The following is a 72,089-nucleotide window of genomic DNA, read 5'->3' on the forward strand; positions in this document are numbered from 1 at the left end:
CCAATATGCACACAGAGATGTAAACAGTGATATTATCAGTTGAAGCAAAGCAAAATCTGCAACGAATGAAAGAGAAAGAGAGGTAAAGATGGAGGTGTTCATGTGCCTGGAAGACTGCAGTGTGCCACCAGGGTGCTGTGAGGCAGGGCCTGTTAAAGGAGAGCTCCAGACCAAGGTGTTCTATAGCTCGGGGGCTAACGGTGATAAATGAGTCCCTTAATGTCGGCAAACACTTTATCTCTGCTTCATCTGTTTTCATTAGGCAGGGCCAACCTTTGGCTGGGCGAGAACGTGCTGTAACTTTCATTACTACAACACAGAAAGGAGAGGGAGAGAGACCTCCCATCGGTCTAATAAAAACACCAGCTAGACACCATGACAGATCCTATTCCTTATTATTATGATGGCACGCCACTGTTATAAATTACAGAATGCTATGTCCCTCAAAGATGATCAGTGTCCTTAACTCTTGTCCCTGTCTACCCACTGAACGATATCTGCTCTTTTCTGCTGCTCTTATTGTTGTGAAACATGCTTTTGATCTCTTCTCCGCCTTTTACTTTTCTGTCTTTCTTTTCTGACCGAATGGGCATCAAGGCTTTTGCAGAAATTGGGTTTATTTTACAATTGCTCTCGTACGTTGAATTGAATGTGAGCCAAATGCAGACAGTTGTAAATATGAGGATCCTAGTTAGGGCAGGGCGATATTCACTTTTATCATTTAATGACTCTCTCTCGTATCGTGATATGATCGTGTGTTTGTAATAATTTTACACTGCTGTCCAAATTAATTTCATGAAAATTGTATGTAAACACTACTTTTCAGTTATTGAAGTTTTTGTTTTACATAATTAAGTTTGTCTCCAACAGTTATATCGCAACAGTCCATTTCACGGTTTTAGGACTTTTTTTGTTTATTTAAATTTTTAATTTCATATGGAGTGTGTTTATTGGCCTTTTAAGACTTGAATAAGGCTTTTCAAATATTCAGCAGAGAATAACTGTGTTAAATTAATGTTAAATGTATTAATTAGCCTACCGTTTACTTTTAGTTTACAAAGTATAATCAGTGGCACCAGTATTATATCCATGCTAGCAGCTGCGACACCAGCAACATACCACAGCTACCTGCTCAGTGTAGCCCACCTTTCAACTTTTCAACATGCAAATTAACTTTACAGTGTAGATAAATATTTATGGTATTTATGGGACGGGTATTAATTAAGGGATCTGAGACCCCCTGTATCTCACACTCTGTATTCAATCTGTTATGTGTAGCACAAACACTAGAAACTATACTTAAATCAAACGGTTGCTCTGTGTTTATATTTATGCGCAACAGCGAGCTAGGAAGATGAAGAAAACTGTTTTGTTATGTTAAGCAAAGTGTAAGAGTGATACTGTTTGAGGTGGAGGATAAATGTGATGTGCAGCATCAAGAGAATGAACAGAGAAAAGACAAACAACTGATGTAATATCTGATGTAAGCTTTACTTTCAAATCCTGTTACATTTAGATCTGGCAAGTTGGAACATAAAAGAATGCCAAATAAAGAAAAACAAATACAAAACCAAAAAAGTACAAATGATCTATTTACCAGTTATCGTCACAACCCTGTACAGCCTTAACAATGGAGTAATAAAAAAAAGCTTTGTACAGCACATACCAATCTTTACCGAGTGCCAAAATAGAAGATAGTTGAGCCTTTTCTAATCATAAAATACAGCCAAATGTAAAGCTAACTGATTGTAGACAGTGCAGTGTGATGCTAACTAAATGCAACCAAGGGAGTTAGTTTTAAACACAATTAAGTGCTGAAGAACTAGAGAGAGGGCAATGTCATGCATACTCTGAAGTGCTGAAAAGGTAGTGAAGCTTTGAAAAAAGGTCACTGTGCTGCCTACAATTGGGCAAAAATAAAATAAGTGCTTAAGAATACTGGTTTTCAAAAGGATAGAGCCCTGTTGCCTTTTTAAACATTACACTCAAACTAGGGGGGACATAAAGAAGTGCAGCCATTCATGATTACGCTGTAATAAAAAGGCAGACATTTTTAAAAGGTGTCAAGAGTGGACAAACTCTTTTTTTCTTTATCTCTTTTTTTCTTTTGGACCCTGACAATTAGTTTGACTCATTCTCAGAAGTCTCAGGTGGTTTCCTTCCACCAAGTGGCACTAGAGTATAAAAGATAACGTAGATAGTACAAGGAGAATGTGTGTGTGTGTGTGTTGGAGGGATGCTCCTTTCACTCCACAGACAGCATGCCAGACATGGACAGAGCAAAAAGGAACAAACAGCAGTGTAAAGGGGGACAATCGAGGCATCGCTCCAGAGCAGGACGTGACGGATTCAATCCTAACATCACATCCTGCGCGAGCTACATTTTGGTCTTGACAATTCATGTTCTCTGTCCAATCAAATATTTTATTCTGACATGACTTAAGTAGAAAAATAAAAAAAAAGCAACAATGATTCATTATAAGATAATGCATGAGCAAAATAGACAAAAGGAAAACATAAGCAAAATAAAAAAAACAATCCCTTTACAAATAAGGGATTTTGGCTTGAAGACCACTTACAAAAACAAGCGCTATCAATAATGGGTAAAGCTTTTTTTCAAAATAAAATGCTTGTACTATGCTGCCCTATCTCGCCAAAACATACTTCTTTTTGAGCATTTTACGGATAAATACATATTCTCTCAATCAAAAAGTGCAGCACTGTGCAAAATTGGCTCATCACAATTTAGCCTGGGACCTTTAGTTCCCAGGGAGAGCTTGACCTCTACTGTCTAATTCATGCAATTTGTATTCATTTACTTTCTCCGATTTCACGGAGGCAGACCCTTTTGCACTGCTAGAAATGGCTACATGTGAAACTAAGGGGTGTTGATTGAGTCATTTCCAGCAACTACTGTCCACTTCACATTATTATAACTTGGTGGATCTAAGTTTGCACTTAAAAAAAAGGAAAATTAAAGGTTTAAGTGCTTTTGGCTTGAAGTGTAACTACATTAAGTGCAATTAAAACTCAAACGGTTGACAGGAGGGGGGGGGCAAAAAGCAGTACCATGTCTGCCAGCCTAACAGAAGCCAGTGCCATTGACCACAATGCTGTACAAGTGAATGGCTTTGCTTCATCATTGCACCTACAGGAGCTTTTTCTCACAATGGGTTCTCTATGAATGTTAGTAGAAAATGTTTTATTATGATGTAAAAGGCTCAGTAAAAAAAGTAAAAAAAAAGAAAAAAAAAAAGAAAAGAAAGACAAACCAAAAAAGAAAAAGACACAGAAGGCCACCAAACACACTAACTTTCCCGTCTTTTCCAGCACAGAAGACGTCCCTGTTCACACTTCTGCATCGCTTCATTTTCATGTACATAAACAAAAATACATTCATTCAAGTCATTTTGGAACAGTTTTTTTCTTTTTTTTTGTACACAAAAATTACAAAAAGCTCCAAAAAGCACCATTGAATCGGCCTGTGGTGACCCTGGCTGCGGGTAGCTCGCTAACCCAGAGCCGGTCACCTCCACAAAACAGTTATCTCATATATCTCTTCTAAGTATAGGTGCGTGATACATAGTTCTGCATGTGAAGCTGCACTGATATCCACCTGGTCTCACAAATAATGAATGAATGTTTCCACTTTGTCATGAGTCTCATTATTTCACTGCTTATTCATCTGTGAGTGCAAATTCATTGGCAACATCTTACATTTATATTCAAATCAAATCATTAGTAATAATAAATGTACAATGTCTCTTGTCATGATAGGTCAGATTGAATATTTTCCTTATTTACATTATCACAGCTTATCTTCCGTTTTGTGAGTTTACACAAAAAAAGAGCGAGTAACCCATTTAAATGACAGTTATTCTGAGACAGAGGTGGTTATCAAGCAGCCGCTATGCATAATATGGTTTCACCATTATACAAAAAAACCAACAGAAATCAAAAGATGGGAAGGGGAAGGGCTACAAAACTATGTACAAGACTGATAAATAAGTAAGTGCGTGGTTTGAGGCGTTGCTTTGGAAACGTGCCTTTTTCAATGAAAAGCATTCCGTTTCATTGGTTCTGTCCACGTTGCACCGCTAACACTCGAATTTAGCTTCCTAATGACGTCAAAGCTAGTTGAAACACAGAAACAGGCATGCTATTTCGATGCATAATAGCAATAGACAAAAATGCACTAAAATATAGCACTTGCAAGTTTTGTTTCGTCTTTTTCAACTTTTTATCTCGTCAAACGACTAAAGAAAAAAAAATCTATAAAACTGAGATACGTTAGTTTCCTCAGATAATGCAACTGGGTCCAGGTCATTCAGACATTTAAAAACAGAAAATAAAGGTAATAGAGAGTAGTAGTTGAAGAAGTAATAATTCAATTGATAGAACTGATAAGAAAAGCAGCTTTTTGATATAAATGCATTTTTAGCATGTACAGCCTTTTTCTCTTATAAATGTTTTTTTTTCTTTTCTTCAATATGTTTGTCTGGTCCAGCTTATTCTGCTGGTCTGATTGGAAAAGACATTGCTCCCACTGCAGTGGTCAAGTGTCATTCACACCAATGTCCGAGGAGTGAGAGAAAAAGCGAGGATGAGGAGGAGGAGAGGAGGTGGGCGACGTCAAACAGTCTTGGCCCTCTCCATCAGTCCCAGGTAGGCCAGGAAGGAGTGTTTGTGAGAGGTGGGTGAGGGGGGAGAGCGGGAGGGGGACGCCGAGTTGGAGGAGAAGAGGAGAGGAGATGTGGCGGGCCGCCATCTGGAGTGGAGGTGCGAGTGGAATGTGAAGCGGCTGTTGTGGGTGAACAGGGTGGTGAGGGGGATCAGGTGCGCCCGGTCGCAGTTCCTGTACTGCTCGAACACGTGGCGGGAGGAGGGGAGGAAGAGGGAGGCGCCGCCGCTGCTCGGGCCGCCGGGGTTTCTGGTGGCGTTGTTGCCGTTAGTGCTGACCAAGCAGTGCAGAGGGCCGGCAGCGTCCAGCTGGTGGGACTTGCCCAGTGTGAGTGACAGGGCAACGGACTGAAGCGCCTGGGACGCTGTTAGACTCATGAGAGGGCTGTTACTCCCACTCCCTCCACTGCTCCCTCCTCCTCCGCTGAACAGGAAGTTCTCCTGGCTCTTCCGCAATGACGAGCCTCCCGGTGATGTTCCCTGGAGTGGCAGCTCCTCCTCTCCTGCCTCCTCATCTTCCTCCTCTTCTTCTCCTCCGAAGCCTCCGCCCAGTCCCCCCGCTCCTCCACTCTGGTGTTTCTTGAGGTGGCGGCTGAAGACAAAGGGGTGTGTGGTGGTGAAAGGGCACTCTTGGCAGCCGAAAGTCTGGCGCGGCGCGTGCTTCAGCTTCTTGTGCAGGTTGAGGTTGTCCTTGCGCTTGCAGCTATAAGAGCAGCGGTCGCAGTGGAAGGGCCGCTCGCCCGTGTGCACACGCACATGCTCGATCAGCTTATTGGCCGTCTTGGACAAGTAGCCACACTGCTCACACTTGTAGTGGTTGCCCAGGCGGTGCCCGCGCATGTGGGCCTCCAATGAGGCCTGGTCGGACCACAGTCCCTGGCAGATGCGGCAGCGGTACTCCATCTTACAGTGCGTCTTAAGGTGGCACTCCATGGCCGCTGGACGATTGGTGGAGTAGATGCAGAAAGGGCACCTGGGTAATGCAATAAAAGGGAAGCAGGGAGGGCGGACACAACACACAAAAGCAAAAGACAGTTGAAGGGGAAGTGTACATTCAAAACCACATAACACACCTTGAAATTTAATAACACATAATGATGAAGAGGAAAAGGACAGGTAAAGGAAAAGTGTGCATCATGTACAGTTCTGTGTGCTCATGGTGGTATGTGTGGCAGTTTAATGGTGGGAGCATTGAGGTGATCAGGTATATGTGTGTGTGGAGGAGGGGGTGGGGTGACAGGCTGGAGAAGAGATTGGAGCAGTAGGACATGAAGGGAAATGAAGGAATGGAGTGGCACTTACATTTAAATAGCACCTTTCATCTGCTCTGGGCCCCAAAGCGCTTCACAAACCCTGCAGAACAGAATCACCTCAGAAAAACCTCGAAATGGTCAAGGCCCTCGCTCCCTTTCTATACACTCCTACATATAGAAACACTTCACATTGCTCAAGTGTATACACGTGTACACACTGGTCTAGAAAATACAATTTTTATGTGGACCTTGAGGGATGAGAAAATGAAAGAAATAGAAGTTTATCCAAGAGTTTATCTTGAGGTCCATTAACTAATTTGACACCTGTTTGTCTAAATCCTACCTGCGTTTGAAAGTAAATATTAATGTGGTTTACATAAATTAAGAGACTGTGTAAACCCTATAAAAATATAACCAACATGTGCAGATATAAACAGTACAGCAAAGAAGTTGAGTTAAAGCGGATTTTCTGATCAATTTAACTATAATCTCTTGCATCTCTTTTTTTCTCTCCCTTGAATAAAAAGAATCTAAAACATCTTCAACCTGTTTCTTTCCCTTTTGAAAGCTAGCAAAGGAAATCAATCTGGCTTCAAAAACATTAACACCAGACAGAAGAAACAATTAAAACTGTTATAAAAACTCCTTTACATGTATTCACTCACACACTACAGCTAGCAGCAAATCCGGAAGTTATTGATTTAAGATGCTGTGTGAAGATCTTTGAGCTATGAAGGGGCTTCTTGTGTGTTTGTGTTCTGTTAGCCACAGGATTTGTATAAAACACAAGTCAACGTAACGGTGTTGGCAGCTTCCTAGTTCACATTTAGTGAAATGCTACCATTTCCAGACATATAGCAATGTTGAGAACATCCTAACTCCACTGATGGCTGCACAGAAAAAAAAAAGATGTAGAACACAGATCTTCGTTTATGACACGATGAGGCGATAATCATAATGATACTCAATGGTTCTGCACATGCACAGACTGGAGTTATGAGAACAACTCAAAAACAAAAAATGACTTGAAATGAATCTTTACAAATCTGAATTTCTTCCTAAATATTTAGGCAAATACGGTCATGTGTTGAAGCTTTTTTGTTTTTGCTGCCAACTGCCACCCTAGAACTGAATTTGGACATCATTGTGATTAGCCTAAACTCAAACACTAACATCATCAGTGTGTGGTGTGGATGTTGAGATCAACAGATGGGCTTTATGTTAGCTTGACAGGCCTGAAATGGGACATAAATGTGTCACAGTACAACAAAGGCTCCTGTGGGACTGGAGTATGGAGATGGAGAGGGAAGCATGTGAGGAGACTAGAGCTGCATAAACAGGCAATATTAGAAAAACAAGGCTGCTTTATTAAGATAGGTTAAAATAAGATTGCTATGACTAATATGCATGAGTACTTGTTTATGTATTTGTATATGTGTGGGGTTTGAAGTGTTTGGGATGCAAACTATAGTGTGAGTTAGGTTTGTATTTTAGAGCTTTTCATTAGAGTCGTTCTTTACACAAAATGCATGCTGTGTATCAGACGTGCGAGTGTGTGAACTTGAAAGCATGTATTTGCTTTGGTGTATATATACACACATTTGAATCGACTCGTGCCAATGTCCAGTCTATTATGTTACAGATGTAAGTGATGCACTTGCTTCTAAATGAATATCTTCTAGGGGTGTGCCAACAAATTTTATATAATACACAGTACAGTATTGGGGGAAAAGCTTTCTGGAATGCAGGTTTCAACAGATATTTTTCTTTGGCATGGCTGTTAGCTGTGGGCAGTGGAACAACAGACCCTGAGGCGAAGCCCATTTCCATCTCCTTTCCACTCTCCCTTCTGTTCATAGCAGCCACTGCAGACCCGGAGACCACTGTCTAATAAGTTATACTTGCCAAGAGAGGCTGTCGAGCAAAACTACAGCTTGTATCATTTCGTTTGCTGGCTGCAGATAATGAACATTAAACTGAGGTTAACTGATGAAGGACACATGGCTGGAATAATCTTCAAATAGACCACAAATCTGTGTTTCTGTCTTATTAATGCAAGTGTACAGGTGTCATCTGAATGGCCAGCTCTTTTTAAAAAGAACCAGGATAACGTCAGCCAGGTTCATGTATATGAAATGATCTGATCTGATCTTTCTGTATCCTTTTACGTTATTTTACTTGCACCATTTCATGTACGTAAAATAAGATCAACGGTGCATGTAAGAGACGCCGGAAAAGTCTTTGATTTTACCGAAATGAAGCAACATTTAAATATGCCCTAACTTGCACACCCCTGTCATTAGTCTATGAATGTGTTTATACTGTGTGTGTGTTTTTGTGTGTCGTGAATTGAAAGGGTGAGGGGTGAGGGAGGGGAAGGACGGGCGGAGTTAGGAACCTCTGTCTGTACTTGCTTTCCTTACTTGAGCCCTCCGGAGGGGACGGTGTGGCACTTCTTGTGCTCCAGCAGCTGCTCGGGCGTCTTGAGGAACTTGTGGCACACGTCGCACTCAAACATTCGCGTGATGAGGTGGATCTGGAGGTGCCGTTCATACATGCTACGCGTCTTGCACACAAAATTGCAGAAGACACACTCGAAGCCTGTAGAAAGGGAAAGAGGAGAGCGATGACTTAAGACTGAGTCTGTTTTAATGATTTTAAATTTGATCATTTTGTTGCAGAGTCTGGTTGTGCTCTTAAGACCCAGCATGACTAAAATCTCAGAGTGACCCTAGAAACAGAAACAAAGGGAATTCAGATACAGGTTTAACAATGCCCACTCACATAAAGAGAGTATATAAGCAAGATCCCCAGCTGTTAAAGGGCTACTCCAGCGATTTAGCATTGCGGATTTTAAAAAAGGTATTCAAAATTGATGCAGGCTGAGATATCCTGACTGATTTGAAACTTTGTTATAATCTAGATAACCTTGATGACACCTGTTTTCACAGGGTGAGTTGTACACCTCATGACAAATAGACTGATCTTTATGTGAGAAAATGGTCCGTTAAGTTACTTAATGGAAGAAGAAAGTAATTCAAAACAGACACACACAATGGCGTGAATGAAGTCAATGTTCTGCAACTGTTCTGGATTGATGGGGGTATTTTTGAATGACAAAAGTACTTGTTTTCTTGACGCCCATATTTGGTCTGTTACCCAGTGTGAGCAGCTGTTTGACCAAAGAGCAAGTATTTAGTCTTAGTACAGCTCTAAAAAATGAGGGTAATTAAAGTTTAGACAGGCCTGAAGGCTTTAAAGACCCTGAAAACGCATTTTCTCAATCAGTTTCTTACCGTGAGGGATGGAGCCCTACATGAACACACAATTTTCTGCCAACGTTAGAACAGTTTTGTTATTTCACATTAAAGATTTCTGTACTTCTTCTGTTTTTTCATGTAAGCCTCTAACTGGTTTGAGGGGGGCGGAGCCAGTAGGAAAAAGGTGATGTGGCACACTTGTGTGGACCGATCAGGATTTAGCAACATTTGAATCAGAATTTGATGCCAGTCGGTGGGTTGTTTGGTCACTGTCAATCAAGTCCAATCAAACACACAGTCCTGATGAAGCTAATTAGAGTTTTTGAATGTTAAATAAAAAGAATTATTCTATTGTTGCCTATTGAGTCATGAATATATATATATATTGTTGAAGAGGGGCTTTATGATGAAGTGTATCTGGTTGCAATAGTTTCCACAATCCCTTGCCTTTGTCAGACTTGTCCTCAGTTCCTGATCCCGAGTGGCTTCCGGAGCTGGACTGGCTGCCTGCGGAGGAGGGTGGGGCGAGCAGGCCCCTGAGTTCTTCGTTACCGTGGCTGAGGTCTCCGCCCTCCGAGCTGTTGAGTGAATCGCTGAGGGCCGAGAGGGACGAGGACGTACTCTTGGTCTCGCTGAGGGGACTCCTTGAGTTCAGACCTGGACGCAAGAAGACAGATGGCAGAAAATAAGAAATCTTTATCATAAAGTTGGGGAACATTGTACAAGCTCCAACTAAAGCAAACCCCCGGGGCAAAGATATTAACTGAAAACCTGCAGAAAATGTGGGGTATGCTTCGTGCTTGAAATCTGTTTAAAGAACCCCATCGTTAGGTACATGCACACACACACACACACACACACACACACAACACACACACACACACACACACACACACACACACAAACAGAACACAAGCAGACAGCCTCAATAGTCCTGTGCTCTGACTGAGGCCCCGCTGCCAGTCAAATCAAGATGCAGTGTGCTTTTATTGATCCCCTTCTCTAAGTCTGCAATTCACTGGGAAGAGAGAGGGAATTAGAAGGGGAGGGGGCGAGAAGGAGGGAGGGGTGAGGAGCGTGGGTCATGGCCGAAGGAGCTAAGATGGCGGGAGCATCTCAGGGCACAGCTCAACAAAAGGGCATTCACTCAGGAGGGAGTGAAAGGAGGGAGAAAGGGCTGCACGGATCCTGAAATGGTTGACTTATCTTTTTAATACAGTCTAAAACATACAGGGATGCAGTGCGCACACACACACACACACACAAGGAATCATACAGCAATAGAAGATGTGATTAATTCCCTTCAATCAAATCTAAATATACCAGGGTCGTTCACAGCGCAGTCTTAGCAGCATTTTGAATACAGTATTGAATCAGCTTGAGGAAGCTTTTATCTCCTCTGCTGCAGTATTTAACATACACTTGCCTTCTCTTACAATATCCAAAAGGCTAATGCCACAGAATGTAAACAACACACACACACACAAAAAAAAGACTCTGCTCTGAGCCAGTGGACCTCGACCTTGAAACGCACCTTAACTGAAAAAATATTCCATTTTCTCTTTTACCAAATAGCTTCATCTGTGATTGCCCGGCAACATTCACAATATTAGAACGGAAATGAAGAAGCAAAGTCTGCCTATCTGCCGAAGTATCCAGGGTGGATATCAAAGAATACTGTCACATAATTCACCCCCCCCCCCCACAGAGAAGGGCACCCAACCAACCCTTTCCTCGTGTAGAGTCCAGTCTTCACAGGGGGTCAGCTTGAACTACGACACCTGCTGAGCTCAGCCATCTCCTGCCTGGGCGTGTCCACGTAGTTGACCAGATAACTAGCCTTTTACAGTCTGTCAGGATTCACACTAAGTGGAGCTCTGTCCACCGTATCCTCTGAAGTATAGACACTTAAACAAACAGGGCTGGACCACGACAAATTCTTGAAATCTTCACATATAGAAGGTAGAATGTGTGAGGTCACTATAAGCCACACTCCTGTACATACATGTGTTTGCTGGTGGTGTCCATCTTGTGTGAGTCTGAGATAAATGCCAAGCCAGGCTGAGAGACTTAAAAGATGGCCACAGTGGCATCGTAAACCCAGCTCGTCTCCAAAGGACCCAAGGCCTATTGATTTTTCCCCCTCAGGCACGATAAGGGCCAACCTTCTCAGATAAACAAGGCTGCTGTGGCCTCTGAAAGACCCCTCAGCTGTCTGGGCCGGACAATCCCACCCACCCACACATACACACACAAGAAACACACACACACACACAAACACATTGGAGGAACAGTGGAAGAGCAAAACGTCAGCAATAAACTGGACAAAGCTGTTTTAGACAAAAACACTCATATCGACCACCAGGGGTTCACACCAGAAGCTTTAAAAGTCCAAAGAAGGTCGACTGGAGGAGGTTTGTTTGTGAAACCCAATTCTACTGCTTGTCTTTGCCTTTGCCCTCTGAACTGATGCAGAACTGTGTGTTTATGAAGTGTAAATTATTGCTACATTAGGATGTTTGGACTTGAAACAGTCTTTGCAGATTTCCTTTCATATTCAGTAAAAAGCCGGGAACACGCAGTACTGTTCGTAAGTATTTAGACTGTTGCATGCTTGTTGTGTTGGCTCTGTACTCAAGCGCATTGGATCTTATATTTATTGGTATTTTGTTAAGCAAAATGTCAAAACAAATTACAGGTACCAGCCTCTCAAATGTGTGTTTTTTTTGATGGTTTTCTTAGTCTTGTATAAGAGTAAACTGAATATCCTTTGTTTTTGAACTATTGGTTGGACAAGGAAGCAATTTACATGTGTCACTTCGGTAATTCTTCATTTTTATAGACCAAACGGTTAATTGTACAAATCGATAATGACAATAATAATTAGCTGCAGTCCTACATTGCTTTCATTGAGGGTGTTTACATACGGATACAGATTAAGTGAAATGTGTGGAAATTGTAACGTTATCGTTGGACTGTGTATAAAAAGGCTGCAGTTCTTCAAACCCTTAAAGCTGAAAGTCAGCTCTTTAACCTCAGCCATTGTTTAAATTTAAACCCCATGTGTTGCAAGTACAGAGCCAAAACAATAGAAAATGTGTCACTGTCCAAGTACTGCACTGTATTTCTATTCTGAGCTGTGAACAAGAGCCACAATGTGTAAGCTACCACCCACTCTTAACATGTGAGAGTAATTTTGAAAATAACTCCATAAATCAATTTTCTAGGGGTTGAATCGTGTACTTTGCTACTATCTAGTACATGTTAGAGAACGATTTGAAAGTCAGTTATTTAAAAGTCGAAAACAGCAACTATTTTGGTAGTCAAAAAGGCCAAACAAGTTCCAGTGTCAGCTTCTCAGTTGTGAGGATTTGCTGTGTTTCTTTGTTATGTAATACTAATAAATTGCCTGTGTTTGTATAAAATAAGCAATTTTTTCACTATTTTCTGACATTTTAGAGACAAAATTCATTAACTGCAAAAATAATATACAGAATAACTGATAATGTCCAACCCTACATGACACCAACACATACTCTTATTAATGCTGTCACTCAGACCCAGTGGACCGCCATGCATCATCAGGGATTCTGTACCTGCATGTCCAGTACTAATGTGGTTCTTCATGTCGTTCTCCTCCATGCAGACGTAGTCACAGACGCTGCAGCACAGCGAGAACATCCACTGCTCCTTGTCCACATGGAGCGACATGTGGCTGACAAACTGGGCGTTCAGCTCCGTCTGGAAATCACACACATGGCAGCTGGACAGAGAACAGAGACGAAAAGGAAGGAAGATGGCGAGAATAACAGTCAGCTTTAGTGTTACATTATGTCCGCATAAATTGGTAAGAGATACAGCGTGGATAAACAAGATGGCGTGATAAAGATGATTGAAAATGTAGTATTTCCACACTGCAGACATGTTATGCTATTTAATTCTTTTCACATCAGTAGCCACATAAAAGTGTTAACGCAGTACGACATTTCTGGAAATACACTCATTCACTTTCTAGCTGAGAGTTAGATGAGACGATCGAGATCACTCTCCTGTGTGTATGGTAAATATGAAACTACAGCCGGTTAGCTTAGTTTCAAATAAAGACTGTAAGTAGGGGGGAGGCAGCTAGCCTGGCGCTGTCCCATGTTCAAATATTCATATATCAACACGTCAAAAACCCACTCAGGAGTTATACCATCATTGAGAGGTTTCCACGCCAACCTGCACAGACAGGAAGTCACTACACCCCAACAAGAAACAGCACATAACCCCCCCATAAAATCATAAACATTTTTACACTTCGGTTTTAGTAAAAAAGCAACAACAAAAAAACAAGATTTAACATGTTAATTAATGAGCTTCAGACGTGCTGGTAGGCAGCCAGGCTAGCTTTTTCCTCCTGCTTCCAGTCTTTGAGCTAAGCAAAGCTATGCGTCCCCTGGCTGCAGCTTCATGCTGTATTTAACAAACAGATGTGAGTGTGGTATTGATCTTATTATCTAACTCTCGTCAGGAAAGCAAATAAGCATAATTTCCAGATAAATTGCTATCAAAAATAGAGAAAATTGAAAAACAGATTAACAAAACAGAGCAGTTGGGGAGAAATTCAAATCAAGAAATATATCAGGATATAATTGGGCATCAAGCAGCAGATACAGATCAATGAAAAAATGCCTTAATTCCAACCTCTGATAGTGGCTGGAGACATCCTAAAAAGAGTTGGGGGTTGTGTTTTGGTCTGTTATCACTACCTGTAGTAGTAGGGGCAGTTCTTGCGCTCGGCAGAGTCAGCTGTAACAGCGCTGACGATCTGCTCAGCGTCTGTGTTGACCAGCTTGACAGAGTGGATGGTCAGGTGCTGATTGAGGTTAGCCCTGCACTTGGCTGCGTAAGGACACAGGTGACACTTGTACTTCCTCTCTTCTGCAACAAAACACACACAGACACAAGACCTCGGGTTACTGTAAACATTACCTAACAGATGATATTTCATTAAGTTCCCCTCAGCTTCTGAGCCTTTAAAGCAAGCTTAAACCTAATTACTTAATGCCTAACCCTGCCTCCCCTTCGCCTGACCTCAACTGTAACTCTGATCCTGGGAAGAGGAAGAAAAAAAACACCTTGTGATGTCTGACAACATCAACTTTTCAGGGAAGCACCTGGATATTCCTGTAGATGCCACAAGATGGTGAAAATATGAGGCACGCACAGACATAATTTTACCTCATTTGTGAGCACTACAAAATCAAATGCACACACAATCATTTCCTTTGTCCCAAAACAAATCAACATAATAACACGTCTTCTCCCTCTAGCTCCCCCTCAAACACACACACACACACACACACACACACACACACACACACACACACACACACACACACACACACACACACACACACACACACACACACACACACACACACACACACTCAGACACACACACCATTTGCCCCAAGGACATGAAGCCAGGCAACCTTTATGTCGCCGGGGAAACCAAAAAGACCATCACACTGACATATGCCCCTGCTTCTGCTCTCTGTGGTGTGGCCAAGCTGTTCACAGCCAACACTCTCAGATGGTGTGTGTGTGTGTGTGTGTGTGTCTGTCGTGTTGTGTGTGTACGCAAAATGTGAGAGCATGTCCAATTGTGTGGGGGCATTTTGTACACGAGTCTCCATTTGTGCGCCCAGTAATTTAGTCTGCAATCCCAAGTAGGTTGCATTAATTTCTAATCCAGCGTTAATTTGTTTTAAATAAAATCGCATAAGCAGGTTATTCATTAATTTTTTTTTTTCCTAATAAGGACAGAGGGAGAGATTGCAGAAGACAGCGATGGGGTAGAATGGATCAACTGGGAGCAAAGAAGGGCCAAGTTTGAAAACACAGTGTAATCAGGACACATGGGAGTGTACAACTTCATCCTGAGGGAGTCTCCTGTGTCTGTGAGTGTGAGAGAGAAAGGGAAAGAGGGAACCAACCGTGGCTGCATCAGAAGTACGTGTGTGTGTGTGTGTGTGTGTTTGTGTGTGTGTGTGTGTGGATACTCTGTGAGGCATCCCTCTAGCTGGGTAATTAGACGGGCAGTTTTCCCAGTGAGACTAATCATGGTAGTAATCTCTTTAAAGGAAGGGTAATCTAGTCTAGTAAGCCTTATTTACTAACTGGTTTCAGCACAAACACAAGCACACATGCACAAACACACAGCAGCTAACATCTATACATTAACAAGAGATGCGAGCCAGTGTGCGCCAATGGTGTGCACATAATGATCGTGTGTGTGTTTATTTACCTGTGTGTAGAGACAGATGTCTAGAAAGAGTCTGCTGTCTACCGAACACCTTGCCACAGACGGGACAGGGGAAGAGCTGCTCATTTAGTCTCCACTGGGCAATCCCGTTTCCCGGCTCCCCATCATCCTTTTCTGTGTCTGGAACACACACACACACACAAACATCATCACTGCTGACACAATCAGCCACAAAAGCATCTGCAGGTGGACCAAAGGCTCTGAAGTCATACCACTTTAAATCAAACAAAGTAACTTAAGTTCAATATGTATTGATGTTGAAACCGTAGCTACCAAACCATAACACGCTGCTGTGGTATATGCTCATGTACTGATTGTGATTCCATCAAGCATTTTGGGGCTGTTATTCAAATTGTAGACAGTTGAGAGATGATAGGAAACAAGGGGACAGAGGGGGGATAAAGGCAACAAAGGTCAGAAATGAACCGGGGAAAGCTGCAATCCCAGTATTGTATATAGTATGTGTCTTAACCACTTGACTAGACCTCTAGAACGCCCCAATTACATCCATCTTTAATGAGATTTAACACCAGTAAAATGGCTGTGACGCATTGTATACAGAACATTGTCTTCTCGTTTCTTCACCAGGTTTCTCCCTCCTATGGAGGCTGCGTGGTTGTCCGTGCTAATCGGCCTGCATACTACATACAGGCCTCCACAAGAGGCTGGAGCGGGACTGGCGATGGGACAAACGACACAGAAGAGGATTAAAGATGACACAAAATATAGATGGAATCAGAGTGAAAGACCAAAAGTGGAATAAAATTCTATCTGTGGGTAATGAATGCTTCGTCCTTTAAGATGCTTTAAATCATGGCAATGTACTATCACATAGACAAAAACTAGAAGGCAATAGAGGTACGCTAATCTGTGAAAATTATATTCCTTATTTTTCCAGCAACATTGTATTCAGGAAAGGTCTCATTCCCTTCAGTGTCAGCGAAACAACAGAACGACTGATACACTGTGAGCTAAATTGCAAACCCACAAGACTGAAACCTGTCTGCTACCATTTGACAGATGCTCCTCCTCTAGCCTGCGGGAGGGATGCAGTGCAAATGCATTCTTAATGTCAACAGCAAGCAGCAGTCCTTTGCTCTAAAGCCCGCAGCAAACACATATCGCTGTAGCTCTCCGTACTGCACGTCACCCCCACCTTCCCTCATCCTCCATCCTCAATCACGGAAAACCAGAGTGACTACTTTCAGATGCTGAAGTTTCTGTTTTGAATTAAACCTCATCTTGTGAATAGATTAATAAGGGTGAAAACCAAGTCGTACTTTTGAGATTGTGCTATACAACTTCCACAGATGGAGACAGGATGTTTTACTTTTTGTCTATATTGTTCAGAGAACATGCTACACAGACTGACCTTCGCTAAAACTTTTGTATTTGCAAGGTATTAAAAAAAGGAAAAGGATCCTTTAAGTTACCCTTAGTTTTATATCCAGTGTTCATAAAAGGATGCTGCTCAGTTTTTTTTTTTTTAAGTTGTCCTACAAAACACAGTGTAGCTGCCGACTGATGAGGTGTTTGTGGGGGTAAGGATACCACAATAAAGAGAAGCAAATGTTAAATGTTTATGTTAACCAAATGTTAAAGAACACATGCATTTGCTTTGGAAAGTGGTGTGAAAGGACGTTTTACTGTTGTAGCACTGACTCACAAACCCTGGAGCTTTTTTTTTTTCTGTATCTGTGTCACATATTAAATCCACTGTTCGCCCTCTACACACAAACTAGTGAATTCATGTTGTGTGCCTTTGTTTATTTGCTTTTATTTGTCACACCATCTCTCACACATCTTTTTGGAACTGTCAAAGCAAAATATAGCACATTCGGTTTTGATTCAAGCACACAAAAATGTGTTTAAATTCTTATTTTCGGTTGGTGTACTTATATATGCAAAGCATCTGATATATACGCAGACAGTTGGAGGGTAAAAAAGGGACACAAAATAAGGGCAGGGTACACGTGCACTATCTATAGGCATCTTATTTTGTAATTTAGGTAATTTATGTGCCACAAAAAGAGTGTTCAATAACTGCACTACATTTCTTATGTTATCTTGATATGAAATAAAATAATCATGCCTATATCACATAGTATCGTACTAAGGAATGCTAAATATGATCTGAGGGGAATACCGCAGCTTTTATAACTTTGAGTACTGAAAGAATATTTTTATGAACTCAACTTCATAAAGATAGATGCATCAAGTTCAAACTGCATTTGAATGAAGTAATGATTACACATCATGTTCTTTCTAGGAAATGTAGTTTCCAAGACATAAGCAGCGGACCGCAGACTGTGAGCGGAGCCTGCTGCGACATGTAGATCACTTTTAACTAGAGCTGAAATGATTAGTTGACTAGTCAGTCGACAGAAAACGAATTGTCAACTATTTTGACCATCAATTAATCATTTCAGTTGATTCTAAAGTCTGTACGCAGCTTTTCTCAGTTTTATATAATTGTAAACTGAATATCTTTATCTGCTCTCTACTGTAGGTCTGTGACTCACCACTGCAATAAAGGTGAGTGAGGGCACGAGTATGCTGTTAAATGCATGTAAGTAGACAAGCGGAAAGCAACATTTGGCTGAAAACTGAGTAAACAATCAGCAAACACAGTGTGCATGTTTGTGGTTCCTCACACAGAGAAAAGCCACACAGGTGGCGAAGGTTGTCACAACACCAGACATGTCCAGACACTTGTAACCTCGGCCTCAACCTGCGGGTCATGGACTTCCTGACCTCCTGCATTAGCTGGAATCTGTCTCTTACCGCGACAGCGGCCCTGATATCAGACTGCGGCCGGCTATTCACACTTCTTTTCTCCAAACTCATTGTCTGTGTACGGCTTATTCTGAGAATCCAAGACCTTCTTATGGGGCTTGTAGCTAAAGCTTAGCACATAAAAGCATTAACTTGTCCTGACTCACAAGTGAGACTAGGGGACGGCCTGGTCAGGGTAGAGGCTCGAGGCCACGACCCGGCAAACACACTGATGATTAAGCCAATTAGGGTTGGGCGTGGGCCTTGAAGTGGTTAATGGTTTAATTAGTGCTATTAGAGCTGGAGAGGGACACAAACCCGAGGCTGAAGGGAGAAGACTGCAAACTCCTGAGGTCACACGAGTATCACACAAACTCCTATTCACTTATTCTTTCTTTCTTGCTTAAAGGAACATTTTTTATCTCTATATAAATAGTTAGTTAGTAGTTAATAATTGTTGGGCTCAGGAAACATTAGCAGCCATTACAATAAACAGTTTTCTGTATCTCAAAAATACTGCTGAAGATGATCGGCACTCACAGAGAAATAGTTGTAGACAGAACATCACTGTCCATAAGAGTATAAAACTGCAGCCCTTACATCCTGGTTTTTAATCAACACTTGCCTATAATAATAAAAATATTCATATTTTCCCTCTATAAATACAGGTACATTGTCAAATACGTTATTAAAATATCTGCAGTAATGAGCTCCGCTTTTTCTTTTAAATACACAGCAAGTTTAAAAAAACCAATTGTAACTCATCACTCACTAATCATTTTACAAACAGTAAATTATACATACTAATAACATCACAATAAACCTTTCTGAGCCTATGATGGTTTGTGCAGGAAAGAACTAACAGGAAAGTTCACTGAACAGAAAATCTGTTTGATTAAAGGTGCGTTTTCCTACAACTGCAACTAGAAATGCTTACCAATAATTAGAGTGGAGGGAAATAAAACAGGGAGAAAAAGAAAATAAAGACACATATGAAGGAGAGAAAAGAGTAAAAGAGTACAACAGTAAAAGAGAGAGCAGCAGAGGCTGGATGTGAAGCTTAAACACACAAGGGAAAGGGGAGGTGGGCTGGGCGAATTAACTTTCAGGACACTCTTGACACCCAGAAGCCAATCAGATTTTCATTAACTGGCAGAGGGACAGGCAAAGCTGGCACAAGCTAATTAACCTCTGGATCTCTCACTGCCAAAGGAACATGGAGGGAAGTTCTGGGATGCCAGGGAAGAGGGGAGGAGAGGGAGACGGGGGATGCCCTGGGCAGAGGCCTTCAGGTTGGGGAAATGTGTGAGAGTGCAGAAAGGCCGGACGGAGCTCTAAATATGAAACGGGGAGAGAGGGTTTACCAAGAGAGGAGGGTGAGATCATGTAAAGTTGGAGGTGGTTAATTGTGATGTGTCCTTGTGGCCGTATGCTCCGATTTAAAAAGGTGTCTTCATGTGTAGTTAGATGTTGAGTCGCTCGCCAGGCTGCAAAGTTTCTGTGTGAGAGTGAGTGCAGGAAGGGTCTGTAAATGCATGCACATACATGTATGTATGTATCTATGTATGTATGTATGTGTATAATGAACATCTCTGCATAATCAATTATTTTCCCAAGCTACAGTGAGCGTAACATGAAGCCTTGGGTATGTCTTTGAATATATTGCACTGACTGATTACTTTTCTGTCCATTATTTCTTTGGAGAAAATCTTTGTGCAAAACGGTAAAAACATGGACAAACTTAAAGACACTGGGGCTGCAACAAACAATGATTTTCATTATTAATTAATCATTAGTCAATGAAATGTAAAAAAAAAAAAAGAAAGAAAAAAAATACATTTTAAAAATGCCATTCACAGCTTCTTTGAGGCCAGGATGATGTCTTGGATTTTCTTGTTTTGTCTGACAAATGTCAGAAAAAACAGCATATATTTACAATATTTACATTTAAGAAGCTGGAACCAGAAAATGATGAATCGATTATCACCGATTAATTTTCCGTCGACCGACTAATCGATGAATCGACTAAACACTGCAGCTGTAAAAGACACTATGTCCATCCATCTACTGCCTGTAACAAACTGCTAGTGATATGTTCCTCTACTACTACTCTAGTCACGTTTCTGTGTGTGTGTGTGTGTGTGTGTGTGTGTGTGTGTGTGTGTGTGTGTGTGTGTGTGTGTGTGTTTCACATGTGTCTTACCATGAAATGTTGCCCGGGTAGAGGAGCTGGCCTCTGCTGGGGAAGAGCTCTTGGAGCGCGAGTTAAAGGGTGATTGTCTGAAGCACTCGTCCAGGAATGGACTGAAACATGATACGTGATAAAGTTACATGGCTACTGAATTAAACACATAGTCAAACTATATTTTAAACTGCAGTTCATCACATATCATGACATGACTATAATGAGAATAACTCATTAATATTATGTAAAATTTAAACAGTTTGAAGACAAAACATTTCACAACTAAACCTCGAGTATGACTCACCTGTGTATTCCCACCATGTTACTGTCTTTGTGGTTGTTAGATTTGCTGACTTTTTCTGAAAAAAAACAAACAAACATATCAACCCAGGCAATGTGTCATGACACCTCCATGACAATTAAGCCAACTCTTGAGTTAAGACAGTAGTGTTTTTAAGGTCAAGAATGAATTTTCATGCTCAATCCATGTGTATACTGCAAGTCCTGAGTCCACTGTAGAGAAAAGATATTTAGATGTAATGAGCTGCCTCTATAAATTGCTCTGTCAGTTTGTAAACAGCTCCCAAAAATATCCTAGAACGTCCCTGCACATTGGCCATTATAGAACAGAGAAACAAACACTATATGATCCTGATTCCTTGAAGTTTAACTCGGCCAGTAAAGCACAGGTTCGCCACGCCAGCAGGGGTGTGCTGGCCATCTGGTAGTGGGAGTCTCTCTGGTGGGCCTGCGGACCTGTGGGCCGAAAGTTAGCCCAACAACACCAATATGAAAAGATTAAAAAAAAAAAAAATAATAATAATGTGCATTGCTGGTCAGATCTGCATTAGACTACCCAGATGGCACATATGTGTGTGTGTGTGTGTTTGTGTACGGTTGTGCTCTTGTATGTAAATGGAGAAACAAAATATTACAAACACCTTTCAACATGACCTCAAAAACTGCCAGAGAATATGAAATCAATGCCACTAACATAATGTCAAGAAAAGTTTATAAGATAATAGGCTTGAAAAGGATTTATTCCTTTTTTATCTGATTGCATTACATTGAACAGACCAGTACTCAGTGTACAATATTATTTAAAGTCGTTGAAAGTTATTCATCAGGGCAAAAATATTTAAATATTTCATGTAATACTTTAGGTGGAATAAATACAAAATGTTTGTCTTAGTGGTTATCAAACTAATTTCAAACTGGTGTCTGACCAGCAATGCAGAGTTTTTGTTTCCTCTCACATCAGCACCTGATTATAACTGTCCGGGCTGTTTGTCTCTACTTTTCCCAACTTGTTAAAGATTAAATACAGTAAAGTGACCGTATGATGTGATCGATCAATCAAGTCACCTGCTGAGCTGAATCAGCTCCTGACGATTAACAACACTAATATTATATTTCACAAAAATCTGATAATTTCTCCTGACATTAGCCGATGCGCCTCCACTATAAAATGCTACAGGAAATCCCGCAAATAAACATTATTATAAATCACCGATCACCAATTGCCGGAAGCAGTATCAGCAAATACCGATCACAGATTACGGGTCTGTTTTGAAGCCTTCTATTTATCATGTAACATTATTTGTTTATGTTAAATTCTTAACAACATTGCATATTACATATTAAAATTAAGAGATGGGAAAGTGCCTGTTTATTTATTGGCAGGCAACATGTGCAACATATTGCTCTCTCTCCCTCTCTTAAAGTCTCTGTTACAACAGCTATTCAGATACTAAACCAGGGTATTCAATTAAAATTCAAAGAGGTCCAGTTAGAGAAAATGTCCTCAAACAAAGGTGCGGAACATCATAATGTGTTATTGCGTTATGATTCAGTGTCATATATATTGAAGTAGCCCAGCAGTTGTATCCGCGTCTGTATGTAGTCAACAATTGACTGTCAAATCAAACAAATAAAGTACAATTCAATAATATTTCAACAATATCAGTCAGTTTTCACATTGAACTGGAGGGATTATTATTCCAATGATGCAGGATTTTTGTTATATATGCATTAACCCAGAAAACCCAAACAGCCCATGAAATAAGAAATATTAATCCAATATTATTAACATTAAAACGGCATCTCAGAGTGCAAGAGGATGACAGCAATGCATTGTTTCCCCTAAGTTGACTCTTTTGGGGGGGCACACAAACACGGAGCGGAGGAGAGACAGGTGAAGTGAACGTTACTCGAGTTGACGACAACTCGAGTAACGTAGTACGTTACGCAACGCTGAAATTCAACCGTGGTGTTCTGTCAGGAGATGCAGTGACTTAAACCAGTTAAACGGTGAGAAAGAAAAAGTACAAATAATGTGTCACTTGTTAAGCTATGAGTAGATTAGCCGCTAGGCTAATTTATGCAGTGTAAAATGCCATGGCTTAACCTAATAATGGTGACAGCCATATCAGAGAAATTGTCTCGTGTGTTTTGCGTCATCTGATCGGCTCTTCTGATCAGCCTTTATAACTATTTAGAATGAATATCGTCTGATAACGGTCGGTGGCCGATCAATCGGAGCACCCTGCTTGCTTGTGCCTTCCAAAAAGCCTCGATGCCTTTGAGGCAACTTTACAGTCTTGGCAATGTCCACTCCTGTCCTTTACGCCAGTTCTCTATAATCTGTTCATATTTCTGTTGCATGCACCTGTAGTGACACCATGTGCACATAGAAAACGGAGGGCATCCAAGTCCACATCTCTATACCAGAGGTCCAGAGTGCTGTTTCCGAGTGAGTCACTTTGGGTCTAACACAGTTGAAGCTCATCATGAACTGAATACTTGTCCAGTGCAACATAGAAGCAATTTCTAGTTGCTCACACAGTGGTTGAGTACTAAACACAAATGATTTTAAGAGGCCTCTAAGTGGTAACTAAAGCGAGGATTGTAAAATCAGGTAATGCCACTACTTGGCCGGCTGATGTGAGCACAGACGATGGAGTTGTCAGCATTCAGCGGCAAAGAGCACTATACAAAATGCGTGAGAATGGATCCATGTGTGTGATTTTCAAGGCGATGTACTGAAGTGAATTTCAAAGCTGCAACCATCTCAGTGTTCAGAGCGACCTTGCTACTGATGTGTCTCTGAGGTCCTACTGCTCTGGGTAATTCATATTGATTGCTCATTGTGTGACAGCAGCCCACTCTGTTCCAGTCCCCCTCACATTCAAACCCAGTTCTAAGAAGGGGGAGGGGGTTGTCGCTGTTGCCAGGCTAGCGATGCCCTGGCCTCCCTGGGTGGGCATACTGTGTACCCCTGCTGCCCTCTCTACCCTCCTTATCCTCTGCCCCCCCACCACCCCACCCCTAAACACCCCCACTCCGTCACACTGCTCGCCAAGGACAGAGGTCTCTTTCCACGTTGCCATGGAGATGCCGCACGGGAGAAATGTAAAGGGAGGGAGGGAGGGGAAGTGCAGGGGGAGAGCGTGTGCAGCCAAGTGTGCTTGAGCCGGCATGTCTGAAAACGAGTCAAGGGAGGGAGAGAGGGAGAATGAGAGAAAGGAGGAGAGGGAGGAGGTAGGAGGGGGCATTTGTGCAGACACCACTCCCCATGGGGCCTTGTGTGAGTGTGTAAAGGTGTGCATGCAAGACTGTGTGGGAAAGAAAGACTGTCAATGTGTGAATTTGTGAATATGTGTGAGAGCAAGAAGAGCGAGAGAGAGAGAGAAAAAAAAAGCTTGTTTCTCTATATGGCATTTCAGCGAGAGCAAATCAGAGGCTGGGTAGAGCTGGGGTCACAGCCCAGGACTACAAGCCTGACCCCCCCCCACACACACACACAAACTCACACTTCTGAACCTTTTCTCTGGGGAGGGGCGATGGTTCCAGCTCAAAGCTCTGTCTTAATCTAGCAATACAAACAACTGTCTGCTGCTTCAATGTCACTTTCATGGCCGTACAGGTAAAAAGCAGGATGTCATTACATGTCACATATCCTTGACTTTACTGCTGAGCCACCAGAGGATGGAAATGGAAAACATGTAGGTTTTATGGTCGAGTATCAAAAACTGTCCAAGGTTTTACGCTGCGGTGCTGCAGGGAGAAAGAAGACATGTTGCTGTGCATGAGTGTGTGTGTGTTGTGGATCTACTGTTGCTCAGAGAAGAGTGTGTGCCTGACAGCGTACATGTCTTGAAGGAACGTACCTGACAATTTGAACAGTAGTTCAGAGGCCATTTTGACCGATATGTCCTGGGAGAAGAGGTCTTTCTGGGGACGGGCCAACGTCTCAGGGAGGTTACTCATTGGCTCGCTCTTCTTACTCGCCCCTAAAGTGCTGAAGGCCAGCAGGTGAGAGGCAGGTGGAGTGAGCTCTGCAGGGGGCGGGTCCACCTCCATGGGCTCTGCCTTTACTTTCACCTTCTGGTAGTGGGCATCTTTGTTGTTCTCTGCAGCAAATTATTGAACAAGAGGAACATCACTGGTTAGACTGTGATTAAAGAGAATCAACTGTTATACATTATTTAAGGGTAAAGATCTAGTTTTAATCACAGAATGGAGGTTACTGTGACCGTTTTAAGGATATACACTAACCAGGAAAGGTTATTATCGGTGGTAGAAAGCAACTACAGTTATAAAAATACAGTTTCTCGACTATGGTACTTAAGTACAATTTTGAGGTACTTGTACTGTACTGCCTGAGTACTTCCATTTTATCTTACAAAGATTAGAGAAAAGTCCAAAAAATGAATGCAAACTTGTGTAGCAGAACTTTGTTTTGTCTTCTTTTGTTAATCATCTCATAATACCTCAGATTTTGATACTTCTTGATACATGCTGATAATACTTATGTACTTTTACTTAAGTACAAATTTGAATCTTATTCAAAACAAAAACTAAATAAAACACTTTTTGGCTATTACCCTGAATATACAAGTAAATTAAGCATCCAGCATAAATGTCTAAAGATGTTGGTGTTGTTGATGATGGAACTGAAGCTAAAATAGGGAAATCCAAATAACAGCCAAAACATGAGCATTGCAGCTAAAGCCAAGCTGAGCCGGTTAGCAACTTGCTGTGTAATTATTAGGGCAAGAGGGCAACGGGAGGTCACACTCTCGCTTGTGCTCCAGCAGCTCATGTAGGTTCACTGCAGCAGACAGAAAAGACACTGAAGCACTTTAGATGTTACTAAGAATCAATGAATCTATGTTCATGACAACTACATGTGTTTGATTTAAGAGTCTCTGACTGAAGGTAGTTTTTCAGCACATAGACCGTGGCCTGAAAGTGTGAAAACAGCTGTTAATTCACTTCTTATACAAGTTCAAAAGGTGAGGCGAAGAAGGCGGGCTAAAAATAGTCTAGAAGGGATCTGTTAGGAATGTCCCGAGCTGATCTGCAGAATCAAACGCTGACACTCTACGGATATTAAGCAAAAGACTACAGGCCAAAATTAAAACTATTGGAGACTATTCAAAGGAAAGGCTACATTTTCTTAATGCAGTTGTCAGAAATCGGTTCTCTAATGGCCTCTATGGCTTAATTTACTAGATTAAATGTAGGCCTACTTTAGGCTAGAGTAAGTATACACTGTGCAGATGTATGACCTATGAATAAAATGAATAAATAAATCAGATTGGAGGGGGAAAAAACTTAGCTGGGGCATGCCTTAGCGTCTGCATATCCAAGGTATCTGATCTTTTGGCTGTAGTGATGGCAGAAGGCCGTGTCTCAGTGTGGCGACAAGCAGGAGCAAGACAAAGCAGTGGGGTTGATACAGTGCTGCTGACATGGCGACTCAGCACGATTATGGGATATATGAATTTGGCAGGGCATCGGGAGCTGTGGGAGGGGCAGGGGGAGGTTAGAAGAGCTGGAGAAAGAGTAGAGAGGGAGGGACATACAAGACAGTAACCCTGTGCTAACCCTGCCACCCCTCCCCTCACATTCTCCACTCTGCTGAACGAGGCCAGTGTGAGACACCAAGACTGGATCTACAGTTATAGCTACAATTTGCGCATGTGTGAACATGCAAGAGTATCTACTGAATCTGTGTGTGTGTGTGTGTGTGTGTGTATACTACTGTGTTTATGTGGATTAATTATTGTGTTAACTCCCCCTTTCCTCCTCCCTGAGGTCCAGGTGTCTGGTTTAGTGGTAGTAGACAGCATGTGGGGGACACTGACAACCATCAGCCCCACTAATCCCTTAATCAGGTGGCCAGAGTTGGCCAAGAGTAACCTAGGAGAAGCTGATGGAGGGGCAGAGCAGAGGAGGAGAGAGACGGGAGGGCGGAGGGGTAGGGGGGCACTGCTCTGTAAGGGTCAACCAAGGGACACGCAAGCCTCCATCATCGGATCACCACCCTAACGACGGAGGCTGACTGGACTGTTGTATCGCAAAAAACACACACAGTTGCACAAAAAAAAAAAACATGTCGTAGTAAAGGACACTATATGTGCTTGAGCTCCTGGTGCTGGGACAGCCCAAAGAGCCATTACAGAGACATCATATGACACAGACAGAGGACGTTTGATCATAAACACACTGACACCACGTTGAAAGCACCACATCACAGCAGGCCACATCAGACCTCGTCAGATCAGACTACCTGTCACAAAACAAAAACATGAAAATGTGGCCTCACTCCCACACTGATAATAGCTGTGGCTTTTTGGTCGAGGTCATGACCTAATGTTCTGAAGCCATAAAAAGCAGCCCTCAGTCTGCCTGAATCCAGCCTGTGTGAGTCTGTAAGTGAGAGAGAGTGTGTGTGTGTGTGTGTGTGTGTGTGTGTGTGTGTGTGTGTGTCTTGTGTGTATATGTGTGCGTATGTGTCATCCCCTCTGGTGCAGAAGCCTCCTCTGCGATACACCAGCTGCCATTAGGCCACAGAATCAGGTCTGGAAGAGTGTGTGTGTGTGTGTGTGTGTGTGTGTGTGTGTGTGTGTGTGTGAGAGAGAGAGAGAGAGAGAGAGAGGAAGTGTGTACAAACGTTCCTGTGCCCTTTCTTAATAAATATCATAGTTTTTTTTGTGTCACTTTCGCTCCAATTCCTCCTAATATCAAGTGTGCCAGTAAAACTTAAATATGAATAAAACCTACACGTTTATATGAGCTATGGGAAATAAATGAGCTTAAGCTGCAGGCTGTCAACTTATGTCACTGTTTTATAAATCTGCATGATAGTCACTCAAAATTGAAAACTGATATTTAGTGGTTTATATAGTTATACTTTAAAAAAAATTACACAGTAATGGTATACATGGGAGCCATTTTTGCGGTAATATTTGAGAAATATTAAAAACCAACAAAATTGACTTCTACAAAGTATCATTTAATTAAAAATGATCTAATTTATTAGATTTTCACATTCACAATTTGGCCTAGATTTAGAAGAATATTAATCTTGCAACAAAAAGAGTTTGGCTGGCTGTCCTCTTGTCTGAACATTACATAGGGACAACATAACTAGCAGTACTATGATTTTATTTACATCATTTTCAATTCAAAGAAGGGTACACAAAAATAGAAAAAGATAAATAAATAAAAAAGATGTATTTATCACTTCTTGGGTATATCGTTCTATTTCAATCCAATTCTTAAAACTTTTAGTGCCAAACTCTGATGAGCACGACTTGTTTTCCTGAACGTTTCAACAGTGAATTGCTTAAACTTTTACGAGCAGGTGTAACAATTAAGCACACGTCTTTGTTCTCCTGGCTGTAGTTTGTTTGGTAAATAAGCTGTTAACTTTTAGTTTTAGTGCTGAAGAATAATTTCTCCACTTAAACAAATGCACATGGATGCTGGGAGAAAGCCTGTTTACTGCTATTCATGAAGCGCTGCATGTGCTTTAGAAACTAATGACAAATTGTTAGTTTGTCAGTCTGTCTGGAGAAGGTGGGTTACAACCTTTGTCCACTGTGACCCTTATCCAAGCGAGGGGTTGCAAATGAAAGCTTCTTTCGGCTCCATTTGGTTTGTTATGGGTACCGTGTTGCACAGTTTTACAATGCGTGTGAATGTGTATGCCAAGTTACTATGATGCACTATACATACCCTTGTTCCCTCTAACGCAGCACTACTCAAGTTTTGAGTCAGAATGAAAGTGACTGGGGTTTGTGCGATGTTCTGTTTTTAGTGATCAACTTTGACCTCAGGTGTCTACTTGAATCTGCGTGGACGTTGCAGCCTGTTTCGCCGAGAATATACAGTCGGAAGGTACAGACCCAGGATAGATTTATAACTACACTTACACCAAAAAAAAAAAGTCACATACAATTAGTGACTTAATGCATGCAAAGTCAATTTATTGCACCACTGTGAAGCATCGACAGCACAGGAAGAAAAACCTGGACTGACAGACAAAGAGGAAGGGTAAAGATAGCGAAGAAATTGTCAAACAGTGCCAGGAAAAGAACACCCGAGGGTAAGAGAGGAAAGAAGAAAGTGGGATGAGAGAGAAGAGCTGGGGGAGGACAGAAGGATGAGGAATGGCTAGAGCCTAAATGACAACCTCTCCACCTCTCCCCCCTCCCGCTATCCTAGTCTACCCTTCTCCCTGCTCTGTTATTCCATATCTCACTATCCCTGCCCCCATCCCTCTCTCTCTCTCTCAATCTCTCTATTCTCCTGCTCTCTAGCCGACCTGCTCAGACAGGGGTGAAGAGTTCAGGCGCTTCAAAGGCTGCAGTGTGGAGACTGCATGTCATGTGGGAGCCACAGCAGCCTTGCCTGCAGACTTCACAGACAGCTGCTGCTACAATTGATCCTCGACCAGCTAGCCCTCAGTAGTTCAGCCATCCAACGGTCGCAAACTGCAGCTAGATCTGACTCTAGAGCGGGGCACTTGATAAACAGCCCATCAGGAACCAACAGGGAGCCTTGTTAAGGGATCCTAAACAAAAACATTGGGCACAGGACCGAGCCGATCCAGGTCAAGACAAAAGACGACAAGTGATTGCCTCAGTAATTCTGTCAATCACTTCTGCATATAAAACTACCTACCCAGGAAACACACAGATATAGCAAGGGGCAAAATGAATCAACTCTGCATTTCTGTAAATAGAACTATAGGCAGTGATGAGACAGTGAGGCAGAAAGAAAGATATGGAGGTAGGGAGGGTGGGAGTAAGAGAGGTCAGCGAGCGGCCACGCTGAGGGGGCATGATGAGGACACTGTGAGAGCCGTGTAGAGCTTAACATAAAGTAATACTGTACAGTAAAGCCAGTGTTGTGAACTACTTACACAGTCTGCTGTGATAAGCTATATTGAATAAATAGTGAATCCTTTTTTTTTTTAATCCATAGCTTTACATTCACTTTCAGGCTATATATTATCTTAATATATAAATATATTTTTTTAATATAACAAAGATTTTTATTTTCAGTGCTCCCTTTGCTTTTTGAGTTTATTCCTCATTTTCTCCTGGAAACCAAAGAAATTGAGGCTTCCCATGTTATATAAACTATAAGATAAAATAATTCTCTTTGTCACAGTTGCTGACCAGCATAACTGGTTCCATGTTGTGTTTTCTTAACCTTCTTGCTTTACTGTCCGTGCTGCAAAGTCAGTAGGAGTAGTACGATGACATGTAAGCTCCAGGCAGGGCAAGGTGTTGGTGTTTTGGTGAAAATTGGCTGTTTGAATATTTGAATATAGCTGTAAAAAGGACCACATTTGTTTTCAGTGCACCATCACTGAGTTGATATAGATGTGTGTTGGGTGCACATATGCAGCAATTACATAGTAATGCTTAATAATGCAAACAAACACATTCTACAACTAGAAGACACCCAGAAAAACCCTAAGTTTATTGAAATTTAGGCAAGAATGTCAAGAAGCCCGTCTGCATCTGTCATCCTAAACTGCTTCTAGACTTTAGGAAGTCCTTCCACTTTGGTTGACTAAATCCCTACAGGTACCTGACGGCAGCAGCAGATGTACAGTGTGTGTTTTATCTCTAACAAGTGCTGCGCCAAAGAGCAGAGCCATTATGCACCATGATCCACTGTGGTAACCTCGAGGAAATCATGCACAACCCAAAAAAAAAAACTCCACACAGGCCTCTGTGCATCTGCACTCATCAGACTGGTCTCTTAGTCTCAGAATACACGGTGTTCTTCCACTTTATCCGCTGCATTTTAATTAATGCAGTTTAATAGCAAAAAAATAAGTGGTACAGCAGAATTAAAACAGGGACTGTTTTAGTGAAATTTAAAAGTAGTAAGTCAGGAGTTTTAAGAGAAAAACCCCCACAAAACTCGGGAGAGTTGCGTAACTGTCAGATTATTCAGTGACAATATCCACACTGTAGGAAGACAACATGTGGTACATCAGTCAGTTGTAGCTCAGACAGTAGAGGCAATCATGTGAAGTCTTTTGAGGGGATGCCAGGTGGAATTGGCGTCCTTTGATTATAAACAGCGTTAATTGTCACTCAATCAATCAGCTTTGGCCACTGCTGCAAGAACTGCCAATGCTTCTGGAAATCAGCACCCACTTTCAAGCTTCTTGCTGCATTCAGCTAATTGCTGTGACGCACAGACAAAACATTTCTTATAAAACCATCACACCATCACTAGAGCTGGTGGACCAACCAGGGATACACACATGTTAATGGTGAATCTGCATTTAAATGGTAACCAGAGAAGGCTCAGATTGAATGTACATGTTGCTTTGTTCCTGATGGATATGTATGTAGGTTGTTGTTTTCTATATTAATCGACAAAAACAACCTAACAAGCTAAAAATCTGTTGCTGTCAGTTTGGTTCGATGTTTCTCTGCACTTCAGTGGTCAAAACTGCTTAATGTAACTTTTATTAGCAAGGTAACGAGCCACTGCAGAGGAGAGGCCGCCTGTAAAACGTCCTCAGAGATGGAAAGCTTGTTCCTAAGAAATGAGGAATGAGTTAAGCAAGTACAGTAAGTGTGATTTCACACCTATAGTGAGGGTGGCTGGATGGTGAGTGGGTGGCACGGCTGTTACCCACACGATGCCAGTCTGCCAGGGCACCACCTAGGGCCCTGTACCCCCCCCCTTCCCCCCTCCCTTCCTGTGACGCCATGTTCCCCTTGCCCTGCAACACCAGTGCCCATCTGCTAGGACACGTTAGCCGCTGGCGCCAGGGACTATTTAGCCCGGCGTAATTAGCCCCCAGACACCAGCAGCCTGGTTTTAAACAGATGTGGGGGAGTAGCGCTAGCAAGGCGACTCAACACGATCAACCAATGTTTGATAAGGAAGAGAGGAGGGGGGGGGGGGGGAGAGGAAGTGACCTAGTTAAAGGGATGATGCAACTCATGTTACAGCACAATGGGCAGTAATGATGACAACCCCACTTGCTCTGACTGTCCAATGCCATGGTCGAGGAAGGATGAGCAGCAGAAATCTAATTAGGCTGTGTCCATTTGCTGTACGACAGGCAACAATGAGAAAATAGGCACTTCCTAACAAACAAATAGTGATGTTTTGAACAAAGCAAATGCTTAGCCTAAACTGCCCAATGTGATTTCCCTATTTAAAGTATTCTCACTGGGTTATTGTGTTCTGGGGCTGACCTTTAACAGGGGACAGAGGGAGGTCACAGTGGAGATGCCCTTGAACCTCATGACCGTAATCACACGTGACTGTAAGGGCATTAACCTTTCGCCGGCTCTCTCCTCTCCTCTTCACCATCTTATTTCTCCTTCCCTTCCCCCCCAGGGTCATTTGAGGGTCCAGACTCTTGTCAAGGCTGTCACTCTAGACAGCCCTCTCCATCTACCGCCCCCGCTGTTGCCATGGCAATGGACGGCACTGCGCTCCGAGGACTGTGTGAGGGGGCAGCGGGAGCCAGCGGACGGATGAACGCTGCAGCATCTTTCCCTAACCTAGGTCAACCTTGCAGAGCTAGTGTAAGTGATGGGAGGGGAAAACGCTGGCCATGCTGCTTGAGGACCAAATAAACTGGCAGGATAACATCAGTGCAGGGATTGGAAATGGAGACGGGAGAGAAAGAGGGATAACAGTGATAAAACAAAGAACAGGGGCAGTACAGTGGAGGAATTACACACTGCCCATATCGTTCTCTCTCTGATTTATCTGATTCAAATTAGGTTTTTCTGTTGTTTTAAAGTAGTAATCATGTCATCTTCCTCACACACAAAAGCACATGCGCACACACAGGGAAACGTGACCTGGGGGCAGGCAGCGGAGCAGCACACGTGTAGTACCACAGAGCTCCCAGCCAGCGTGAATCACTCTGAGCACCAGTCAACCCAGAGAGAACAATGGCAACCGGTGTGCGAGGTGTCTGTCAAGCACGCACATGCTGGCACAGGATGAAGAGCTGCGGATGGAGCAACGCCCCACTGCGCCACCATCAGACTGCCATTTGCTTTGTGGTTTTTAACACTGTGTGTCATATTGAAAATTGTATGGCTGCACAATTGTACTAATCATTCCAGTGTTGAAACCAGTCTGTATCTTTTTTCTACAGGAATGGTAGTTCATGAGGCCTGCTAGCTATTAGATTAACTAATTTTTTTTAGTACATGTTAATTCAGAAAAATGCATACAGTATGCATGTATTGTGATTAATTGTTAAATCAGGGGAAAAAATCTGCATATCATGTAGCTAGGGAAGAGAGGTCTGTTTGTACATACTGATACATACTTCAGCAAATTTCATTCTTGACTGCCTGAGAGAAACACTCCAAACACCTGTCCATAACACACTTGAACTGGACCTGGCATTCAGTAGTGATTTTGGATGTAGGCTAAAATAAGAAGCGGCTTCAAATGTTGTTTTAACAGTAAAACAAAGTGTATAGGAACTGAAAAACAACAGTACAGCAGCTAACACAGTGTGCTGCAAAATAAAGAACTAGGTTTGAGTCCCTGCCTGAGGACTTGTTAGCAACTCGCTGAGCTCAAACCAGAAGCTGCAAAGGCTAAATCATGCTGCACTGGATGATGTCAGAGTGGCCCATACAGGTTGAAACATGGTGCGTGTCAAATATCTTACTGTTTAACTGTCTGTTATGGAACAAGGGGCAAGTCAGGGTTGAGTTTTAAGTTCAATAGCAAGCAGATACATCTTCTGCCATCTAAAAAGGCACTGTTTTAGAAGAGGGACACCAGAAAGGAAAAACTGTTGCACACAACAGAGCAGAACTGATCCTCAACGTACTGCTTCTTGTTCACAAAAACTTCCAATAAACCAGAGATGCATGAAGGGGCAGTGTAGAAAGGGTCAAGATAAGTTACCTGAACATCATCACCGAGGATACAAAGGCTTCACAGCTACCATCTCCCCCCCACACACACAGGTACACTTTGCTCACCTTTGAGAAGCCCCCAATTTCAGCTTGGTTAGGTGTGCCATGGTAGAAAACAACAGAACCCTTTTATAGTCAGTGTCTGTCCTAGAAATACTTTCTCAAGTAAGTTTGTATGGACTGTTCTACACAAACAGCATATGCATCCAATTTCAAGACCACAGATGTAATGTTTTGCTTAGATTTAGAATGATTACAGATTTATTTGCATTAATTACACACCTGAAAGCTTAATCAGCAGCTCAGAGGCCACCTTAACGTTGATATCCTGGCTCAGTAAGGTGTTCTTAGCCATAGGGCTTCCTTCCCTTGGTTTTAACGGCCCTGGGCGCTCTGTGGTCGCTGCGGCCCCCGCCGGCCCGTCCTGGCAGAAAGTCGCAGGGAAGCTTGGCTGGACCTGGCTCTGGGACTGGGAGGATGGTCTAGGGCTCAAGGCTTCCTCCACTTTGGGCTCTTCCTTCAGGTGGAATGGAGACTTGAGTGTCTCCCTCTGGTTGGCCGCTGCAGCCAGAAAGAAAAGAAAATGAAGGAATGAGAAGAAATTAGGACAGAGAATTTCAGGAGAGCAGGAAAAAAAAGGGACAATTTACTGGTTGTGACCAAGTAAATGGTGATGTTTTTTTTAGGTATTTTGAAAGGTGTATGTTAAGTTTAACCCAGCAATAACAAGAGGCCATCATAGCATTACATCTGAGTGTAAGGCAAAAGGTCTCTAAAACAAGGGTCACATACTGCATTCTGTATACCACTCGTCCTTCAGCTTGTGATGAGCATCCATCTTAAATGTAGTGTGATGCTAACAAAAAAAACAGTTTCTTCAACCTTTCTTATGAGTGAAGAGGACTACATATACAAGATAAAGTGTAATACATGAAAATGCTAATTAAATGGAACAACAAAGCGGTCCACAGTGGATTTTCACAGTCCCGTCCCTGCAGCAGACACCACAGTTGGCGCGCTGTGGCCCAGCGCAGAGGGTGCAACCTCATGACTGTCCTTCTCTCTTGGTCTTTAGGGCATCCATAACAAATTCCCAATTAATTTCCCTCCTCTTTTCTCCTTCACACTGCCCCCCCTCCCCAATCCACTGATGTCTGACACTTTATACTCAGCTCTATTCTACTTTAAGTCTGGTTTCGTCATCCCTTCTCGCCCCGGACGTCAACTCAATCCTATCCAGACATGAGGACATGAAATAATTTTTGTACTTCTGTAGAGCACGATAGCAATCGGCTAATGTCTTATCTGCCATCTCTGCTGTATGTAGCCTAGGTTGGGGAGTGAACTGTCACATGGATCCCTCTGCTCTAAAGTCATCTTCAAGAGAAACTGGGCCACATCTAATCCGCCTAAGATGAATAATTAATAATTAGACATGGAGCAACTTCCGATAGCCGCCAAGAAAAGAACAGCGGGGCAAGCGCCTCTCTTTGTGTCTCTCAGCACGTTCCACTACACTCTGTGCTAAAACGAAGGTTTACACAGGCTTACACCATTGTTGAAATTTAAAATGGCTATAAAACATTGAGAGAAGCTGTAGAAACATGTTTTAAATAAATTCTATTTGTCTGAGCAAAGTTACTTGATATCTTCGTTTCAACTATGGGAACCGTGAGGACGGTTAAAGGATACTATTGTCCACCATTGTTCTACTGTTGCAACGTGCCATTTTTCAGAACCAATTACTCTGTGTAGTACTTCATTAAGTGGATTGGCTGTTGGCAGTACAGATCCATTGAATGAATGCGTGTGAAATGCTGTCAGAGCCATTTTATGTGCAACATATATATCGTACGATATGCCATATTATAGAAAGAATGTAACACTTTTTTTCCTTTCTGGTTTTATGAGTTAACCTTTTTTTTTTTTTACTCACAATGGTTAATTAGATGATAATGATCACCTGCTGTAGAAGAAAGCGGGGAAGCAGAGTTTATCTAAGCAAGCATGAAGCTTGTAGGAAGTGTGTGCAGAACCTCACGTTCTCTGCAATGTTGCCGTGTTTCTGTAAAAACAAACTAGCCAGTATAGATACAACAGGATCTGCAATGGTGGTGTTGTGATGCCGACTGCGAGCCAAGAAGCAGAGCCTCGTTGCTATAGTGAGGTTTAAAAGGCGGGCCATCGCATGTGCTAATGATAACCAAATGTGGCAATCTTTGTTATTTTGTAATATGATGTTATTGTAAAAGTAATGGTCATGCATTCTGAAATGAGCAAATTCAGTTGCTGATGCTCCAACAGATACCACAGTTCACACTTATATGTTTTATATGTACATTTTTTTAAATGTGATTCCAATGGAGTTTGATTGTGGCTGAGTTGGGCACCAACAAACACATCTACACTTCTTATCAACACCTTTCCCAACCCTTGACCCATCAACAGTTTTCAAACAATCTGTACGCTACAATCTGTCACACACACACACACACACACACACACACACACACACACACTCACTCATGGTCACACAGAGACACAGGGCATGGATATAAGAGAGGCCATCACTCTTGGGCAGACTGCTGTCCAGTCTCCTCTGGCCCCAGCAGAGATCTGCTCCGCTCCTCACCCTACCGTCTCACCTAACATCTCTAACCGCCACAGGCCCGCCGCCCCCTGCCCGCATCATCAATCTGTGCCGGCTCCAGCCCCTCTGATTAATGATGATCTATGCCGGAGGGATAGAGGGCTCAGGGACAGGGGATAGGGGGCAGGAAAAGGGGACAGGTGCTGGTGTTTTGACCACCCATGTGGTGCCACGATGCCACAGTGCCACACCATGGCGGGCCGGGGCTGCAGTTCAAGAGGGGAAGAAGAAAGAGGTTGAGCGGAGCGGGAGGAGGGTGTGTGTGTGGGGGGGGGCGGGGGTGGGGGGGCAGTGACCTTCAAGTTCAGGGGCAGTGGCGCAGGGTCGCACGCGGCACCAGCTGGAAATGTCACACCGTCAGATGTCAGCGGGCAGGCTAAGTATAACCTGGTCAGCACCTGGAAGGACGTCCTCTAATTAGAAGCGTGTTGGGCCATGTCGGATCAGACAGGGACAGCACACTTGGTCACCGCCTTACAAACACACATAAAAACACACTATCCCGTTTACCCACGCAGACACACACTTATCCATATCTTAGGAGAAGTCCTTACTTTGTTTTGTCATGTACAACAGTACGCGTGCCGTTTCATGCTGCATTCAAACCATGTGAAAACGCCGGGCTGCACAGGAGCCACTCACAAATACAGACTCAACACAAACTCAGATTCTCAAATTCTTCTCCTCCGTGGCCTCACGAGAACAAAAACAACCCCAGGACGTGCACTCACACACAAAGTCACACCACTCCAGTGACCTTTTGGATTGTCGCTATAAATAGAGTGTATTTCCACTAAGAATCTATGTTACAGAGCCCATGAATTATTTAGTAGCCTAATCCAATGGGCAAGTTTTTTTATTCCTCTAAGCTGATGGCTCAATGACAAAAAGCCAGAGCACAGTACCAATAGAAACAATTCAGCCTACAACACCAAGCTTACACTTTTGGCCCTTTTGCCTGAATTTCGCTATCACAATAGCATCATGAGCATCCAGTCTCTGGCAGGTTATCTTGTGAAGTGAACACAGATCTGAGAGAGGAGATGGGCATCTCTGGGTGACTGGGCATCTCTTCTGTGAGCTTCCTGCCTGTGTGAGTACGTACCCAGGCCAATGTCAGCTCCCTGTGCATGATACTGTAAAGCTGGTTCTAGCTCCGGGTTGACGATGCTATCAGTTTGTCTCCATGTTATCACACCCCTCTGACACCTGCCACCAATGCTACTTCCATCGCCGTTCTCTTCCCTGTTTCTCTCCCCTTCGCCACGCTTCTCTCTCGCGCCTCATCCGTCTCGCTGCCAGGCGCTTGTCCACTCCGCCTCACCTCTCGCTCCGTGGCCAGGGCTGCCGTCAAATAACTTCATTAGCTTTCCACCTCTGTCACGCCGGCCTGCTCCCCCTCTGACAATTGGCTGCTGTTTTCTCCCGGAGAAAAAAAAAAAAGCACAGGGCTACGTGGGGCAGGTTGAGAACCCAACAATAGCTGACAGTGTGCTAGACACCGGACAGTGATACTGATGGCTGCAGTGGGGATGTATGGACCAGAGGTCACACACAAAAGGCCTGCCTGTGTCTGCTCATGCAGAGCTGGAAAGCAAGGGACATGCAGATTAAATCTCGATGTTCACAAAGAGACAAAACCAAAGACGAGACATTTCAAAATTCAAAATATTCGGTGTCAACTGAGAGATGGTACAACAAAGTCCATGTATTTCTACACTTGAACATAAAATAAATGCACCTATTTTCAAATACAATAAGAGTCTACAGTCTGTCTATAAGTCGGATAATGACATGATAATCCATGTTCCTCTAAAACCCTTGAATGTACTCAAGATTTTTCATCTGCAATGTTAAAATTCTGCCTGTGCATCATCTTCCAGTAGCAAAGCATTGCATGCATGCTACTCTCCCAGGAAAAAGATAAATAAGACAACTGCAGAAGCATCATGACAGATGCAACACCTCCCACAACCCCCTGCATGCCAATTATTCACACCCAGCCAGGGTCAAGCTCGTTGTGCCTGTGTCACCGCAGCGGGGGGGTGGGGGATGGTGTTTGGAGGGTGAGCAGTGCCCACTGTCATTATTAACTCTGGGTCCACTGGGCACAGGGTAGGGGCTGTGCATTTCAAAGTGCCTCGGTGGCTTTCATCTCTGAATCAAAATGTGGATCACACTGGATAGCTAACGGTTGTGTCAGCGTGCAAGGATAAAAATCAAAGGGTATCAGTATAACACTCAATGGAAAGCAGGGCAGCCCAAAAAATGATATGCTTATTATGTCAGAGGTCAGAAAGAGTTCACTGGCTTTTTATGCCTGGGGAACTCCATGCAACTCCCTCTTTGCCTCTGTCTCCCTCTTCCTCACTTGCTGTCACTTTATCAGTCTCTTTTTTTTAATCTCTCCAGCTTTTTATACGTCCCCCCCCCCCCCCCCCACCCCCCTCCCAGGCCTTGTGGGATTGAGGCACTGAGACAGCAGTGTGAAAGCAGGAGGGATGAGTTGCTCGTGTACACATTCAATCTGGGTTGGCAGGGAGGTCAAAAGAAATAGAGTCTAGAGGTCCCAGGAGGAACTTCCTCACCTCTCCCTCCCTGGCTGCTCGTGGCATGGATAAGTCTCACAAAGATCTGAGCCCAGCTCTTCTCAGTTTCATAACCCTCCATCTTTAACTCCGCCCCCCAACAAAGGGAGAACTTGGTGATCAAAGAAGCAGTATTCATTAAAACCCATCATCATGCATTCAAGTTCAACATCCTCTCGTCCTGTCTTTTTATATCCTTCCTCATTCTCCTTGAATGATGCCCTGACTAAGATGTCCGCCACTTGACACTGGACTGACATTGCGAGGAGCCATCTTGGCTCCTCTGGGAGTTGCCTGGGCTTGATTGTGCAGTCTGAGAGTGAAGTGCAACTGGCACCCAGGGGGCATCCATGTGGAGCCCGGGCGTGCAAGATCGAGGGGGAGTTAACTAAGCCAGCCCAGTCCCTGTGCATCCTGGCGGGGTCACAGGATGGCGCTGAGGGCGCTAATCATTTCAAATTATGAATTCCTTTTTAATTATGAATTATGCATAAATTTTTAATTAATCTAATGTTCCCAGGGTTTTTTCCTCCCATCCTTGCTCAAGATCTCAATCTAATTACACAGCATTAAGTGGAAGAGTGGCAGCCGTAGCCTCGACCCCGACGCTGAACCTCGGTCAACCTTTTTCCATCAATCTTGCCTTCGTCTCCAAGCTCATCCTTTGATGTTTTGCAACATGCTGAAATGCATCTAAACACGGTCTGGGCCTAGTATACCTTAGAGCAGCATGTTTGTCAAGTTTGTTCAGTTTGTAAAATAATGCTGTATCATTATGTTACAAAGCTTAGGAAAACTCTGTGTCACATTGCAACTTAACCAATGGCAGAAAATACTGAATTACATGATACATTTTAAGCTGTTAAACTGTTAAATGAATGAATGGGAAATATCACTGTTACTACTACTACTAGTCATAGGTCTTGAGGTGCAGACAACCCGGACAACAGCATCAGCTGCCACAAAGGGCAAGAATTGGGAAACTGTTCCATTTTTAAATGAGCTCCATGTAAACAAGCCTTCATGCAGGGCTGCAGACCGACGTCACTTTCAGTTGATCTCATCAACACCTTTTGAATATAATGTGTCACCATTTTGTCATTCATAATAACACCGACACACAGGCATAGAGAATTATTAGCAGGAGAAAGATGCCCAGAGGTTACAGATCTTCACCTCCCCGGACAACTGACAAGATGTGGGTGAGAAAAATTAATCCTGCCACAACTATTGTCGAGGTGCCCTTGAGCAAATCATTTAGTCCCCAACTGCTTTAGTGGAGCTTATCAGCAGCCAACAGCAGAGGAGTGAGGATGTACTACTGGGCAAGTGTCATTTTACCTGTGTGCAAAAGAAGCAAAAGAAAAAATCTATCACACTGTATTCATCCTTGGATGGATAAATAATCTCAAAAATGGTAGGAGAATGAAATATAATTTGGGTATTGCAATGACGTTTTAAAGCAAATAATATGAAGTTCAAAAACAGACCATTTATCTACAAGATTAGATATGAACATACTGTACATGCTCTGATGGATACCACAAACAACAATCTCAGTTGACCCTTTAGCAAAGCAATGTTTAGGAGGCATGAAGCTATACTTTTAAAAAGGACAATATCAGATTCTCAGCATGCCATGAAGGAGAAAGCAGACCAAGAATGTTCTGTTATGCTAAGAATGTCTCCTCTCCTCTGCTTATTCCACACACCTTTATCGTACACATAGGTGGCATGACACAGGGAGGTTCTGCTCAGTTCTGTCAAATATACAGTATTTTGTCTTCCTCAAATCAGTGTCCTAAGGGCAAGTTTTGAATTCTTTTGGTGTTGTCCTAACCAGTTCAAAAGGCAGGCAGTACTTGTGAAAAGGCTAAAAGTCTGTGGCCTACTTTCCTACCATATCTACCATACTCCTGGGAAAGACACAGAAACCAAGGTTGTGAATAACCCTGTGTGCAAGTGAAGGCATGCCTCATATCCTCAATATGCACAATAATAGTTGTAGTCTGAAAATCAACAGCTCAAGCATACGTGTTGGAATCTACCTGTATACAAGGACAACACGAGTAGGATTTATTCTTTTCCCCTATGTTAAGGCCCATAAAATGTCTAAACACATTACTGTATTTGCCACTGTCAAAAGCTGAAACTGTCTATTCTCTAAAGGTTTGAACTAACTCCTAGACATTTTAGGGTCCCATTGTTTTAAAATCCATTAAAAACAGCTCACAGAGACATACTGCGGCTTTGACCTGAAACGATAAACATAAAACTGTTTACACTTCTTACGAATGTTATTTCTGGTGACAGTGAAGAATCAAAACAAAACTTAAGGCAAAGGGGAGACAACACATCTAGCTGGAGATCAGAATGGATGTCTTCACGTTCAAGTCGGGAAGATGTGAAATACTTTTGATAAAAGTGCGACTGCGATGACTGGAGTTATAAAGTCAAGCTGAGAAAACAGCACAATAAACAAACCAATTATGGATTACAGGAGTCAAGCTGCTAGTGTGTCTGTGCAAGCTGTTTTTCCCATGTATTTCTCAAAACTATATTACTTGATGCAATCTGTCTTCCATTTGGACAGTAGTAACTTTCCACTGCAGTACAGTACATACTGTACATAGGCAATAAAGAAAATTACTACTATGTCTATCTCTATCTTAAAAGGAGACTTCCATTATACACAGGCTACCATGTTAAATATACATATATGGATTGACTTAATTAGAGCGGAAGCATTTTATAAAGCAAAAATGGAAACATTTCACCGGTTGTCAAGTGTGAATATTTACAGGTTTTCTTTGTCTTTTTTATACCAAACTGAATATCTCTGAGTTTTCGACAGCTGGTTGAACAAAATGGAACATTTTCAGACGTCATCGTGGGCTCTGCAAACTTGTGAAGGGCATTTCTTTGCTATTTGCTGACAAAGACTAATCAATAATGGAAAATAATCATTAGTGGCCGCCCTGGAGTGAATCACATTTTTCACTTAAAAAAAAAAAAAAAAATGACACTAACCTGAAAGCTTCATAAGCAGGTCAGTGGCGGTCTTGGTACTGATGTCAGGGCTGAAGAGGGAGGCTGTGGTTGAACCACTAGGACTGGATCTGACCCCGACTCCCACCCCAACTCCAGGTAGATCCAGGGAGTTGGCGCTGCTGCTGGGACGGTCCCTGCACATGCTAAAGGGGGAGAGCACAGACAGATCTCTCTCCTGTGGCTCCTCCTTGATGTGGACGTGATTGGAGGAAGCCTCGACCGGAGGGGACGCCTGCTGCTGAGTGTCGGAGTGCAGTGGGGACACCTCCGTCCCTCTCAGGTCTGCGGATATGCTGTCACCCATCAGGGAACCCTCGCCCTCGGTGTCGGTGGTGAGCTCCTCTTTCACCTTGACGTCTGTGCGGGGGAAGTGCTGGTGGCAGCGCATGTGAAGCTTCAGGCTGAAGTGACGGGAGGAGGTGAAGGGGCAGAGTTCGCATTGAAACGTCTCCCCCCGGTCCTGGTGCTGATGTACCTGGAAAAGGAGGACAGGTTTAAGTGTCAAATCACTACAGGACATCAAGCTTGCTTCATTTCAGTTAAATGTATCAATGAGGTGCTACTACAAACATGCAATAGTGTTCAATTATGCCATGTAGAGGACTAAATTACAAGTTTAACTAAAGCATGCATATCCATTAATGTTAACAATTATATTCCAAGAGCCATAATAGCCACTAATTAAAGATGATGTGGGTGAGGGTGACGAGGAGTGCAGGGTCACAAGATGAAGAAATCCATATCATCTCACCTTCATGTGGGACTTAAGATTGTCTTTGCGAGCACAGCGGAAGGGACACAAGGGACACTGGTGGCTTTTCAAGCCTGTGTGGATGACCATGTGTCTCTTCCAGTAGCTCTTGCGTTTGATGACCAGTCCACACACAGGACACTGGAATGGTTTGCCACCATCCTCAGGAGAGCCTTGAGGGCACCAAAGAACATTGTTACCATTTACAAAGAATATTCAGGGGGTTTTAGCCAGTAATCAGTTTTTTAGTGCATGGAAATGTGTACTGTGCTGAAATGTACCTTTGTTAGTGTAAAGAAATAATGTCTTTCCAAATGCAGACTACAGTATTCACAGACTCAGAAGAGACAACCACCCCACACCTAATGGTGAAAACCATCGAGGGAAATGCCAGCTGGAAGCAATGGAACAATGGAAGTAAAAACTCAAGCATGTTTTAGTATCTCGATTATTGTTGTTGGCTTCATATCCGGCATCCATTACTGTTTAATTGGTCTTATTAGAAAGAGGCATGATTGCATTACAAATTCTACAAGGGCCTGTCAGGATGGCTTCATAAGTATTCCGGTGCTGTTCCTTGAAAAACATCTGGTAATCAGTGTTTGGTGAAATTACTGTGCTCAGCCATTCATTGACCTGAGGTGTAAAACCTCGAGACTGCCTATTTGCAACAATAAACCGCCATCTGCGGCCCAACCTCTCCGAGCACAGCAGAGATCACAATGCAAAAAATGACTTCTGCTTATTCTGAGTTGAGCCGAGTGAAGCGGAAATAAAACAGGAGAGAGGAAATGTGTGAGTTTAGCACCTTCATCTTAGTGCTTCACATGTCCGTTTCCTATGTAATCACAGCCGTGTTTCAGAGCCTGGGAGTAAGCTTTCCTTATATATTCAAAGTGCAGAACATACCAGCGCAATACAGTTTTATAGTGGAACTGGCAAGGGACGACAATAAAACAAGACATGACAGTCAATAATCAAGGTCACATTTTTCAGTCTGGCGACCAAACAACTACCTGCATTTTTACAGCGCTGCTCGACCTTGACGGCTCGTGGGTTAGAGCACACCCCCTTTTTAGCATGCAGATCACAGAATATTACATCGACTGCCTCATCTGTCTGAAGTCAATTTGATCCAGCCATTTTAGATTTGGCGGGGTTGCGACACAATCCTTCAAAAGTGCCCATCCATCTCCCTGAAAACATTCTGTTCTCCCTAAAGGCTACTTAGTAAGAGCCTGCACTCTGAAGCTCTCTCTCTCCCTGTGCAAGAGTGAGATCTTTGTGTGCACCCTTGTTTGGGTTATATGTCTTCATCGGTGTACACACTTACAGAATATACTGCATGGCCATTTGTGAGTAACAGAGAGAGAGAGAGAGAGAGAGAGAGAGAGCAAAGAGGGAGAGCAAAAGAAAGAGTGTGTGTGCACGCATCTGTATCCAGTCAGTGGAAAGTATGATGTGTTTGGCCTTAAGTCTGCTGTGCTGATCAGTGCAAAGGGCTCTGGTTAGTGGGGGCTGAAGCCAGGAGGAGGCTGCCGAGATGGATATGGACTCCAGGGCTCCCCACTGTGCCGAGCACACACTGACGGCCCCCTTTTGGCAGCACGCACATCCGAGCACAAACGAGCTGGTCTGGGAAGGCAGCGAGGTCTCAGTCGGAGCCCCCCGTCGAGCCCACAGACCATTTCCCAGACTAGAAGGCCAGCCAGGGCTGTTTTCTCTCGGCAATGCGCTCTGCTCGGCTGACAGTTAAGCTGAGGCTACACTACTCGCTGCTTCAGCGCCAGTGAGGTGAGAACAAAACCATTACACAACTAGAGAAAACATGTCATGGAAGTTCAAAATTGTGCTTTTTTTTCTGATGAGACTGGTGACAAACACACGGGCTACTCTCCCACAAAATGACAGCAAACACATTTTATCTTATTAGTGTTTTGTAACTGTGTCTCACTAATAAGACTATAATAAAACATCTTTCAACTGGAAAAATATCCAAAAATGTACCCAACCTAAGCTGAGCTCTACTCTTATTATCTGTAATGGTGCGACCATTATTTTGATTAATGCAGTATTACTATTACTATGCATATAGTGATTGCTATGCATATATTATTACTTTGGATTACCTGCTTGGCTGTTGGGTTTGACTCTGCCCTTTGGAGTAGAGGGCAACAGCAACTCTAGGCTCTGGGTGGGTGTAGAGGGCGTGGGAGCCTTCTGGTTTTTGTCTAGCAGGGGCTTCACATCCTCTTGGAGGACCCCAGCAGTCGCCAAGGAGGAACCATCCTTCTTCTCTGCCAGCAGGTTTCCTGCCGCCCTGGCTGCCACCTCTTTGAGCAAGGCAGCAGAGGAGGTCATTGACACAAGTGAGAGAAATGAGCTAGCTGAGGCTTGGTGGTCAGTAGCAGCACTGGCTGTTGACGAGGCTTGGCTCCGCTCGCTGACTTTCTTGGAAAGTGCAGCGAGGGTGGAGCTAGCTGACTGTGGGCTGAACGGAGAGTTGAAGGCATCAAAGCGCACCACATCATCTCCTCGACCACCCCCTCCCAGGGCGGGCACTGCAGATGAGGCAGAGGTGGAGGAGGAGGAAGAAGTTGTTGAGGAGGAGGCCACGGCATTCTTGTCTTGAAGTACAGCATTCGCTGCTGCTTTTAACTTCTGGATTGCAGAGTCCGGGGACAGGCTGGAGCCGCAGGGTGTGGAGCAGCTGGCCGGTGGCCACTTATCTGCAACACCTGCCCATACAAAGCCACTGCCGTTGCTAGGGGTGACAGAGTTAAAGGGGTCAAGGGGCTCTTGCTTAATGTTGGTGACTGAGGGTGCCAAGGAGGCTGGTGAGGCTGAGCCGCTGTTGTTGTTGTTATTGGCCAGTTTTCGGGCAAGAGCACTTAACTGCTGGGCATGGTGGGAAGACGGGGAGAGGGTCAAAGGTGGGGCTAGACCTATTGGTGGAGACTCTCCTCCAGCACCTCCCCTGGTTGCCCGACCCAGGAGCTCCCCAGTGTCAAGTTTCAACGACCCAGCCTCTAGGAGGCGCCGTAGGTTGCTGCTGAGGGGTTTTCCCAGGGCACGAGACGCTGCTTCACCATACAGTGACGATACCACAGAAGAGAGTGTGTCCTGGGCCGAGAATGCACCTCCATCCAGTCCAAGAAGTTCCAAAGAGGCACGATGGACGGGTGTGGGGCAACCCAATGAGCTCTCACCTCCGCAGGTATCGTGGTCCCCGGACCCAGCGCTGACTCCAGTCCGTTCATCAGGAGAGGAGCCCCTGGGCAGGAGGAGCTCATCCTGGGTGTCTCCATAGGACGACGACTCTGAGCGTGTGTCAGAAGCGTTCCCAAACCAGCCTTCCTCCTCCACAGGACCATCATCAGGCCCTCCTTCCTCGTTGCTGTCCACATCTGGAAGACGAGAGAGAACATAAAATATACCGTGAGGGAACAGAAACACATGCTGTGCAAGTATTGGGACAAAGACATCACCATGTTGCTCAAGTGAACAGTTAGACTGGGATTTATCTTTCAGCTAAACAGTTGAGGATCCCGAGAAAGAATTGTGAACATAAAACACACTTATTACTAAGAGTTAAGTAGAGGGCATGGTCATAGCCTCTGGCTGATTGTAGACAGCTTTTAACATTGGAAATTACTATTTACTATTCATATTTCCCATCCTTGCTTGTCTGATTGTTGCAGAGCAGTTAGTGATCTGTACCATGTGAAAGCCTAACTGAGACTACAATTTTGAACATTCACAAACACAATTACCTGCCCAAATCTAAGTCAAATGGGCATTTAAAGCTGCAAAAAAACACCTCAGTGCTCAGCAAGGAGACCGCTAAAATGACTTGTGACACAAATTCAAACTCTTTCTTATATAATGGCAGCTTTCCACAAGCCGCATCCAAGATGTTTGAGTAATTTAGATTTTTCTGTCCTTTTTTAACCATATTTTTCCCACCCTTGGTCTGGAAGAGTCTAGTAAAGGGGTTACCATGACAACGGTTCCTTCTGGGAGGCTAGACAGCAAAGATTAGGGTAATGGAGGTTACAGAACTAGATTAATATTCATGAGCCTGCAGATACCACCGGGGAGCCAATAAGGATAGGGTTAAGGTCACCAAGGGTCATTAATATACACTTCATGTATCAATATTCATAAGCAAAACATTACAGCTTGCCAGACAAGGGCGAACAAAGAAAAGTGAATATTCCTGATACATATTAACAAACCTCCATAAGAATATGTCAAAAGCACCAAGCTTGGGCAAAACAAAATGTCAAAACTGACTTTTTTCCCTCCTCTTTGGGTTACTGCACACAACCTCACAAAACATCAGATAAAAAAAAGGAACTGGCTGAGATTTCTGAGAAAAATGGGCACTCGTAGAATTGCAAAAACACGAGGCAATGAAGGAATTATTTAAAATGTCTCGCACACCAACATACATACGTCCGCACACACCAAAGTTGTCTCCACCCTCGCGACCCTGACAGAGGCCTGGTGGGTCTCCTCTCTGTTTACAGGCAAAGGCGAAACGGTTGCCAAGCAACCCAGCCCAGCAACCTGTTGGGATCATTAGAGTTGGCTGACATCTGGCCAGTGTGGCTCGCCATGGTCCACAAAGGTGACCACAATCACACAACCCACTATGACCGCTACTCTCCTGCTGCAACAGATATCAAACGGGGCTCGCACACTTCCCAACGTCTTCTCATCTCTGTCTCACACTTCCAATCTTAAACACATCACCAAAAACTGACAAAACTGAAAATGTCAGATGCCAAAAACCAACGTAACGGATTATGTTATAATATTGGCCTCAGGGCACATGTCGAATAGACTTCACCTAGACAAACAATACATGTAAGAGGCCGATGAGCATTAACAGCATGCATGACCCTTCTCATTTCATAAGACTGTTCTAATGGTGAATGAAAACGCCATAATGCACTGATTGTGAACCCAATTTCCCATGCTCCTTGAAGCCATTTTGCCACCTGAGTAGGGTTAACAGGAAAGAAAGAGAAGGAGAGGGAGAAAGAGCCAGTGAGTCATGCAGGGCAGGGCTTGACCCATTTCCATGTGACATGCGAAAAGCAGCAAGAGCCACTAATGGCTGTAATGTGGTTAGAGGGAAATCGCTAGATTGCTGACCCAAGGTCTCAGCTTTGAGGCTGAACTCTCTTGCTTCCTAGGTCCACTCTTAAACCTCAGGGTTAGGTGCAGCTGAACGCAACACTACACCACTAGGCTTCTGCCAGAGTGCTACGGTGCACTGATGCACTCCACTACCATTGCTTTGTGTGTCACAGGCGAACCACCCCCGTAGGTGGAATGACATTTCCCAAGGTCATGGTCTCCGGCCCAAGCTCTAAGGGGGCCTCACCTAAGCTCTGTACTCACGACTGCTGCTGTATGCCCACCACGCGCATGGAGACAAACATATGCATGTGCATACATATGTTGAAACAAATACAGGGCCACAAATGTGATTTAATGCTGAAGTCCACCCTCCACTGAATTTTTTCCTGACACACTTTCAACTGCTTTGCCTCCGGTACAGTGGCTGGCTCGGCGACAGTAACTGCAACCCCCCCAAGTGATGGAGGCATGGAGATACGGGCCGAGGCGGCAAGCGTCTGCCACTGAAAGGGAACCATTTAGCGGTGTAATGGCGGGGATGACTTGCATGTTGAGACAAACAGCTGCGGGGTGCTCAGCAGTCTGGATCTGTTATCACTCACACACGGGTGATTCAGTGGTGCAGTGGCGGGGGATTTTCTCTCTGGGCCACAGAGATGTATAGCGCCACCACATTATAGACAAAGAGAGAGCCATAACAAGTCAAAGTGCAAGCTGAGGCTACATAAAGAGGAGGCCGTGAGCCTTCAAGACTGGCTAGAATAAACTGCCTTGAGATTGAACAGAGATGTACACTGAGCAGCTAAAAATATTTTGATGCAGCACCTCTGTGATTTACAGTGTTTGGAAACCTGCGTGTTGCGTTAACCTGTCACAAAAAAAAGAGACAGGGAGCTCACAGCCTGTAACTACAGCACAGTTGGACGTTACAGGTAGTATTCTTGTTCATTGTTTCACCATGCAGTGCTGTCAACAATCTCCATTTGTGAACTTGGCAGGATTATTTTGGCCATGGCTTTTCTAGGTCAGAGAGGTGTGCATGTATGTGTGTGTGTGCATGCACATACATACGAGTTTAGTACAGAGAGACAGCCAGATTTCCTTGTCACACAGAACGATCGCTGGTAAAAGGGAAGAGCAAGGCGCTGGAGTAAAGGTAGGTCAGGAGGTCACCCACCACATGACTTGTGTGAGGCTGCTGACTAACATATTCCCTCTCTCTCTCTCTCTCTCTCTCTCTCTCTCTCTCTCTCACACACACACACACACACACACACACACACACAAAGCTACTCTGTGACTTAGCCAGGCATGAAAATTGGCCTCACTGACCCCAGGCCTGAACAGGGTAGGGGGAGAGGAGACGGGAAGGCGAAGGAAGGAAAGGACAGATAGAGGGATGGTTAAGGGAGGGGTTGATTTGGCTGGGCAGGCAAGACGAGGAGGCCATTAGCCGATTAAGGCTGGACAGGAGTGCATCAATACTGTGCCGATGTCAAAATGAGAGTCATGCCCATGAGCTAATATAGCAATGAAAGTAAGGTAGGAAAGAAAGCGGGAGCACGAGCTAGAGAGAGGTAGTGCAGGTCAGGGAATCACTAAAATCGCAGAGATTGCTGACCGCAAAACCATAAAAAGTTAGATAATGTAACAGACTGCCACAACATACCAAGACTAAAGCCATCACATCTACATTGCCAAAATGATTAGTCGTACATCTTCCCTGATATGACTGGGAGGGGAGATGGTGGTGGTGTGTGCATGTGTGTGTCTGTGGGGGTGGGTTAAGGAGGTAGAGCACGGGGTGAGGACATAGGAAGGAAGGCCGTGAGTGTGGATGTAGTGAGGAAAGAGCCGCGGCGGTAATTAAGTGTCCGGCTGGGCACTGGCGGGGGTTGCCACGGCCGCGGGCTATGCTAATGAGCACGCCCGGCGGTCAGGGCTGCCTTATTAGTGCCTGCTGGACAATATGGTGGGAGAGACGCTCTACTGGCGGGCTCACGTCTCTGCAAATGACTAACGGTCCTCCCGAGGAGAAAGGTAATTCCATTAATTGGGACACCCTGGATCAGTATCGCTTCCCTTCCTTTTTCCATAATTTCCCACTTGCTTGATCTCCTTCACACCCACATGCTTTTTTTCTTCTCGTATATGTCTCCCTTCCTTACTTAGCCTCGTTTTTCTCCTGTCTCCATAAACGGGAATACAAATATTAAAAATTAATAAATAAATAAACAAAAAACAGATGCTCTAAATAAATCCAGCTGGATGTGTGGGTGCCAGCAGACATACATTTCTCCCCCTTCACATAAAATTATACGCCATCAATCTGTTAAATGCTGTTGTTCTTCTGCAGCAGCAACATGATAATTTCTCCAAAGTTGTTATTTCCATTAGGAAGTTGATGAAACATGACAACCAACAAGGGTATTGGGCAAGACGTGTGATCGCTGAAGCAAACTGTCATACAATGCAGCAGGTAACTTATCTACTTTTGATGAAATTGGTGATGGTGTGACAGCCTGAGCCCTGTGATAGGAAGTAACACCACTCCTTTAAATCAACCTTTTTAAACTAAGTGCTCATTAGACAAACTGTACTCTTAATAGCAGCACTTCCATATACATTTGTAGTCAATTATATAGTAGTTGTCAAGGCCTTCACTTTTAGTGACTTGAAAAACTGACACGTGTTTTTCTTCTATGCATGAGTAAGCCAAACCATTAAACATCCCTCTAGCATTTAATTATGTTGACATGAAGTCTTGATCCAGAGGGGGAAAAAATCCTCCTGTGTATTGATCAAGGTTCATGTTAGACATTCAAACATGATGAAAACTCAGAATCAACTCCTCTGTTTCAACTCCAACTATCTCTGTTATCCCATCCAACTGGTAGTCTGTGACAAAGACATAAAGAGCCCATTTTTTAGCTGGAATCTGAGGTGAAGCGATACTCTCAGTGAGGATCAGGGTTCAGGCAGCAGGGCTATATATAATGGCGGCTGAGTCGTATTGAAATGTAGTGCAAATTACCATCTGTGTATTTTCGGCCTTGGCCTCCGTGGTTTGTGGGTACTTTGGGCGGCATGCCAGAGGTGAAACAGGAAGGAGAAGTGTTCTTGGAAGAGAATGAGACGACTGAGAGCCCCAGACCTCTGAAATTCCTCATTGCAGATGAAGTGCACTTTACCCCCTAGTTTATTTTTCCCTTCCAATTTTAGCATCTCATGTTTAAAAAAAAAACTTGCTCATAATCTCAAATGTGTCATCAAAGCTATGGACCTAAACTGCTGGAGGGAGAGAAGTGATATGTGTCTAATGCATCTTTGCAGCATAAACTGACATATTACAAAGATTGTGATTAGAGGAGATAAAACCTGAATGCGATTAGTGACATTATTGTCTGACCGTGAAATGATTCAACCTGCACCAGAAGTTAGTGTGCAACTCAGATGTTTCTGAACATACTTTGCATAGACCACGTACATGTGTTTGTATTATGGCATTATGGTAATGGAAATATCACTAAAATATTTTAAAAATGTACTGTGTGCTTATTGTTGTGAAAATGGGTGTCACATATTACTGCATTTTAAACAAAAGTATAAAAGGTTGGGATTAACAAACCTGTTTTCCCAAATCCAAAAGTTGAATTCAGATTTATTTGCTATATATACATATGTATATATGAATTATTAATTTAGTATACTAACAACAACATCCTGATGCAAATGTGTGAACATGGTGTCAGACCATTACAGCAAAGGCTGCGTGAGTAAGTAATGGACCAGAAATGTATATTATAGACATTGCTATTAAAGAACTTTTCTCTATTAAGAACACCCTCTGTATCTCACTAAATGATTAGGATTATCATTCCAGCAATAATCTACAGGCCAGGCTTAAAGCAAAACTGCATTACCCAGCTAATGACACCGTGCCAGTGTTCCAGAAGCTGTCACAGTCCCAAAAACAGCATCAAAATGTTTGAAATGTCTATCACACATGATACTGTCAAATCCCATCTCTGTCTACCAATCCCCATTTCAATTGAGTGGACAAATGGCAGTCACTCTCTAATGACTGCACCATACTATCAGACTCATGGGTATTTAATATTTTTCTTCTTAAAAAGTCTATAATTAATTGCAATTGAAAAAGCAGAATTGTGAGAAGTCCTCCAGAATGGTGCATTCATGTGCTATCATACAGACTACATGAAGTGACTTCCCAAATCAGAAATGAGTCTATGAATGCATTGCTGTTTTAAGGCAAGCATTGGATGTTAGAGATCTCAAACAACCTACAGATGATAGTGTTAAACGTCACCTTTTCTCATGCTACCCAAGTGACAAAAGCAAACACACCATATCTTCTATAAATGGACAGAATTGCGACACCTAAGGAAAACAAAGTAATGACTTGAAAAATCTAAAAGGCCATAAGTATCAACAATGACCTGTCGAATGTACCAGACAGTCAGTGTTGTGAATATGTTGGCCAAAAAAGCCCAAAGACACCTGGCAGGATTTGTCAGCCTGACCAAAACAACTTCAACAGATAGATTCTGGTCGTCTGTGGACAGATTTATAAAAATATATTTAGCTTTTATTACATGTTTTATTTAGAAACCTGTTTGCTTAGTTAGTTAATGTTACACAGCCCCTGTGAAGGTATCACTGCACTTAGCGTCGCTTCTATTTTCGCCTTTGGCAGTCTTTCTACCTTTTTGTACAGTTGACCTGAGTTATGAATGTAAAATGAAAAATGCTAACAGTCACTAAGGAGGGAGTGACAGCACTGAACTGATGCGAAGGTATCGCTTCACCTTCCGTCTCTTTCGTTTAGCTTTTCGGTGTCTGTAATAACAAGCATGAATTTTTTTCCCCATCTATTTGTGCCGATTATTTTCAGTTGTGAATGTAAGATGCAAATGCTGACTGCCAATCCCTATGATAAGCCTCCAACATAGCTAATCGTTAGCAGGACATTCAATGGCAGCTATCAGTCAATTAACAAATTATTCATGCATAAAATAACCAGGCAGGAAGCTCAGTTTTTGGTTAACCCAGCGAACTGAATACAGACAAATCAAAATAATTCCTTAAATTCATGGAAAAATCATAATTCAATATTGCCATAGATAGTCCTGCTTATTGGTCACATCGTACACTAATGATTTTTGACTAAAAGGATGACTTTCATTGAATCAATGTAGGAAACAGCAGAAATACAGAATGGCTCACTTATTGTATGCACGGATGCATTTGCTGCTCGTGCTGGTCGTGGATATCGTGTGCATTTTGTGGTAAGTGAAGGCGCTGTTTTAAACCAGCCAAATTAAACTCACTAATATCACTGACAAACATATGATATGCATGATAAATATCCTGAGCACATTGATGTATTCATGACATGCTCCACTCTGCTCTCCACGCTACCGGACTGATTCTGACCGGGTGCATACACCACAACATTAAGTAGAGTGGGCCTGTGCCACAGCAGAGAGGCAAGGATTAACTGGCTAATCACAAGGTGAGAAATACCAAAACCAGCATACTGGTATTCCCAAGGCACTGGTTTGGACAATCAACTGGCCCTGGGTCAGCATCTTACTGGATGATTCTGTCAAACTCTGCCAAAATTTGTATTTCATTATGAATGACTTATTCGTGCTTGAAGTGTTTTTGGAAACGATGAGTCATGCTTTTTTTTTATTGAATCTGCTTTACAAGCGCTGGTAAATAATCCAAGAAGCCATTAGAAGAGAAGATCTCATGTCCGACAAGGTTGCACACACCTCCTCTTATCTTTGAAAGCCATTCTATGTACAGCTCTCTGTTGAATGAATAAGAAAAACTACAAGATAATTGGACTGACAACATCAGCTAACAGGATCATCACACGCCACACTAGAGGACGTTCAGAAACTGATAGCGCGACCATTTTAAAAATCTGAAGAAAATATTTAAATAGTATTAAATGTCAAAGGTCAAATGGAATACATATAGTCTCCCACTCATTGGACATCATTTATTGGTCTGTGGCTAAGTGAGTGAACACTTGGCACACCTGGCATCTACAAAATAACGCCTATGTATTTACAAAATGTTTTGCGGCATCTATGTAAGGAAACAACCCTAGCACTACAGATTGGTGTGTCGGGGTCTTTAACAGCAAGGTGTCAGTGAGGGGTATTACTCAGCAGCATAAATCTAAATCGCGGCATTTAAAACTGCTGACCATCCATTCTGCCCTAAGAAAGTCATTTGGTCACATGGGTTTGGAGGGTGCCATATTTCTTCAAATACTTTGCATTATACCATTTTGTCTAACCTTTATTGCTTTAGTTTACTTTACGCACTTCTTTTAGTTAAGTGTTTTCAGGCTTTTATGCTTTTTAATTGCTCTCTTTTTCTATGTTATTGTCCTTCTGTCTTTTAAACAGTTTTTTATTGTGTCCTTTGGTTTCTTTGATTGTACAGCACTTTGGTCAACTGTTGTTTTTAAATGTGCTTATAATAAATGAATTGGATTGAATTGGATATTGTACCACTGCTTGTAGGCTAAAGACACAATGCAATGCTTAAATTCCAAAACAGTACAAACATCATCTATCCAAAATGTGTAATCATTTGCATTGCTATCATGAATCATAACATTCACACATTTATTGTGGATTAAAGCCAGATGTCAAGTCTGTCTGTGACAAAAAACAAAACACAATCCTTTCATTTTTTTTAAAAATGCAGTGGGCTATTCAGAGGGATGCCGGTGTGATGGCATGTTCCCTCAAACAGGTAAATACTGAAAAATAATACTTTTTTAAACTGACTGATTTACACCACAGATTTAGGAACTCGTGTAACTGCTGCTGATGCACATGAACATGTTTTTCTTAATACATTTCCAGTAAATGTCCCAACAAATTAAAAGAAAAAAGAATTCATTCATAGGTTGCTTGTTAAATGGGGCTCTTTGCCAGTATAGTGTCTAAACGCTGTACAACAAAGACCAATCACTTGATTCTGTGAGAAAGAGCTGTTCATATTCATCAAGACTTCAGCCGTTCTATCTCATAGGACTAGGCATATGTGGGTGGCATCCTTCTTTGTGAAAATGAATACAGGCAAACACATGCAGCACACTTTAAAACACACCACATATGGTAGAAAAAAAACTTCAGCTTGCCTCTGACACATACGTGCTCACAACAACACAAATTATTTTTCCTCTAAATGCCCAATGCAGTATTGCTTACTTAAAATGTACTTTTACAGGGTATTGTCTATACAGTGTGTCCTTCAGACTGACATAGAAAGAAATCCAGAAGACAGCATGATGGTAACCAGTTTATTACAGCTACTATAAAAATATTATTTTTTCAGTGCTTTTTAAGTTTCCACAATTTCCTCTTCTCAAACACTGACTAATTAGCATATGCCCGCAACTGTTCAATTAACATAACTCCCTCGCGTATTTGCTTTATATCAGGCAAAATTGTCATGAATACTGCTCAGATTACAATTTCATGTGGTTTTGAAAACTACTAATTACAGGACACTTGACATACAAGTCAGATCCCATCCATTTTTCTTCCGGTTGACAAAGTAACCTCATTCAACCAAGACGTGGATGTCGCACTAGCATTCTCAAGTAGACGGGGAACATTCTTTGGAACAAGTGCGAAAAGAACAGGCCATCACCCTGCTGTGTAGTTTTCTGGCATACTGAAGCTCCTCACAGAGGTGATTTTGTGTCTGTGGAAGAGAAGTGAGAGAGAGTGGGAGGGTGGAAGGTGGGAGTGTGTACAGCGTCCATGTATTGTTTGTAAATCACCCTACTGGCAAAAGGGACACTCGGCTCTATAGCAGCCAGTCCACCCAGGGATACAAAGCAAGGTCCGGTGGGAGGTGGGGGTAGAGTGAGAGGTAATTCTATATGTGCATGAATGTATGTAAGGGGACACTGTGTTAGAGCGATGGAGGCAGTGTCTATTAGAGACACTCAGAATGGACGGCAAGGGAGAATGAGCAGAGGAGAGAGGAAGACGAAAGAGAGAAAGAATCTTGAGAACTGAGGGGGGTGGGGAAGATGCCTTTTTTTATGGTGGTATTGGTTTGACGGCTGTTTGGCAGAGGCGCCCAAGGCAGTGCCTGCTTGGATTTTAGCCTGTCACTTAGGACAGGGACACTAATCAGCATTGGTCCCGGTCCCTACCCCAGGAAAGGGGGAGCACTTTCAGGCCATTATTAAAAAAAAAAAGGAAAAAGAGGGAGCAAGAGAGGGAGAAGAATTGCTGTGGCACAGCAGGAAATGCTAACCGCTAACCTCATTTACATGCAGGTCCAGGGAGAATGGGGGAGAGCTTATTCCGTTTCCAATCTCCATGTTAAATGCTGGCCAGGGCAGCTGATGGGAATGAGAGGCATTGTTCGCCCCATGCTGCTCTTTCCCTCTCCGTTACACCAATACCTGCCTCGCTTTCTTCAAGGTATAAAAAGAGACACTGCCTCAGTATTTTCACTCTCCACCTGAAATCTATATGAACCTGACGTACGATGTATGCGGCTGTTTACTTTGTGCAGGCTGTGTACTGCAACCAACCCTCATAGGTCTATCTGTTCTGTCATAACCAGGTTGTGACCTGAGGCTGCCGCATTCAAAGCCATCCTTCACCCACTGAGTCTGTTCTGTGGCATAATGATTGCTATGACAACCATCACTTAAAGCCACGGGTAGGTGGAGGAGAGATGTCAGCTTCTCGTCTCCTCTTCTGATGATCTCATTTCTGGCTGGCAGGTACAACAAGGTCAAACCACTGAAACTGGCAAAGTGGCTGCTTGCTACATGCAAATGACAGAACTGAGTTTCCAAACAATTACACTGGCCTGTCCAAATCGACACAGGGCTAAGCTCTGAGAACCACAAGGTGGGGGATAAAAAAAAAAAAAAATCAGGGGAGTCAGAGAGAATGAGATGTAGAGGGAGGGATGGCTGTCTTTGGCCAGCTATGAGCACAAAGTCTGGCTGTGCGTGCCAAATGAGGTTTTTAAACGGTTTTTCTGGGAGGATTTGTGCTAATCTAGAAAACCTTCTGGAGGAAGTGCAAATACATCTGCCGCTGACCACTCCCCTGTAGAGTACGAGGGATTAATGACATGGCAATCTGAACCAACATGGCCCCCATTCAAACACTCGCGGGCAGTCGGAACATACGGGCAATCATGAGCCGAGCCATCTGATTTTGTTCTTTTTAGAATAGCTTGCATCCATCCATTCATTATCTTACTCTGCTAATTTGTCCAGCTTCATTTGTTTCTACTTATGGTTATGGTTCTTACATGTACCATAAACTACAGGGCTCCTCACTCAGAGTGAAATATCCAGTGATTAGCTAATCTCATTAGCATCACAAGGGCAAAATCCAGTGACCAAATGCCCTTGGTAAACAATGAAAGGATGAGACCTGTGTCGCATCGTTCCTTTAATGCACTAGGATGCTACGACTACATTGTGCAAATGGGGAAGCCTCCTCCACAACACACTGTCTAGTCAAGATGCTCACCTGCATTTTCAGCATCATAAATAACCTCACACGGCACTGACAATGGCTTTCTCCTAGATGACATCACATCAATGATTTTAACTTCTCAGGATTTTTGTCCCGCAGCCAAACACTTCCACTTTCCTTTTAGAGGTGATATATTGTTTCCCTAGAGAGCTGTCACTGCCTTATGGTGCTACGATCCTGTGTCTGTAACAGCCCCCCCCCCTCTCTGTACTTTTAATCTCCCTATAAAACTGATCCTACGTCCCAAAAAGCTGCAGACACACAGCTGTTAGCCCGGCTAGTTAAAGACATTAGCCTGTGTCTTGCTCTTGACTGCCTAAATGTGCAATGTGGAAACACTTCCACACCGAGAGGAGAGAGGGGTTAGCCTGGCTAGTGCACTAAAGGCTAACTGGAGGCAGGCCGTGCTTGAGAGAGAATGTCTGTGTGCATGTGTGTGTAAGAGGCCTCCTGCCCTCCTCTACCCACACAGGAAGTGAGGTCATCTCATAGCACTGCGCCGTGCAGAGTGCATTCAGCGAGGGCGACAAAGATCAACATGTTGGCCAAAAGCCATTTTAAGCCCCCTAGCAAAATATACATACGCTGAATGGCCACGTTTAAAAAAAAAAAAAAAGCAGCTTTATGGATAGTTCATGTATGATATGCTCAAACAGTCGGTTTGTAGGGACAGTCGAAAAGCAATAACTAAAGCAGAATCCACAGCCAAGAAAAAAAACCCAACTAAAATCAGATGCCACCATATGCCAAAAACTTCCCAATCTCACATACTAGTTAAAGATGTACCACACTCCAAAATTCCTCCACAGCCCACAGGAGACTTCTTTCTTCTAAGACAATTGAGGAAGTTCTTTATCTCTGTACATTGTAATTTTAGTGTCTTTCTAGGAGTGAAACGTGAGACAGAGTCCAACAATAAATCACATCCCTGTTTAGAGCGGGCGTCTGGCACGACTGGCCGGCTTCAGCTCCCCAGACCACCACCAACTCCTCCACCGCCGCCGCCTCCTCCTCCTCCTCCTCCTCTCCTCTCATGCTCTCCATCCCTCATGCCTGTTAAAGGCTTGTCCTGCAGGGCCTGGATGCACTTGTGTGGTACAACAACAGAGAAACCGCCCAAAGCTCTTAACAGCTCTTCCTCTCCACTTCCTCCCTCCCTCCATCTCCACTGCTACCACCACCAGCTCCTCTCTCCCTCTCCACTCTGCTCTGTCTTTCCCAGCTGCACCGGCGAGCTGTTCCGTATGAACTGCTGCCAGCTGAAAGCCTGCTACTCCTGTGAGATTGCTATTACTCAGTGCAAGCAGGGCTCTGCGTAGCCAAAGGGCTGCTCTCCGAGCTGTAGATCTCCATGTTGTGACTTGTCAACACGGGAAAAATCGTTACCAAGGCTGAGGCACTTCCATTCCACACAGAGGGGGGGTCTGATTGAGACCAGGCAGACAGGCAGGTACTGTACTGGAGGTATTAGGACAACTACTGTTACCTGATTTTGTGCTGTAGAGGACTCTCTGCTTAAGGAAAGGCACTTCTGAAGCAAAAATACACATTGAATTTCAACTTAGGTTATTCATATTGAATTGAGTTATTTGTAATCACATGCTGAACAAGATGAATCAGAGGTTTTCATCTGAGATTCAGCATTTTAAAAGAAGACCACTTCAGATTTTTTTTGTTGTGTTCAAATTTGAACTAAACTGTGGTGTGGTGTATCAGAATTTCCTTTTTAAAGATGCCAGCAGACAACAAATAAATAAAATAAAAATCACCAACTGGAAAGAGCAAGTTTCCTAATGTTTCTTAACCATCTGGTAAATGCAGGACTGTGTGAAGGTTTTTGCACTTTTGAATACCTGAAGTTGAGCATAAATACATTCATTTCTTTATCATTCATTAAAATAACCTTAACTTAATTGCATCACTGTTTATTGATTACAGTTGCATGCCTAGATAACAACCACTACAAAATTGACAAAATGTTTTAAAATCAGGCAAAAGTTGATGAAAAACAAGAGAACTATACCAAGAATCCGAACGAGCATTCAGTGGCAACTTTTGTTTGACAGTCTTTGATAACTGGTGCAACGAAACTATTTCAGTTGGTATTCAAAAAGTATTCCGATTCAGTACACAGCGCTCCATAAATGAAACCTTCCGGACATATACTTTATTATGTCACATAATAATATTTAACAATAAAATAAATATATCAAAAATGGTCGAAGCTTAAAGAACGACATTATTCTGGTTTGGCACTTTTGTGTTGCTTTGTCAATAAATAAGTGATAAACTTAAAAACTTTGGGTGAGCTACTTTAGACTTCTGGGGCACAACTAGCCTCTTACATGAACACATAAACACTTTATCAGCTCTTCTGTTGCCTGCTGAATTATTAAACACTCAAGTCTTCTTCCAGTGACCTCAAACTTCTAATCAAGAAAATGTGTTGTTTATAGGACAAGATAAGAACAACAATTTACGGGTGTAACAGTATGCAAAATTCCACGGTGTACCGCGGTTTTCAGATGAGCATGTTTTGGGTAAAAAGAGAAAACACAGACATGGGCTTTAATTCTTACTACGGTTTATTTAAAAAAAAAAAAAGTGTTTATTTTGATTAAATAAAAATGGGATGAGAAATTTTGGGAATTCTGAAACTGATAAAAAACAAATACATTATGGTCAATAAGTACTCTAAAAAGGCAATATGTCAGTATTGCTCCAACTTAATTACAATACAATGTGCACGTGAAGGAACATTATAGTCGGATCTTTGATCATATGTTTGAATACCATGTGGTGTGTGACTGAGTTTGTTCTCATATTCACACCGATAAACACTCCTATGGCATTTGTTATTGTTATGGCCCTGCCCGAGTGTGCAGCGGGAGGCAGCCTCAACACCTCGGAGCGAAGGTCTAACAGACACCACAAATGAGTTTGTGTGTTTGACGTAGTTATTTGCAGAGACATATCTTGGGCTGAACACCGTAGACACACTGATTTTCTCTGATCCACTGCTCGTCGCCCGGGGTTGCTATAATTTCCTTGGAATCCACAATGCTCCTAAACGGGAGATCTAAATAAAATGTGAGGGTCTTTGAGCTCTGGCTTCTCATTTACTTACATGGGCTTCCTTAACTAGTATAGCTTAGCTAACAGCCAACAACTAGCACACCATCAAAGCTTTCCTGCCAAGACACAAACTGCACTTATTCAGTTCACATAGCACACTGAGGCTTAAGTCCTGTACTGAACAATTTGATATGAATACACATACTGTTACCAACCCTACAAAAACTACACAGTTTCATTTTACCAAAGCTTTTACTGGAAATAATCTGTCGTTATTCTTGAGCTGAGAGTTAGAGGCTAGAAAGTTGTACGGGGAGTTTAAATACAAAGTGGATATGACAATTATGAGGCAAAGTTTTTCAGGGAGGGAAATTTCCTATTTCAACGCTGTATTCCCTGTGCTACTTTAAGGACTAGTGAAGTGGCCTTGTGGCAAGAAGGTCTCTGATTTGAATTCCTGGATGGCTGGCTGAGTAGAATCATCTCCTTCAAAACCTACTGTCAATGTGATGATGTGATGATGACTTTCCCCCAAGCTTTACAATACAGTTCTCGATTGGTACGGCTGGACTCGGCAGGTCCCAACTGATAACTGATAACTAACCAAGACTTAACAAAAGCGGCTGTGATACTCAATCCAACTTGCCAACATGTAAGAATCTGCGCTGATATTCAGTCAATTTTCAATTTCAAGCATTAGCCTAGTTCTATAGTGCTATGTGATATAAAAAGGGGCACATACATTCAAATCAATTATTCAACAACAATGTGAAAAAAGTTATTTTGAGAAAATTCCTATTTCACGTTATTCTTGGGTAACATACAGACCCACTGAGAGCTTTGATTCTTAAGAAATATTCATTTTAAAGTTGTATTAACCCTGATTACTGACATGATGATAAAAGACTCAGCTGCATTGTCTAAAGTAGCAAATAAGATTCACGTTTGTGTACAAGATGGACACCCTGAGGCTCAGCCACGTCTTTGAAACCAGGCCAATTACACCTTACACAGCTAACTGTACATTCACATCAGTCTCAGTGTTTTAATTTACTATCAAGTGAACACAAAAGATAGAGTCCAGTTTGGCCACTGAATATGAGGCAGGTTTCTATGCTCTCTCTCTGAGGGTGTATGGTGAGTGAGGCATCCACCACCTTTCCCCTGCCCTTTAATTCATTCCTAAGTTAAAGCCTGTGTATCATTATTCGCTTGAGCTCCACTCGCCTGACACCGCCAGAGCACCCAAGCCCCATCAACTTGAGGGGGGGGGGACGTGGCGGTGGTGTTGAGGTGGGGGATTCTTGGCAGAAATTCCCCACAAATTTTATGCCAAGAGCGAAATGGAAACCTCCTCTCATTTTCCTTTCCCCCTTAAACCAATGTTTTCAAGCCCCAGCCCAACCAAGGTCATTATAATCATAGCAAGTGGAAGGGAGCCAGTGACCCGCCATTACAGTAAGGTAGAGAGCCACCCAGTCAGTTAGCTATTGGCTGACGATGGGGAGCAGAAATCTGTCTCGAAATATTAAAAATCTCTCCATTTCAAATGTAGAGAAGGGAGCAGAGTACAAGCATTCCTCCCGATACACTTAAGGTTGTGCTCTTTGTGATATGGACTCTCACTCAGTCTACATTTTTAACATACTCACCCACTTGCCTTAAAGGCTTTGAGGACAAGGATGACGGCTGGTTGAGAAATGTTAAAGGGACTTGTTTGATCTAATGATAAAACTGCCTATAATATGTACATGTTGGCAAAGAATATGCCAAACAATACTGAATATGTATTACATTTTTTAAATCATAAAGTCACATACACAAAATATTAAACCTTCTAAGCATTTCCACTAACCCTAACTTTTAAGAGTGAGCAATAAGGGAGCAGAATTACACAAACAAAAACACACTGCAAGGTCATAAAGAATGGCAGTTTTCATTGTGGCACCAAAGGTCATGTTTACTTGTCAGAGTGAAGGCGCCATACTGTACTGTGACCTCCATAGCCGGCTTATGTACCCACAGACACACACACACACAAACACACAAGGGTTGCGTATTCACTTTCACATGTGCGTGCCGTGCACACACACTTAAAGAATAGTCTCCTCTCGCAAGCTGTGCCACAGACAATAGGACAGTGCACACGGGGCTACACAACCCATATATCTGGGTCTGTGCTAAGATAAAGCACCTCCAGCATTAAAGCCAGTGTATTAGCTTGCCCTTTTTCCACCACAGATGAAGAGATTTGAAGCTCGATATTGTGCTTGTTGGCTGGCACACCACCAGGGTGTTGTTGGCTGAATAATGAAAACACACAGACTGACAGCGAATGGCATGAGGTGACACTTCCATTCTAGAGTGGGAAGATCCAAAACAAAGCGCAAAAAGCTTCTGACAAATTCATACTTTTCTGTGACAGTTTGTTGACTGAGGAGGGAAACAACTCCTAAATCAGAAAAGGCTTTCATTTAAACCCAGGAACACAGGCACAGCAGTGCTCCAGTACAGTGCCTACATGGGAGTACATGATTTCAGATACGTGGGTGAAGAGTATTTTTGTTGCAGACCAATTACAAAGCAGATTAATTGAAAGGTTGACATGGGCCAACTTTGGTCTTCTTGGCCAAAAGACGGAAAATATTGGACTTCATGTTTGACTGACCCAGACTATAATGATGAAATACAGCTTTCACACCTAAACTGTGTACCTTTTGAAACACAAGATGTCTAAAATCAGGAGGCTTTAGTAAATAAAGCCTCATGCGTTTTAATTGTGGCTCTTTTCACAATTATTCTGCCCACCATTTTTTCCCACAATCAAACTGGTTTAGCCTGTTAATTCTTTTACATTTGAAACCAACAAAGCCTGTCCTAAAATATTTTAATATTTTAATATTTTATAAAACAAGGCTTGTTTTACAAAACACGTCCTAGTGGTGAAAATTAAAACTCCGGGCTACATTTGGATGTTGAAATGCACAATCAATTGCTATTATTCTACAGTATTCTACAGTATTCTACAGGAAGTGCTAAAACATGATTTCATGTCAGCTATCCAAAAACATAAAATCTCTTCCAATTTTGCGACATTTTGAGACTACTGACTCATATCACAAAAATATTTAAAAACTATTAATATACCTGTGTCCCTGTTAACAGGGCGACACGTCACAGAATCCTACACAATGAGCCACTCCAATAAACCAAGACTGGACACTTTTTTCTTATTTAGAAGGAAAACGTACAACTTATCAAAGTATCAGTGGGCCATACTGTACTCCATACTGTATCCTTGTACTCCATACTGTATCCTTAATTTAATCATGAACAAGTGCACAAACACCCTGGAAACATTGTCACAGATGTAATTTCAAATTACGTAGATGAATGTCACAAATGAGGATGGGTAATTCAGGAAAAATGGGAACCTGTTTCAGGTGTTGAAATAACAAGCTACTGCATGTATTTCATGATTACACTATATACACTTCATAAATCACAGACTTTGGTGATCAATAAGGAAAACACGTTCGCTGGACAAGCTCCCTAAAAGAAGTCTCGGCGTGCAGAGTGTTAGTGAAAAGGGCTGTAGTGGGTTATGTTCGGTTATATATCATGACCCTGTTCTGTGCAGTCCAACCATGTGGTTTACATGCTCCTTATGCAGCATATCAGGGAGGGCTCACTGTCCAAATATCTCCCTGTCACTCAGTCACACACACAAACACACACATATACACAGAGATACAGTCACAGTCAATCACCACTGTCACCCAGTCTCCACCTCTATGCCTCCCAGCCAACCGCTGCAATTTCCCAAGTTCAACCCTAGGTCAAACACCTGAGCAGTAGATCAGTGAATATCAACACTAAAAAATAAAAAACACAACATTTGTGTATATTGTGTGAAGCTGCAGGAGTTACCCTGTGATGTACATTTGATTTAATGTGTCAGAAATGTTAAACTGGGACAGGTGCAGGAGCTCGTTCGGCCCTCGAACCCTTTGAAATTAAAAGAAAACTATATGTCAGTAAACTGAGTAAAAGAGACAACTTAAAGTAACCTTTTTGATCGTGGCTGGGTATGCTGAACAGCTGGCATGGTCTGACATTTAAGAAATGAAGAAGATAGTGTCATAAGATAAATGGATCAAGCCGTCGTTGATTTAAAAGATGAATCACTCAGTTATTCACCACATTTGCATACCAATATGACTAATTGAGCTGTTTGCTTACGCATGTATTGGGCAGAAATGATCAAGTGCAAAAAAAATGTCACTCTCGGATAATTCCTTTAATAATCGTTGTCATTGCCCACTACCATCTAAGCAACCCTCCTCTAGTGGCCGGAGCGTGTTATCACAGCTTTTTATTATCTGGACTGATAAAAGACACAATACGACCATCCAAGATACGGAGGGTCAAATGTACAAAAGTAAACCAGCCTCCCACCAAAATCAACTACACGGGGATTACAATGGGTTTCTGCTGCGGCACAGCGTTATTTTAAGCAACGTAGTAGAGCATAACTGTCGCTTCCCTTTTCTAACCGCGTTATTGATCGTAGTCTGTCTGCAATGAATGGCTGCAAAGGGAAGGGGGGGAAAACCCTGAACTTCAGGTGACCGACCATGGCTCTGACATAGCCTGCATGCAGACTGGGAGGGGTAGAAAAAAAAATACATTGGCTTGTTACAAAAAAAAAAGAGAAAAAAATGAAAAAAATCTCTCCACACTTTTTAAAGTCGACGACAAACAAGCGCGAACAAATTCGGTTCCGCGATTTGGAAGCAAAACTATGAGGCGAAAGTTGGACGTTTATCGCCGAGGAAATGAAGTTTACCGAGCGTTGCTAGATAGCGCTAGTGCTAACTAGGAACAGTAGGGTACGGGTAGCCAGACTCTGGCTTGTCTGATCCGACTGACCCTTCATTTTATTGCGGCCAGACTCCCAGATCCTCCCCTTTCTATCCGAAAAGCGACCAAGCAGAGGCGAACACATTACCGAAAACGCTCGGCCGTTATTCCTCACACACAACCGACACATAAGCCAACTGACCGCAACCTTTAAGCGGAATCGGACCTTTATCGATTATACTCTTAATAAAGCCACGTATCATTTATCCACTCACTGCCTTGCTAACGTTACCCATCGCCAACAACATGGCTGCCTCGCTCGGACCTAAAAAGGGAGAAATAACCTACGCCGAGTCTTTTGTCTGTTTCACCTCTTTAACCCTAAACTACTGCGCAAAACACACGGAGAGCCGTTAAAATTGAACAAATCGCGTGAAGGACTTACGTGAAGGCAGGCGCTTGGGTTGCTCCTGCTTCCTCCTTGGCATTTTCCCCCGTTTTTAATCACATTCTCGTCCTTGTTTAGGGATAAGAAGAAAAAAGGTTTTTCCCATTGAGACTGGAGGCGCCAGTGATGGCAGGGACTTGGTCGTGCACCTGGCTTTGCTCGGTTTAAAGTGTATTGTTGGGGAATGGGAACACAGGCGGAGGAGGTGCCGCTGTTGTTGTTGCCGTGTCTTGACTATGGCTGCTCTCGGTGCAAGTGTGTCTCCGAGCCCCTAACTAACACTAATGCAGGGATCAAAGGGCAGCAACAGCAGAGCAGACACACACGCGCGCATGCACACACGCACACACACACACACACACACACTCACACTTACTCACACACATTCACACGCTCTCACACACATTCACGCACACACTCGAACACGCTCTTGCGCGCACGCACACATTCGAGGAGCTCGCCCCCGAGAGCAGCGTACGGACAAGGTGCCCCCAAGCTTTCAGGGTGTATTGCTGAAAAGAAAATGTATTTGAAAAAGCAGAGAGGGCATAATTTCACAGAGAGACCATATTGATGGAGTCGAGTTACGTTAACGGAATCTATTTAATTTCCTTCACACATGATATAATAGTGGGTGACGATAATTTATGCGAATGATGCAAACATGAATGTACATTGTGTCAATTTAGACGCTATGAAATACATGAAGCAGAAGCATGTTAAACATGAATTTACCTTGCTTTGGCAAAACAGACGATTTACCACTATAACCACATATTTTATTGTAATTAAAAATAAGTATCCTAATTGCAGAATGGTAAAATGTAAATGCTGAAAATGAATATTGTTATAGGCTAATATTCACTGGAGGTATTAGTTTACATACGGATTTAGCAAATGTCTACATAAAACGTATGCTGCTATTTAATTGTAATACTAATAATTCTTTTGACTTTTTAATATATTAGTATTAATGGTATTATAGTATTATAGCCACTCTTTCCCCTGAAAAGTTTCTATTAGGCTACCGTTTCACCATGATTTATAAACTATATAGACGTTGCATTGAGAAAAGAAAAGACAAGAAAGTAAAAGCTGCAACTTGAACTATAGATTAGTTCGCAACAATAAAGATCATCATTATCAAACATCCTTTATTTTAATTTAGTCAGTCTGTCATCACTTCCTCCTACCCCTTTCTCACACACAGGCTTCATACATGTCAGTTTGGTCATTTAAAAAGTCTGTCTATTAAAAGAACAGTGGAAAAAGGTACATTGTGTGGGAACCAGTATTAAATCAGGTGGGGGCAATAACAGGTGTCAGTGTCAGAAAAAAATGTCCAACAATTATTCAACCCAATGTAGTCATCTCCTCGTCAAAGTTGAGAGACCAAAACTGGCCAGAGCTGAATCCTCCTCCCTCTCAGCTGGGTGTTGGGGCTTTTTCACAGCGCAGGCTGTCCCCCACTCCCTGCTGTTGGACTCCTCCAGGCTGCGTTCTGTTGGCCTGCCGCGTTCTTTCACACCTCGGCCGTGTGTGAGGAGAGCTGTGTCTTCATCCCTCCATCCTTCCATCCTCCAGTCCTCCTCCTGCCATGCCTTCCACCCACCCCCAGCGGAGGCGCAGGAGGCTCGTTACCGTGGCAATTAGTGGAAAGCCCAAATTAGCCCTCTTGGCTGTCCACAGGTGACAAAGACACTTTGCATTTCTGCTAATTAGGAAACAGAACAACATGATTAAATGGGGCCTATCAGGAGGAGAAGTGGACAAACATGTTCCACAAATAGAAAATAGTTATATATTATTGCATCTCCTGCATGAAATGATTAAGACATCCCATTAGGTTTTTCATTTATGGAGAGGATAATGTTGGGCTGTGATACTGAATAATACAATGGTTTATAAAGTACCATTTTAGCAGACTTATGTGAGTGTGTCTGTGTGTGTGTGTAGACAGCTGTGTTTCTTACCTTCACCTGCAGATGGACAGCCTATGGACAGGTGCTCTGACCAAAGAGTGGATGAGCTGTTACAAGGAAAAGGTTAAATTCTTTTTGGTTTCAGAGTTTCTTGGACATTGTCTAATTTTTTTGTGGACAGCACAAGAGACCAAGACCTCTAGATGATTTCTCGAACTACCTCAGGGAAAAAGTACTCCATTTAAGCACTCAGACACTATAGTTCTGCTGGCAAAACAGTCAACTTTGACAAAGAGTTATAAATTAAAGAGTTTGTCCTACATATATATGTTTGTGATTTTATGGCAGTGCACAGATCAGCCAGAAATAAGTTGTAAATTATGGAAAAGGTGACTTTAAGAGCATACATAGACATTTTCTGGTTCAGATCAGTTGCCATGTCTATAAAATGCAGTGCAGCGCAAACAAATTTTCACTAAATCATTGTAATGCAGCAGCTCTGGTCTGCACGTCTTGATGAAATCACCAATAAATCTTTGTTCTGTGTTTTTTCCAGATTTCTGAGTGAAATGTTTATGCTTACAAATTTTGTGTGAGTGATCCGAGAGAAGCTGAAATTCTCCTTTAAGCTTTTTCATGCTGGATGGCTTAGTCTAAATTTTGCTCTGTGTATCCACCCTTTGCTTATTATACCACATTAATGGTAATTAATGATAGCAAACTCCATGTTATATCATACTCAATTTACCAGCCTGACTTTTTCCAGTAAATGTAGAAATGTAAAACGTCTGCATGCAGTGCCATCATGTCTACTAAACATTTTCATTAACAGAAAATAAGTTATACTAGACTACTAGTGTTTGTCTTGGTGGTGTTTTTGTTCCCAGTTGAGTTTGATCACCACAGGGAGGTCGCAGCCTGTTCTCTGACCCTGACAATGCCAGGCAGCTGAGGTAATGCTGGCAACAGGACAGTCTGCTGATAGTAGCTATGGCAACACTGACATGACCTCACTCAGGGTTGAACCTAAAGGTCATTCCTCATTGCTCCGGGGATGAGTGCTCCAGCTATATTACCGGTGACAGCTCTCAAATTTCCCAGCCGTAGCACACACTTTACATTATACACATACACTAATGCAAAAAGGCTTTCACTGAATAGCCCTCAAATAACACCAAAATGAGTGCTGTGCATTTGTGTCTGCTTTTCTAACCAAGTGAAGATGCAGAATATACTCGAGGTCAATTAGAATGGTTTTGTTTCACTTCACAATAACTGGTGCAGGTTCCCTGCTTTGAAAACAGCTCATATTGTCAGTCGGCATTATTACTACTTATTAAAATGGTTCCCTATAGTGGCACAACCGTTAGTGGGGGCTAAATGAGTTTGAGGTGCTTCAGTGGAGGATGGAGCAGACTGGAGAGAAATGAGCTACCTTGCTCATGTGCCTTGGAGGCAAACTGAACATCCTCCAGTTTCTTCTCCTTTTCTCTGCCTCTTTTTCCTTCCCCTCCTCTATCCTCTCAGGCCCTGTCCTGTGCGGGCAAGGCTGGTTGGGCTAACGTTAGGCTCGGCCAGTCAGATGTTGCCCTGGGGTAAACAGAAACATCTGTCCCCTGCCCAGCCGTGACTGTCGCTGAGTGATAAATCCTGGGGTGGCTTGTGCCAGCGCTGTCCGGCGTGCCACCTGTCCCCCTCCTACACAATATCCCCAACCCAACCCCTACACATACACACACACACACACACACACAGACACACACACACACACTTCACCCTATTTGCACTCGTCCGCCTTCATCCTGACAGTGTGACAGAAGCAGGTGGTTCACTCCCTTTTTGCCCTCTGGCCTTCTATGCTCTCGTCCTCGGTTGGCACATTTATGCAGGGAGCGAGAAGGGTTGTCGCCTCTAGCAAATACCAATGGTGAGATCCTTGTACCAGGTTATTCAACGGGGGTCCTGGGGAGCTCAGATGCCTATAGCAGTCGTTTCCTCTAATCAGACATAAAGTCTAAAGAATTACGTTTCACAAAGGTCAACAAAATGCTCAGTGAAGAAAGGAAGCGTCAGAAAGTGCTGGAGATTTTAGAGGATGTGACTTAAATGACAATGATTTTTACATATTTGAGGAGTTTTATGCCACAACCCCATCTGACCTTGTAAACTGTCAGAGAAAGGCAGTGCCACATACTGTATTAACGTATACTTTCTCTCTTCCTCTCATGTTACCACTTCCTCTCTCTGCTCTACTACTTTTACTAGTGTGACAGAGGCAGGTGGCCAACTTCCTGCCCTTTGACCTTCAACAGTTTCCCCGCAGTAAGGAGACAGTGCAAACACACACACACACACACACACACACACATACACAGAGGAGGAGCCTAGGTTGCCCTGGGTGAACTGGGGCAGAGGTCTTGCTAAAGGCCCTAGAGGGAAGCGAAGGTCCTTCGACTCAGGGACAGGAGTTATTTTAGCAGTGCCAAACCTGACAGGCTGAATGATCATCCCTGCAGTGCCGACACCTCAGTGCATATGCACATCAGAAAGAAAGAAAGAGAATAAAACTGAAAGGAATCAGTGAGCTGGTTAGTGACACACCCCGTCTAAAAACAATGTGCTCTTTTATCATTCCAAGCAGTTTGCATACTGAATTGCAGTTCATTTTTCACAGAAAGCCACAAAGCACTAGGAAAGTAACACTGTCTGCCACCTGACTCTAAATCACTTTTTATTCCAGTGGCGGGGTGAACAAAAATAATTACAAAAAGTGTTACAAACAGCTATTCATTTGTCCACCCTTCTGCCCTTGGCTGTTTGACTATATTTTTTCTTTACAATATGTCTGAATTTATCTAGCAAAAGGCCAGTGATAAATTCTTTTTATCATTTAAAATAATGTCAAATGAAAGAGCACTTCAACACTCAAACGCGTGTTCTTTTCAGCTGTACTTTAGGCCTGTGCACGTCTGTGTGTGTGATTTGCATGTTTGTTTTATGCCTCCATGTGTGTGTAAGAGGACCCCTGCTGATTAATGTCACTTCATATTGTAATGGAGCGTGCTGAACATGTTCTGATATCTGTAATGTGTTACCAGTCACAACTTGATTTTATTGCCATGGTCTAATAGGATATTGCCACGATCACAATTTGGATTAACTTCCATATCACTGCTGTTAAACCAAGTGAGGTTTGTATGTACGCGCGCACACAAATGATAGCAGAAGTGGAGACGTCTATCAGGGTGGGCTGCTCTGGTCGATTAATTTCACATTCTGCACCTCCTTCATAATGTGTCTCTTCTATTTGTCACCACAATAGTTTTCATTATAAACAGTTACAGCTGCTGTTTCTCTTCTCATTGATGCTGCGTTGAGGGAGGAAACATTTCTGACCCTGTGTAAAATAAGGCACTGCTGTCTGAATTTGCTACGGGCGATACTGTACTGGCAAGTGTGTTTCTTTCATGATTGGCTTGCCTCTGATGCACACACACACAAATACACACACACACACACAAAGGTATAACAAACCCTAGTAAAGAGGTCTGGCATGCTTTTGTACGAACATTTTTTTGTCAGCAGGGAGCAGGGAACTCTATGCAGAGGAGGCTGCCCTTGCTCTGTGAGTCCTTTGTCTCCCTACATCCCCAAGCTCCACCTCTCTCTCAGCCAGCCCTCCAATGGGAGAGCCTTCAGGTGTTGACCTTATCGGGTGGAGGTCAAAGCCAGGTCAGGGATCTGTTGCTAGGCTACCATCAGATAAGTGGCGAGGGTAGGCAGCAGTGGGTAGCTCTGTCGTTCAGGGCTTGTCATGTAATCTTGTTCATTTGCAGACAATTGTCTGGACGTCAGAAAGGCTATCTGGCCCATACTGTTGTAATGAAACACATTAAAATATTAAAACCGGCCATGCTGAGCATTGGCAGCGCCACTTGGCACATGCCTTTTTTTTACAGTCATGCCAACTGTCATGCAGTAACATGAGCCCCTTAAATACGCTTGTGTGGTTGGCTGTGTTGAAATTTCAGACTTGTAGAGGAGGATAGGGTGGTATTCATTTAGGTTTTTTTTATTTTGTCCTGCACCATTTGATAGTTTCTGTTTTACAAAATAAAGATCTTAATATGCCCAGATCAACAGTTATACATGGTCATTAATGCAACGTAACAAGAGGATTATATTATCTGTGTCTGTGTCTGTAAGCATTTTTTAAAAGTCATTACTGACTTATGTATAACACAAACCTAATTCCATTTTAAAACTGTACCACTACTCTGTAAACAAATGCGATGACATTAATAATAAAATGAATGAAAC

General features: G+C 42.9%; 1 protein-coding gene across 1 annotated transcript; it reads right to left on the minus strand.

The window, feature by feature from the left end:
• Window positions 1-4,632: 4,632 nt before the first annotated feature.
• On the minus strand, window positions 4,633-50,975 carry znf827 (zinc finger protein 827). Its single transcript, XM_070924411.1, has 14 exons — window positions 50,921-50,975; window positions 44,865-46,142; window positions 42,736-42,908; window positions 41,964-42,459; window positions 33,978-34,256; window positions 24,633-24,875; window positions 20,768-20,822; window positions 20,482-20,582; window positions 15,486-15,623; window positions 13,945-14,116; window positions 12,790-12,956; window positions 9,641-9,850; window positions 8,357-8,534; window positions 4,633-5,653 (listed from the first exon to the last, which is right to left on the minus strand). Exons 1-14 carry the CDS (start codon window positions 50,973-50,975, stop codon window positions 4,633-4,635), a joined length of 4,566 nt encoding a protein of 1,521 aa, XP_070780512.1.
• Between the last annotated feature and the right edge of the window lie 21,114 nt (window positions 50,976-72,089).

This window comes from Enoplosus armatus, chromosome 2 (genome assembly GCF_043641665.1).
Source record: "Enoplosus armatus isolate fEnoArm2 chromosome 2, fEnoArm2.hap1, whole genome shotgun sequence".
Taxonomy (NCBI): Eukaryota; Metazoa; Chordata; class Actinopteri; order Centrarchiformes; family Enoplosidae; genus Enoplosus; species Enoplosus armatus.

Bases quoted from the DNA above. Each gene is read 5' to 3' on its own strand.
- znf827 (XM_070924411.1), bottom strand. From the start codon at position 50,975: ATGCCGCCCAAAGTACCCACAAACCACGGAGGCCAAGGCCGAAAATAC. The intron at 42,909-44,864 runs GTAATCCAAAGT...GGTGCCCTCAAG, and splicing joins CAAACCCAACAGCCAAGCAG to GCTCTCCTGAGGATGGTGGC. The intron at 34,257-41,963 runs GTTAGTGTCATT...TTCTGGCTGCAG, and splicing joins CCTGCTTATGAAGCTTTCAG to CGGCCAACCAGAGGGAGACA.